This window comes from Muntiacus reevesi, chromosome 14, assembly GCF_963930625.1.
Source record: "Muntiacus reevesi chromosome 14, mMunRee1.1, whole genome shotgun sequence".
NCBI lineage: Eukaryota > Metazoa > Chordata > Mammalia > Artiodactyla > Cervidae > Muntiacus > Muntiacus reevesi.
The window spans coordinates 19,917,688-19,989,776 of NC_089262.1; positions in this window are offsets into that span (position 1 = coordinate 19,917,688).

Sequence of the window (72,089 nt, forward strand, 5' to 3'; positions counted from 1 at the left end):
GGATTACAACAAAGATAAAACAAAACCCTAAAAGATTGAAATTAAATTGTTAGGATTCAAGTTCTCCATCTACCATAATAACTGACTATTTTGATTTAGACTGTTGTCATTCCTGCTTCAAATTGTTAGCTATTAAGTTAAATATGTCAGTTTTACACAAAATTCAAACCACCAAGCAATAAGCAACTTCTTTCTGAGAAACATATCTTGCAGGAATGGGACCCTTAATGAAACTGCACTTTGAAAATAACTCATCTTTATTCCAGGAAATGGAATTGTGGGAAGAGATAGCATTAAGAAAATAATTGTAAGGGCATATATATTTTTTCATTTTGTCCTGATTCTGCTTTTTCATATATTTAACTTCCACATTAACCTAGATGAATTTTATATGGAGTCATTTGAAAGAAAAAACAAAAAATTATCTTTAAAGAACATTAAAATATACTGGCTTCAGATGTTTTTAGAAGGGCAGAGTTTAAAGATGTCTAACATTTTGCTAAAAGCATAGACGTATTCTTTCTTTGAAGGAACTTGACCCAATAGAAATACCTGCCTCATTAAAATGCTCAGTTTGCTAAGTCTGAACTTTAAAGTGCAATTTCTTTTCGAGTGAAAAAAAAAATGGCCATATTTAACGGTTTAAATTGAACTTTTCCAAAAATGACAGAATGGATTTCTTAAGCCATCTTAAACTAACAGTCATGAAAATAAAAATACATTTTAAAATTCAAAGTTGTATCACCAGTAAAAGATAACTTTGGGATAACTATACATTTTAATAATATTTATACTTATGCAAATGAAGTAGTATATTGCTTTTTTCAAATTTTAATTACTCTCTGTGTTAATCCATAGGTATATTAATTATTAAAGTGTCAAAGAAATTTTTATATGTTTTTACTTCTGAACAGCTGCTATAAATCTCAGCTAATTTTTTTGAAAATTATATTCCTTATTAGAAAACTTTAATATTTCTTCTGGAGTCTTTATTACATGTATCAACACATTCATCTCATAAATGCTTTTGTGTTTGTGTGTGCTTTGGAAATTTTCCCAAAATAGTTAAATACTCCCTTCTTTATCATTTTTTGCTGCCCACTTCCTACCTTCAAAAGGACAGAACATAATGTGCTAAAAACTAATAGTACAATTCAATTTTATTTTCCCTGTCTAATCACAAAATGCTCTGTAAAATCATTTTTGGAATGTCAGGATTTTTAGTTGGTAAGGATTGGTTACAGTTACAGATGCAATGATGCCATCTTAGTGCTTATCTCTTCTTTAACTCTTTTCATTATGTTTCATCTTACCTTCCTATAATCAAATGATACATTAGAAATAGCCTAGAAAGTATGGCTGAGTCCCTTCCCTGCTCATCTGAAATGTTACATTATTAATATGCTATACCCTAATACAAACTGTGTTTGGTGTTAAAAAAAATCAAAATTAAATTTAAAAAGGACAACATTAATTTTTTAAATTAAATAATGAAAAGGGAAACATTAATTTTTTTAAGAAAAGAAATATCCTAGAAAACTACAAAGGAAGATAAATGAATTGCACTCTTTATTTTTAAATACTTTGAATTTGAATGTCTGTTGTAGTCATCATATTTTTTAACCTGATCTACTGAATATTTGCCTTTAATCCCCAGTGTATTCATCTGTAAAACACGGGATGTACCTGGTGGGAGGTGAATATCACTTGTGCTTAGAATATTATTTCCCAGATGGCACTGGTGGTAAAGAATCCATTTGCCTATTCACAGGATGTAAGAGATGTAGGTTCAGTCCCTGGGTCAGGAATAGCCCCTGGAGAAGGGCATGGCAACCCACTCCAGTATTCTTGCCTGGAGAATCCCATGGACAGAGGAGCCTGGAGGACTACAGTCCATAGGGTCACAAAGAGTTGGACATGACTGAAGTGACGCAACACACATGCGTGCGTATTCTAATGTATAACAGATTGTGCAAAACTATGTAAAATATTAGTTATAATATTTTATTGAAATAATTATACCTATTATCCTGAGTTTCTATAGTAATATGATCAAATACAAATACAGACAAGAGTAACAGTTCATATAAATCAACATGGATGGATCCAACAACCAACATAACAAATGTCAATTTTTTTAATTTTCAAAATTTTCTAATTGTCTAAAATAAAAGAACACTATAACTACATGCAGGTATAACCATCTATCAACATAACAAATTGCCTGAAATTTTCAGTGATCTTCTACATTTTCTGTCTTAAAGAAATACTCAGAAATTTAAATATGAGAGCCCACCATAATGCTATAAATATGCTTATTTCTACTCCTTCCTGAAACACTAATAAGATGAATGTTAAACCAAAACTTACACCTCAAAAGTTGTAACAGAAGAGAATACAGTAAAAATATGGCATACTAGAGAGCTTCCCAGGTGGAGCAAGTGGTAAAGAACCCGCCTGCCAATGCAGGAGAAATAAGAGTCGTGAGTTCAATCCCTGGGTCAGAAAGATCCTCTGGAGGAGGGCATAGCAACCCTCTCCAGCATTCTTGCTTGGAGAATCCCATGGACAGGGAAGCCTAGTGGGCTACAGACCAGTCCATAGGGTGGCAAAGATTCAGACACAACTGAAGCGACTTATCACATAGCACACACATAGCACAGAGATTTGGGGCAGTGATACAGGACTTGGAAGACTGAAAAACCATGCTGTTTGCAGGTACAGATGCCAAGGGGAAGTCCAGTTCACACCAAAGAATTCATGAAAGATTCAGAAATGAAGGCTAGTGATACTTGTGAATGTAAGAGGACACATAAGTATAAAAATAGGAAAACTGGCTGAAAGTCTGTATGAAAAGTAGCTAGACTCCAAATTCCCTGGGAGCGTCTGTGTGAAACAGAAACAGCTTTCCCCCCATCATGACTGACAGCATGAGGCGTCATCACAAAGGTTTCTGGATTCAGGGCTACCAGGCAGGCCTGAGGATAAGGCTGTTCTCCCAGGAGAGGGGTTAGGAGACTCTCTGGAGTACTATGACGTGTGCAAATGGGTCAGTAACTCAGGGACTATTAGGGCTGAACCCCATGGAGCTGTACAGTAAGACAGAGGAGTTAAGAGGAGGCAGGAAAAGGAGAGAACACGTTAATTGTGATACACCCAAACACATTTTGGCCAGATTTCTGGGCCCCAGTTGCACCCAATCACATGTGTAGATTCTCAAAGCTTCTTTGTTCTTATTAAAAGGATTTTACCTGTAAGACCACGGCACATGTAGGAAAGCAGTTAGGGTCTGATTAGTCATGTCCGACTCTTTGAACCACACAGACTGTAGCCCAGCAGGCTCCTCTGTCCATGGGATTCTCCAGGCAAGAACACTGGAGTGGATTACCATTCCGTTCTGCACGGGATCTTCCTGACCCAGGGAACAACTCCGGGTCTCCCGCATTGCAGGCAAATTCTTTACCCTCTGAGCCACTGGGGAAGCCCCCTGATTCACTTTGGGATAATTCTGATGATCAAATGATAGATATCTCATATTTTGTCCTTATGCAATAGCTTCAGAGTTCTTAACAAAAAATCAGCAATTTATGAAAAATCTGTTTTCAATCAATCCAGGATATACCAAATTAAAAAAAAAAAAAAGTCTCCCAGAGCTTGAAAAGAATTTATTCAAGCTCTAATTCTCCTAATTGAAATTTCTGCTGAATTAGGCTTGATTTAATTTCACAATGGGGAAGTACAGACCTAGCTTTGACTTTTAAATCTATGGTTTGCTGAGTTCTTCCTACACATAACTTTTTAAATGATTTCTGGGTTTACAGAGTCTCAGATGTGAATTGATATTAACATGGTATAACCAAAACATGGAAATGATCCCCAAAAGTGTTAGAATTGATGGATATTGTAATAGTAATGCTTAAAAGTTCTTGCACCATTCTTATATTGATTGTGACCTATTGGTAACAAATGAACACTCAAAATTTTAGAATATCAAATGATAAACATACCATAGTCATTGCATAGTACTACTATTTCATTCAATAATAAAAACAACTAAGGCAAATAATTTTTGTCAGGTTTCCTGCATTGCAGGCAGATTCTTTACCATCTCAGCCACCAGACAAGCCCTTGTCAAAATATACCTGTTTTAATGAAGAAAGCACTGTGGTTTTGAGGAGAAAAACTTCAGTCTAGAGACCTGTTTTTGAATATTTCTTATAGACTTGCTACTTGACCTTGAATAAATCATTAAATATATCACGAAATTTGCTTCTCCAAGTACAAGTGGTGTGGTTAGATTTTATCCATGCTTTTTACTTAAGTAATTAATTCGTTAAATAAACCCCATGTGGAAAGTCCAACAAATAAAACAGATCAAAGCATATATCCCTCCCACTGAAATGAGGTTTGATTAAGAATTCAAGCACAATAGCCCCCATAGTTATTCCAAGGGTGTCTTGAGCAGAGTTGAAAACTTCATTATTAAGGTATTTCAAGAATTTTGAGAAAGAATAAAAACTCAATAAAGTCTATGGGTTGAATATAAAGGAATTTTGGATGCTCATTTGTTAGGATAACATATATTTTCATGTATGTATATAAATTTCAAAAATATACACACATATGATATATATACACACATATATTTATACACATATATACACACACATATATATACACATATATAAATATATATACACACACGTATATACTTATATATATATACTTTTCATATTTGAAGTTTTAGAAGTTCTAGTCCTTGTTTTTGTGAAGCTTTCTTAGAATATACTGCATAAAATTTGCAATAAAAACTCTTGCTTGACCAATTATGCTTATGCTTTAAACATGTCTCAAACTATTAAAACTTTTTTTTTTTTTTTATTGTGGATTTTAAGATTTCTGCCAAAGCATTGAATAGATGGGTCAAGCATATGCTCTCACATCAAGGAGTAGAATCTAGTTTGTCTCGAAGACTCAATTTGACTGATAGGTTGCTCTGGAAGTGATACTCTGGGACTTCTGGACAGTGCCTTAAGGAAAGCGACAGCCTCTGGTTCCTCTTGAAGATCTGCCGCCCTGCTATGAGAATGCCCATGCTAGACTACTGAACAAGGAAACACCTCATGGAGACAGACAGACACTCTGTGGAGAAGGAAAGGATTTCAGACTTTTGAGTGAAGATAGGACCCCATGAAACAGAAAATGCACACAATGGCCTCCTGCTATAATGGTAAAAATTGTAATTATATGTGAACTTGTTTAGATTAAGCCCAGATATCTGGCTAAACATTATTTCTGAGCGTCTATGTGAGAATTTCTAAAAGAGATTAGCAATTTTTTTCTCAGTAGGCAGGTCTTAGTTTAAAAAAATTAACTTAAGGGGTAACTGAGAAATATAATTGTATAAGTGTACAATGTGATGATTTGATAGACATAAATATTTTAGAAAGATTAGCTGATCAAGATAATTAGCACTTCCATCATCTCACATAGTTAACTTACCTTTCCTTTCTATCTAATTTTATGTGGTGAGAATGATTAAGATTTCAGCATCTCACCGCCTCACAGATGTATGGAGGGAGTGACATGGAATCTTATAATACCGTAAGTAAAATAGAGAGCCAATAGGAATGTGCCGTATGACTCAGGGAATTTAAACGTGTGCTCGTGACAATCACAAGGGTGGGGTGAGGAGCGGGAGGGAGGGAGGTTCAGGAGGGAGGAGAAGTGGGTGCACCCATGGCTGATTCTTGTTGATGTATGGTAGAAAACCACAAAATTATGTAAAGCAAGTATCTTTCAACTAAAAAAAAAAAAAAGATTTCAGCATCTCTCAAGGACAGGTTTCTCCCCTAATCCAAAAATAAAGCATTCCTATGAAACCATTCATAAGCCAAAGTAGAGTAGAGTGAACAGGCAATTATCTTAGGACTCATCATCCTAACAGGTCACAAAAGAAATCAAAATAAAACACACAGGCTCACAGACACAGTTCAAAGTCACGGCAGCTTGATGTTGAGATGCTGAGTGTGGTCCCCAGAGAAGAAGCCTGGTGCTGCCGTTCTTGTGGCTCTGAGTAGTCACTATTTTTACTTTTCAACCTTTATCCTAAAAGCAGAAATCCTCTTCAAATTTATTTTGGTTAGCCGAAACAAGTAGTAACATAAATAGTTCATAAAAGTGAAATGATCTAAACATAACTTTTATAAAGTAGGGGATAGTCCATGGGGTTGCAAAGAGTTGGACGTGACTAAGTGAACTGAACTGAACCTATATTTAATATTGTATTATAAACTATAGTCACTATGCTGTACATCATATTATTTTTAATTAATATAATTCATTTATTTATTTATTTTGGGGTGCACTGCATCTTCATTGCTGCACATGGGCTTTCTCTAGTTGTGGTGAGTGGGGGCTACTCACCCTTGCAGTGTATGGGCTTCTCATTGCAGTGACTTCTCTGATTGTGGACCACAGGCTCTAGAACATAGGCTCAGTAGTTGTGGCACATGGGCTTAGTTGCCCCATGGCATTTGGAATCTTCCTGGACCAGAGGTCAAACCTGTGTCCCCTGCATTCGGCAGATTCTTAACCACTGGGCCACCAGGGAAGTCCCATTAGTTTCTTAAAAGATATTCTTATAACTGAAAATGTGTAGCCTTTGACTGATGTCACCTATATTCTCTTTTTCCCCAGTCCTGGAATCAGGAGACTTAATAAAGCACATTGACTTTTTTTAATATTGGTGGGCACCATCCAATCCATTGAGTGTCTAAATGGAGCAAAAGACAATGGAAGAAAGAATTCACCCTTTTTCTGCCTGACTGAATGAGCTGAGACATGGGTCATCTCCTGACCTCAGGATGAGACTTATATGATTAGCTCCTCTGTTCTTAGGCTTTCAGACCGGGACTGAAAGACGCCAATGACTTCCCTCACTCTCCAGTTTACAAATGGCAGAATGTGGGATGTCTGTCTCCAGAATCATAAGACAACTCTTCATAATAAATCTCTGTATATGTATATAAAAATTCTATCAGTTCTGTTTGTTTGAACAACCTTAAGATATCTGCCGATTAAGAAATAATAAGGCAAAGCTGTTTTTTAAGGCACTACATTTTGGGATGGTTTGTTAAAGGGCATTAGATGACTAAAATATGGTAATTAGTGGTAACATAACCAAAGGATACTGAACAGTTTTTGGTAAAAATTTACTATTGTATAATCAAATTACCACTTTAATAACTTCTAATACATATTGTATGATTATTTAAACTAGACCATTTTAACACTCCTACTGTATTTTTATCTATCAGAAACTCATTGTTTTTGACTAATTAATTAATTTCAAATGAGTTGTCTATAGACTCAAAATATGAATTTATTTCATATCACTATTTTATACTTGAGATAAAGGGTTGTGAAAATTATGAATTAAAAACTTTAAATTTGATATTCTTAAGTGAAATGAAATTATACATTAATTTTAAGATAAAATTTTAAATAATTTAATTTTAAATTAATTTCTACATTAATTATAATTTTAAAATTATACATCAGATAGGTAAGCCTTAGTTGGTAATATGTTGTGATTCTCCAAGAGAAATATAAGCTTATATGTTCCCAGAAATTATTTTACCACACAGTGCTTTCTTACTAATTCTCATACAGACAGTAGATCATCATCATTAACTGTCAAGAAGCGACAGTAAGAACTGGACATGGAACAACAGACTGATTCCAAATTGGGAAAGGAGTACATCAAGGCTGTATATTGCCACCCTGTTTATTTAACTTATATGTAGAGTACATATTGTGAAATGCCAGGCTGGATGAAGAACAAGCTGCTATCAAGATTGCCAGAAGAAATATCCATAACCTCAGATACACAAGTGACATGACCCTTATGGTAGAAAGTGAAGAAGAACTAAAGAGCCTCTTGATGACAGTGAAAGAAGAGAGTGAAAAAGTTAGCTTAAAACTCAACATTCAGAAAACTAAGATCATGACAACTGGTCCCATCACTTCACTTCATGTCAAATAGATGGGAAAACAATGGAAACAGTGAGAGACTTTATTTATTTATTTATTTTTGGTTCCAAAATCACTGAAGATGGTGATTGCAGCCATGAAATTAAAAGACACTTGCTCCTTGGAAGAAAAGTTACCTTTTCTTACCTAGACAGCATATTAAAAAGCAGAGACGCTTTACCAACAAAGGTCCATCTAGTCAAAGCTATGGTTTTTCTAGTAGTCCTGTATGGATGTGACAGCTGGACTATAAAGAAAGCTGAGTGCTGAAAAACTGATGCTTTTGAACTGTGTTGAAGAAGACTCTTGAGAGTCCCTTGGACAACAAGGAGTTCCAACAAGTCCATCCTCAAGGAAATCAGTCCTGTATATTCATTGGAAGGACTGATGTTGAAGCTGAAACTCAAATTCTTTGGCCACCTGATGCAAAGAACCAACCCATTGGAAAAGACTCTTATGCTGGGAAAGATTGAAGGCAGGAGGAGAAGGGAACAACAGAGGATGAGATGGTTGGATGGCATCACCAATGCGATGGACATGAACTTGAGTAGGCTCTGGGAGTTGGTGATGGACAGGGAAGCCTCGTGTGCTACAGTCCATGGGGTTATAAAGAGTCAGACACGACCGAGGACTGAACTGACTGACTGAAGAGCTCCGTGAATGTTAGCAATTTTTGTCATTATCTAATCTTAGGCATTTCTATTTGTTATATATTGGCTATGTTACTTTTACAGGTCCTAATATAATCATTTACTTGCTAAGAATTGTGGCAATGTGTTATATCAGCCCACATCACTGACTAACTTACTTAAAATTCTCTTACTTAGAAATTCTCTAGAGTATATAAAATATCATTTGAATTTAGAACACATGCTTAGCTAAAAGTGTAGAACTAAAACCACTAACCCAGTGATCAAAAACTCTATTTATTTGGGGACTGTGGACTACTTTTTGTTTATTTACATTGCAGGTTAATTGCCTGAACTTTAAAATACATATTCCAAAGCTTAGCTCAGTTCTGAGTCCACTTGGCTGCACAAATATCTTTCCGTAACTTTCTTTTTTAATGATTTTCCTGAAGTAAATGTCCTCTTGTGTGACCTATAGAAATAGCACTGCATTTTAAAAAGAATATTCAAAATTCATTAAAAAGATTAAAGCCCTAACCCTTGGGCTTTGACCTCATCAGTGCTGGCATACTAAGGGCTTCTGCTTCCAAATCCTGTGGACTAAATAAGCACCTTTTATTATGACCTTGAGACACAGACATTTTCTTAGTGTGCTGTTAATAGAAAGTGAGCATTAGGGCAGGCTAAAACTTCTGGTAATATGCACATCAAGCAAAACTTTAAAGGTAACAGGATTAAATATTGGTAAAGAAAAGTTCTCTATATCCAATTATCAGCTGAGTGAGAATGTTGCTGCTAAATTGTGATGTTAGGAAGGCAACCACTAAAGATAACTTGAAGAGTACTGCTTGAACAGGAAAAAGAAAAAAACTTGAATCCACTCCACTTGTTATAGTGAAGAAGGAATTCACAGGGCCTGGACTCCATCTCAGGCCTGTCCGTGCTGGTCGTGTGCGGCCACCTCTCCAGTGGACTCTGAACTCTCTGCTTAGCGCCTGTGGGAATGACAATGGAAGGATAAGACCCCCTCTGGGCAGGGGAATCTTGAAGATCACATCCAGGTTACTCATCGCCTAAGAGGAAACATACCCTAATCACCCCTGCCTCTGGACAGGCCATAAATTTTTTCCATATCTATCAGAATGTAATCACAGGCATATCGATTATTAACTGGTTGAAATGTGACCACGGGCTTATTGATTATTAACTGTTTGGAATGTAACTGCGGGCTTATTGATTTTTAACTGTTTGAACACATAACCCATGAATGATGGGGTTATTGTAGTTCTATCTACCCTTCCTTTGTTTATGTAAGTCTCAAGGAATTTGGGGTGGTGGGTGTGGACATGTACCCATGGGGTATAAAAGATTTTCACAAATGCTGGTCAGGGTCCTTGGCTAAGAGGAGACTCTGCCTTAGGCCCGCCGGTGTAATAAACTGCACTCCACTATCTGCATTGTCCTTCTGAGTTTGTTTTCTGGAACAAGTGGCTATAACAATAGGAGAAAGAGAGCTCCAAATAAAAATAGTGTGTTTATTAAATCTCTAAGGAGTTTATTAGGAAATGGCAACCCACTCCAGTATTCTTGCCTGGGGAATTCCAGGGACAGAGGAGCCTGGTGGGCTGCCGTCTATGGGGTTGCACAGAGTCCAACACAACTGAAGCGACTTAGCAACAGCAGCACGGAGTTTATTACAGTGGTATTACTTCTTATTAATAAAATTTTAAGAAAAGGCTAAGAATGGTTGTTGTGTTTAATTGTCTACAATTGTCTAGACCTAGTATATTGGAAAGATTCATTTGAAAAGATCCTGATGCTGGGAAAAAATTGAAGGCAGGAATGGAAGGGGACAACAGAGGATGAGAAGGTTGGATGGCATCACTGACTCAATGGACATGAGTTTGGGTAAACTCTGGGAGTTAGTGATGGACAGGGAGGCCTGGCATGCTGCAGTCCATGGGGTCACAAAGAGTCAGACACAACTGAGCGACTGAACTGAACTGAACTGAGTGTATTGGTCTGCTTGTGCTGCCATAGGATAATACCATAAAATCAGTGATTCAAAAACAGAGATCTATTTCTCACAGATCTGGATGCTGAGAGTCTAAAATCAAGGTGCTAACATGGTTGGTTTCTAGTGAGACCTCTCTCCCCAGCTTTTCCACACTCCCCTTCTGGCTGTGTTCTCACATAGTCGTGGGAGGGAGAAAGCTGTCTGCTGTCTTCTCTGGCTAGGGCACTAAAGCCATCAGACCAGGGCCACACTCTTATGAACTGGTCTAACTAACTACCTACCTACCACAGATCCCATTGCCAAATATCATTATATTGGGGAATTGGTGCTTCAACGTATGAATTTATGTGGACACAAGCATTCAGTCCATAACACCAGGATTTTATAACCATGGCTCTGTTATGAACTGGATGATCTTTTCTTATGGATTGCCTTGTGTATTGTAAGCTGCTGAGCAGTATTCAGCAAGACAAACATCTAAGGCCTGGCTCATCTTTCTCACTTTCATCTCTTCCAGTTGCTGTCAGTACTCTCAGCAGCATGCCTCCATGGCCGTGAGGAGTTGATATGTTAAGAGACATGAAATTCCTCCTTTCTTCACCCCACTCCACCCCATAGGCTCACATTTGTTTTCCTCTCTCTGGCTTACCATCATCTCTCCCTAGTCCAAAATCCTGTATCACTTACTGTTGCTGTTAAGTTGCAAAGTCACATCTGACTCTTTATGACCTCATGGACCATAGCCTGCTAGGCTCCTCTGTCCATGGGACTTCCCAGGAAACAATAACTAGAGTGGGTTGCTATTTTTTTCTCCAGGGGATGTTCCCTTCCCAGGGATTGAACCCATGTCTCCTGTATCTCCTGCATTGGCAGGTGGATTCTTTATCACTCAACCACCTGGGAAGCCCTTTGAATTATTGCAATACTCTGTCAGGCAGCCTACTCTCTTCAGTTTAATATCACTTCCCTAGAAACTCTCTTAACATTTTTTTTTTCATGGAAATTCTCTCTTCAAAATCTCTTAACACAGATAGTATAGTCTCTGTACTATAAACTCCAAACTTTCCTGATTAGCTTTAATGGAGTGTTTCTCAGCATCAATACCACTGACATATTTGGCTGGACATCTCTATTGTGTGGGGCTATGATGTACATTGTGAAGTGCTAAGCAGTAGCCCTGAACCCTACCCACTAGATGCCAGTAAATCAAATATGTATCTAGATGTTGTCACATGTCTTCAAGTTCGAAGAGGGTGCAAAATCACACCCATGTGAGAAACACTGGTTCAGATGAGTACTTCTCAAACTACCTTTGTTGAGAGACCAGTTTTTTTTTTTTTAATTCCAATCTCCTTGAGACTGATAATTTTATAAAAACATATATGCAACACTGATGTTCAGTTTATGTCTAGTATTTTCAGACCTCAAAATGTTTGAGGAATAGCCCTGGTACATATATATTAAAATGGAGTATCACAGATCTCTAGTCAGAAGCTGTACTAATCCATTATATAACAATGTATTCAGCAGCGTTAATAATATTACAACACAGAAGTAGAGATCCATATGCAGATCTAAGCAGAGCTTGCACATAAGATGTCAAAGAGTGAGTTCTTTAGAAGAGCTAGCAATGCATGTGCATACTGATAATCTGTGTAAAACCAGAGCAGTGCCTGCTTATATATTCACACATGTATTTCTTGAATGCATGGGTGAAAGAAAAGGTCACTTAGAAGCTTTCCTCCTTAAATCTATGAAAGTACATGACTTCACTGCAAGACACTTTACCAAAGTGGAACCTTATAAAAGCAGAGAGCATATCTGCATATTACCAAGAATGAAGCTGAGCACACAGTGACTGCTCAATAAACATGTACCAAGTTAGCACCATATTAATTTCCTTTTGTCTGGGTTGTCAGTTAATAAATGAATGAATGATTGAATAAAGGACTAATTACATATGAGATTTTCCTGAAAATGGTGGTAAAAAAGCTTCCTGGCACAGGTAGCCCAGCAGACAAACTCTGTGGCTTGTCCACAAGGTTTACAGCATCAAGATGATGTATTGTGGGACTTCCCTGGTGATCAGGTGGCTAAGACCCCACACTCCCAATGTAGGGGGCCCAAGTTTGATCTCTAGTCAGGGAACTAGATCTCACATGCCACAATTCAATATCCTGCATGCCACAGCAAAGATTGAACATCCTGTGTGCTACAATTAATACCTGCATCCAAATAAATATATTTTTTAAAGATGATGTATTGTATGAAAATACACATCAGAAGTTGGTGTAAATATGTGATATTTATACATCAAGATACAGATAAATGGCCAAGTAAATGGAGAGATGCCAACATTTAATTCCAGGAAGAGTCTGCTCATTTGGCCTTGAGGGTATACAAAAAAGTATGGATGAGTGAGTGAGTGGGCTGTGTGTATGCAATCTGTATAGAAGTCCTACTTTCAAAGCTTCAAGTTGCACTGTTTAATCAAAGTAGCAAGGTTATAAAAAGTGTGTATCTCAAACAGAAACGAATCTTGGTTTCAAATGATTTTATGATGCCAGCTCAACAACTTGATCATATTGCTTGCCTTGTAAAATGTTAAGACAGCTATAAGACTGTTTTTAATTTACTCTCTTGGCCTGGATCCACTGTAGTTCTTGTAGCATTCTGTCAGCACTATTTTCCTATTGAATGTCAATGAGATGTTCTACTGTGATTTCTTATTTTTAATCCAATACTTCAAGTGAACAACAAAACATGTGCATTCTGATTGACAGAGACAAAGTATTTATTTATTTAGTTACCAAAGAGCAATTTTATATTTTAATTATCATAATATCACACAATAAAGCCTCAGGTTGACTATGTCCCCAAATACATGTATATCTGTGCATATTATACATATGTATATTATACATATATATATGTACTATGCATATATTATGTATATAATATATATATATAATATGAATAAAGAAAGAGCAGGGGAGAATTTCTATATTACTTCATTAATTAAATATTATATTTAAGGGGATATTACACCAAATTCTGAAATGATGGTTTGTAATTAACTCCAAATGTGCCATTTTAAAAGGGCTTTTTTTGGTTTGTTTTTGGCAATTTAAATTTTTCTGTAGCATTATTAAATCTTTAGAATAGAAGCCAGAAAAGGAAAAATATACCTAGCACATTTTGAAAGCAAATGTCTTCACATTTAGTGCTTGCATGTTATAAAGAACATCTCATCTATTTTTTTTCACATAAATTACTATACAGTTTTAAAAAAGAAAGTAGTTTGAAAAATTCCAAGCCTATCGTACTTTAGAAATGTTTATATGCATTAAAAGCACAGTGATTCACACAGGATTACTTTTAGTAACCTGCTATCCTGTGAAATTAAAATATGAGTCCACCTACATTCAAATTCAAAGAATATATTTATTATACAAAGCCAAGTTTACTCCTACAACCCTGGCATCTGCTCACCATCTTTTTCAAGGAAACTAACTTAATAGGAAGACTCAAATATATATATTTTAAAGTGCAAGTGATAGTTGCCTAGTTGTGTCCAACACTTTGTGAACCCATGGACTGTAGCCTGCCAGGCTCCTCTCCATGAAATTCTCCAGGCAAGAATGCTGGAGTGGGTTACCATCCCATCCTCCAGGACATCTTCCTCACCTAGGGATCAAACCCAGGTCTCCTGTATTGTAGGCAGATTCTTTATCACCTGTACCACCAGAGAAGTATTAATTCTGTGAAGCAAAATTATTATAGGTTGAGTGACATCAGTTATGTATGGATACATGCACATACATTTATATATATGGCAATTATATTCAAAGCTTTAATGAATTATCCACACCTGTGCCTCATGATTTGCAGCCTCTAGATTTTTAAATACTTCTTGGTTGACATGTAAAAATGAGCTCACTCTAACTGGCAGGATTACCTTGGTAAGGAAAAAATGTTCAGTCTCCTGGTCTCCATGGGAAGTCACTTGTTTCCTGGCATTTAGGTCTGTATTTTTAGAAGTGACTAATAAGTCCTGGGTAAAAGCCATTTCTGCTAGAGGATTAATTGTAGCTCTCTTGCCCACTAAGCCATCAAACGTCCCACCTCCTGCCGTGAGAAGACAATGGTGTCAGACACTTGAGTGACACTTCCCTTGTCAAAGCCCCATAAAGTCCCACCTGGGCATGCAGCTGCTGCAGGGCTTTGGCAGTCTGCCAAACCCTTCATTCCCTGCTTCTGCCTCTTAACTTGCACATGAAGTGTAAGATAAAGTGCTCAATGCTGGGCAAAATGATACAAAGCCATAGTGTCTAAAATAGATGTGATTTTAGGATTGGCAAGCTGGATGCTGTGAGATACCATGATAGTCCTGAAATTCCAAGATCTCCAATGTAGTGAGGGTGAATATATTTGTTAAAGTATGATATGAACTCCCTTCATGGCTAAAGCTGACCAGAAGGAAGGGCCCTGGAGAGTGAAAGTGTCTCCTTACTAAGGCTGTTCATGGTTCCCGTAGAAAGGATAGCATCTTGGATGTCAGGGTTCAGACACACGGGCTAGTGGGTTACCATTTCCTTCTCCAAGGGATCTTGCTGACCAGGGCTGTGAAACAGGGCTTGCCTGAAACAGGGCTATGGCAAGTACCCTGTTTGTGTCCCATAATCATGTTAAGATTCCTCAAAGTCTGGGAATCTTTCAAAACCCACTTACCTTCAAAGGTAAAATGAGAGGTTGGAAACATAGACCTTAGACAGAATCCTGGCTTCTAAAGTGACAAGTGGGTGAAATTAGAATCTAAACTTTGGGACTTTTCCAAAGACACATACCTGCCAAAATTAGGACTAGAATGATTATTTTCTCTGACTCTTCCAGGACTTGAATCCAGCGTCAACAGCTTGTAACTCACTGGTACATTTCTTTTTCTTTTTTCTGTATATTGATTCAATGCCATTTCCTTTTATTTTCTTCATTAGGCTGCAGAGCCACTAACAGTGAGGTTTATTGCCCTTGAGGGCTTAGCCTCTCAACTGTGTCCAACTCTTTCAGACCCCATGGACTATAGCCCGCCAGGCTCCTCTGTCCATGGGATTCTCTAGGCAAGCATACTGGATTGGGTTGCTATTGCCTCCTCCTGGGGATCTTCCCAACCCAGGGATCAAAGTTGTATCTTCTGTGTCTCCTGTAATACAGGTGTATTTTTATCGCTGAGCCACCAGGAAGCCTCTTATTGCCCTTGGGTTCACTTTATAGAACACTTTGCCAAGTTTTGAGAGAAGTGCACACATTAGAAGAAAGACCACACTGCGTTTAAGCGATAGAAGTTTTCTGATCATACTTTCATTTCTAATGTCTTATCCAACCAGTCCACCCTAAAGGAGATCAGTCCTGGGTGTTCATTGGAAGGACTGATGCTGAAGCTGAAACTCCAGTACTTTGGCCACCTCATGCGAAGAGCTGACTCATTGGAAAAGACCCTGATGCTGGGAGGGCTTGGGGGCAGGAGGAGAAGGGGACGACAGATGATGAGATGGCTGGATGGCATCACCGACTCGATGGGCATGAGTTTGAGTAAACTCTGGGAGTTGGTGATGGACAGGGAGGCCTGGCGTGCTGCGATTCATGGGGTCGCAAAGAATCGGACACGACTGAGGGACTGAACTGAACTGAACTGAATCAACGTTAACAACTGCAAAAATATTTTTATCTGTAAGTTAGAATAAGAAAAAGATATCCATATCTCTCTTAATACAAGACCTGCTGATAGACTTCTTAGACATGACTCTTCCCTAGTCTTCTCAGGAGTTACTAGTGGTAAAGAATCTGCCTGTCAATTCAGGAGATGTAAGACACTTGAGTTCAACCCCTGGGTTGAGAAGATCCCCTGGAAGAGGGAACAGTCACCCACTCCAGTACTCTTGCCTGGAGAATCCCACGGACAGAGTAGCCTGGCGGGCTACAGTTCCTGGGGTCACAAAGAGTCGGACACAACTAAAGTGACTTAGAATGATTACAAGAGAGTGTTAGTCACTCAGTTATGTCTGACTCTTTGCCCCCTCATGGACTGTAGCCTGCCAGGCTCCTCCGTCCATGGGATTCCCCAGAGAAGAATGCTGGAGTGGGTTACCATTTCCTTCTCCAAGGGATCTTGCTGACCAGGGATTGAACCCAGGTCTCCTGCACTGCAGGAGGATTCTTTACCTTCTGAGCCACCAGGGAAGTAAAATTATTTTCTATTTTAGTAGACAGTTATACAGATTGCCACTGAAATCCCACCAGTAGCTTTCTGCACAATAACTGGCAGAAAATAAGAGAAAGTGCAAAGAAGAGAAAGTGGTTCAGATTGCCACATGGCTGCTCAATCATGATTTCTGTTAAGTTATTTTAAAGTATATTAGTGCAGTTGTAAACTAATTTCAGTGATTTATATCACCAGGAGAATCCCCAGAAGTGGCCCTGAAATTAATGCTTGGCTTTTATTTAAAATAACCACCTTAGTGGTTTTTCCTAAGCGGAACTTCCTTAAGAGTAACACTTTGACTTAATTACAGAGACAGTTCATGTTTATCACCCTTGGCTGCAGTGGGAAATTTTAAAAAGGATTAACATAAATGTGGATTTTTTTTTTCCTCATGAGGTGTAAGAGCAGTGAGGCAATGTAAGACATGAAGAAAATCCTAAAAATAGTAACACTTGTCAACAGAATCTAGGACATTGAACTTAATTGCTTAAGTTAATGATGCCTGTGATACAGATTACAGCACTCTCTGCAAACGTGTCTGTGGCATTCACAGAAGCTTGGCTTCGGTTTTATGTTTATCAGCATTGATGACTTCTGACAGTAGCATTTAAATGGGCAAATAGCAATCAAAATGATTTGTTCACAAGACATTTTCCTATGCGTGTCTCCTCAAATACTATTCATTTATTTAATAAGGTCAAAGAAAACTCTGACTGCCAGTTCATACAATTCTTCAATTAAGGGAAAGAACAATAAAATCAGAGCCAAGGAGTTTATGTTCACTCTCCACCTCTATATCTAGTATTCTGTGAGACTTAAGGCAAATGCATTACCTTTCAGCCATTGTTTCTTAAGTACCAAGCAGATTAAAAATGACTACACTGTATATAATACAGGGTTTATGGGAGGGCAATGCATATCAAACCTGTAAATTACCAGCCAGCATGTTAATGTTATTCACAGAAAAAGAACGAATCTATACACCTTTGATTATAGTAAAAACTAGAGTATTGTTCCAGTGAGGTAGCATGTGTATTCTCGTCTTATGTATACACACTACTCTAAATTTTTTTTAATTGTATTTAAAAAGTGCTGCAATGTATTTTGTTTACTATTTATTATTGACTATAAAAAGTCCATCAGGAAATTTGGCAAATTGAGGTATTAAATTTATCTGATTGAGACAGTGAGAGTTGAAAATTTTCTAGTCAATGTTCTGCAATTAATGATCAACATATTAATGTAGTTAATATGAAAACTATACACAAGAAGAAATGTTGTGGCTTTCTGCATTTCTGGGAACCTATAGTGTAGAAAGAAACTATTGAAAGAAGCACAGAAAATCTAGGCTCTGCAATTTTACTACAAACTAGCTTTCATCATGTTAAGCACACTAAATAGACTAGACCTTAGAAGTCTTATATTTAAAATGGTGATGCTAAATTTCAGTTTCCAAGCTTAGTTATAGTCCTAGTTCAAACCTTTGTTTCTAAAATACTTTCTCTATGAACCAATGTCAAAACTTTTAACCATATTTCAAACCTCATGCCCAGATTTTTTTTTTAATTAAGCACAACTAATACTCTTAATTTTTAAGTTTTACAAGCAGTTCCAGGCATCCCTCAGAGACTATGGTGCCCCAGGACAAGTCACCAATCTAAACTTCCCTTTCAATTCTGGCACCAATGTAAATTGGTAAAACCATTATGGCAAACAAATATGAAGGTTTCTCAAATAATTAAATATCTACCATATGATTAAGCAATTCCACTTGAAATGAAATCACCATCTCAAAGAGACATTTGCACCTCCATGTTCATTGCAGTACTACTTTCGATAGCTGAAATATGCAAACAACTTAAGTGTCCATTAATGAAAGAACTGGTAAAAATTTTTGATTATATATACACATATAAAGAAAAATCCTTAAAATATTAACACATAAGGTATATAATAATAATTATTGGGTTGGCCAAAAGCTTTGTTTGGGTTTTCTATAAGAAGCTGTGCAAAAACCCAAGTAAAATTTTTGGCCAACCCATTACATGCACATATGATACAGAAAAAAACATATAAATACTTTTAAAAAGGCTCTATATAATCTCATGTACATGTGAGATCTAAAAAAATGAAAAACTAGCTCAAAGAAATAGAGAACAGTTGGGTGGTTGCCAGTGGCAGGGAGTGGAGGGTGGGAAGAAATGGGTGAAGGTGGTCAAAACATACAAGCTTCCAGCTTGAAATAAGTAAGTCTTAGGGTTAGAGTGGAAGGCATGGTGACTGTAGTAAGCAGTGCGGAGTTGTGTATTTCAAAATCACCAAAGAAATAGATTTTCAAAATTCACACCACACACACACACACACACACACACACACATTCTACATGAGGCGATGGATGTGTTAACTAGTTTTACTGTGCTGATCATTTTGCAGTATATACTTATATCAAATAATTTCACTGTACTCCTTAAGCTCAAACAATGTTACATATCAATTATGTTTCAATACATTAGAAAAAAAATCAAGACTTATCTCTTTCCCTTCACCCAAAAATTAAAGAATTGCAAAGAAAAAAAAAAAAGATACGCTCCTGTATTGAAAAAAAAAACAATAATGAGGCAAAAATTGGTTCACTTTTCTCTTCTTTATTCTAGGTTATCTCCTAGTAAACACCGTCACCTTCCATTGATGCAGAGCAGTGTGAAATTAGACAACACTCACAAGTGGAGAATCCTGTTGTTTCACATCTGATGAAAAATTAAACAGCCAAAAAAAAAAAAATGACAAGAGGATAATTGATGAGGATAGATCACTTTGTATATAATGAGATATGAATATTTGGTCACTGGAACTAATTCCATGGAAGAGTTCCAGACTCTCTCACTCAATAACAAGACCAGATCTCTTCCTATAAGCTCAAGAACTGTCACAGTCTGTACAAGGATTTTAAAAAGTACCCATAATATTGTAATCTCAGATCATCCATCCTTGGTTGAGTTACTGCATTAAAAATCTCCTGCAGTATAACACATCATCAAATGTCAGAGAATCATATATGCCATGATGGAAGAAGAGGTGACATGGCACTCTCCTTCCTTTTTGAATTATAGGAAGCTAAGGTTTAACCATACTCTAGTGAGAAGTGGCAAAAATACTATACCAGTCTACACACACACATACACACACACACCATGAGTTTCCATTTACTTGTCTGCCATTGCAACAGGTGATTTTATGCTGGGTTTTTACTTGGTGCTTCTGCCTAACTTTGAGGTGAATGTGTGTGCAAAGAGGGAAGACAGATTCCTAACCCTAAATTGATTAGGTCGCTGTGCTGAGACCAGTTAGAACAGTGCAGTTCAAAGACTTTAAAGAAGCCATCTCCCTGGCTGGCTCAATATCCATCAATGCAGGGGCCACTCTTCTTATAAAGAATGTTCTTGGGCTACCCTGATTATGTAGACAGAAAGCCACTGAAACAGCACTTAAATCTGCTAGAACTATGTTTAGCTTCAGCAGTGGCAGGTCATATTTTTTCCACTTTGAGCCATGAAATTGTTTGAAATTGTGTGACAAGAATGAATATACTAACAGACATGTAGGGCAAGGTAAAGACAGATAAAACTGCTATGATATAGATCCCTAGATGATTCTAGATATGCCTGGGAAAAAAATAGCAAGATCATAACAAACTCTATACTAAGACTGAAAAAATGGTACAAGGAACGACGATTTGTAGTCTCAGACCATTGTTTCAGACCAACAATCATAAAAATAAGGATGACATAGATAGAATAAGTATAGTCATTAATAATTATGTTTAGATCCACAAATGTATCTTTTTATATACTTACTGCTGCAAAAATAAATAATATGTAAAATATAATTATATTTATTCTAATTTTCTCAGTTATTTGATATTTTGAACTTATATAAAATCACTAAAGTACAGGGTAAATTTATCAGGACGGCTGAGGAAAATGTTTATTGCCAAAATTATATGAAATATTTGTTTCATTAAATGTGTATATGAGCTAAATAAATCAGTAAAACACCATCTAAATTTATTATCAGAAAACTGCAATGTACTACTTGGTTAAATATATATAAGTTATTAATTCTATAGTAAATTAAATAAATTTGCATGTTTATAAGTATAATTACGAAAACAATAGCAACAATGAGTGAAAAATGAGATATTTGTGAAAACTGTCATTTCAGATTGTTTTATAGCATAAATTTCTGTGTATAAACAAAGTAATCATATATACTGTCTTCCATATATATTGTCAATTTAATTGAGATAATGTTAAGTAATTGTCGCGGTTTAGTCGCTAAGTCATTTCTGACCCTTTTGCACCTCCCTGGACTGTATCCCTCCAGGCTCCTCTACCCATGGGATATCCCAGGAAAGAATACTGGAATGGGTTGCCATTTCCTTCTCCTGAGGATCTTCTTGAACCGGGGATTCAAACTGCACCCTGCATTGCAGGCAGATTCTTTACCTCTGAGACACCAGGGAAGCCCTTGATGTTAAGTGATATCCCGTATGTAAAATATTATGAGTCCTTGATTGCATACCTAGAGAAAAGATTGTCCTGGAAATTTTCAGCTAACATTATACTGAACTCCACCATAAATCACAGAGCACATACATTAGGCAATGTTCTGTTATAGCCTAACATCTTAATATAGCAAAGTGTGTCACTACTGTGTATTCAAGTAAGAAGAAAGTTCAATGTGCTGTTCTAGGAAAGACAGGAGGTGTACGGTCCAAATGTACACACATAATTAATGATATATCAAAAGTCTTTTGCATGTTTGTCATAGTAGATTTATTTTCTAGAGCTCCACTTATAATCTTAATGTTTACATTTTTCACAATATTACAAAAGGCAACCTATTAGTTTACTCTGATCTCGAGCAAATACAAAACATTGCTAATTTATTCAGTATTTTATCTGATATTAGATAGACATAATAGATTAAATTTATAGATAGTAGATAGATATCTATTATGCATTCTGTAGAGACACCTATTTTATCAACCAACCTATCTATACTTCTATCTATAAATATATATTCATTTTCAGAAATGAGATCATCAAGTGCTTCAGATGGTCATGCTTTAGGAGACAACTTTTGCATTTTAAATCATGCTGACTCATTTTAAATGATGAATGTTCCATTGGGAACACACATAAACAGCATAAAAAGAAAGTTTGGGGCTTTCCTGGGGGCTCAGTGGTAAATAATTCCGCCTGACAATGCAGGAGACATGTGTTCGATCCCTGGGTCAAGAAGATCCCTTAAACAAGGAAATGACAACTCATTCCAGGATTCTTGTCTGGAAAATCCCATTTGACAGAGGAGCCTGAAGGGATATAGTCCTTGGGGTTGAGAAAGAGTAGGACATAGCGACAAAACAACAAAAGAAATTTCACTTAGAACTCCTGTAATTAAAAAGTTAAAACAGTCAGTCATGTAACAAAACTGAATGAGCATAGTTAGTGTGAAAGTTTTTTTTAAAGGTTATCTGTGACTCTAGTTTATTATGTAGTGGATCTCCTTCTATAGAGCTAGAGATTTGTCACATAGCTTCCTGTGCGCTTCAGAATTTAGGCCAGGGTGTAGCTATTATGAGAAGCTACAGGTGGTTCAGAATGTGGGATAACAAAGGCCTCAAGTAGCTGGCAGCATATCATCTCCTTGAGGAAGACCAGATTTTGTTTTTAAAAGAAAACATCATCAAATTAATATACTACTCCTATATTGTCTAAACTATAGCATCTTTTCCTGATTAGATAAGCTTCTTAAAAGATCTTCCCTCTTCTATTTATGTTTCATTCTTAATTTGAGATAAAAATAAAATATGTGTAGCAACATATTCCAAGGGCTGTTAATGTAGCCTCACTGGGATAAAAGTACAAAAACATATTATTATAAATAATGCACTGGAAGTTCCCTGGTTGGCCCAGTGGTTAGGATTCTGGGCTTCCACTGTTTTGGCCTGGATTCAATCCCTGGTTATTGAACTGAGCCGTGTGGCAGGGCCAAGAATAAAAACAAGCAAATGAATAAAATACTGTCTCAGTTAATACAGCATATTTTGCTCAATACACTTTTTTAGTTTATTTTTATTCATCTATTTGGCTGTGCTGGGTCTTCCTTGCTGCACATGGACTTTCTCTAGCTGCAGCAAGCGGGGGCTACAGCTGTGGTTCACGGGCTTCTCATAGCGGTGGTTACTCTGGTAGTTGCAGCACGTGGGCTCGGTGGTTGTGACCTGCTGGCTCTAGGTGACAGGCTCAGTAGCTGTGGCTCACAGACTTAGTTGCTCCTTGGAATGTGGAATGTTCCCAGACTAGGGATTGAACCCGTGTCCCCTGTATTGGCATATGTATTCTTATCCGCTGCTCCCCCAGGGAAGTCACGTTCAATATGTTGTTATGGTGGGTTAATTAACATCAATTGTAGTTTACTCAGTGTTGGAATAGGTAACTGGTCTGAATACATTAAGGGGATTTTTAAAAACAAAGATTCAATAAATTAAACACATTGAGCAGAGAATTGCAATATTAAATAGTGTAGTGATTGGAAATAAGTCTCTTGAGCACCACTTCTCCTGAAAATCTTCCCCTCAACAGCACAATTAATGCTGTTGTGTTAAGTCATTCAGTCTGTGTTCAGTCACTCAGTCATGCCTGACTCTGTGGCCCCATGGACTGCGCCCAACAGGCTCCACCTCTATTATTAAACCTTGGGTAATAATAATGGGTTGTTTTCACAGGATTGAAATAATTTTGATTATTCTGTCAATCAATTTACATAATTAACTTGATCTTAAATTTGAACTTTCTTTAAGCCTGTTTAATAAATGCCATGGCACTGCCTGAATCTATAATTTAAAAAGAAAATCGACTTGATGAGCCCATTTATTATTTTCCTTTTAACCTGCCATTTACTATGAAGTGAAGTGAAGTCGCTCAGTCATGTCCGACTCATATATATGTGCACACACATATGCATACATACTATGCATATATATATATATATATACACTCACTTTTGTCCCCACCTTAAAAGTAATAAATGCAAGTGGAGAATGTGGAGTACAGCATCGGAATATAGCTGCTCTGATGCTTCTGCAATGCTCCGACATCTTGTTTAGCTTGTGTTTAGATATTCAGACATGTCTGACTCTCTATAGCCCCATGAACTATATCCCACCAGGCTTCTCTGTCCATGGGATTTCCCCAGGCAAGAATACTGGAGTGGGTTGCCATTTCATCCTCGAGGGGATCCTCCTGACCCAGGAATCCAACCTGAAACTCTTGCATCTTCTGCATTGGCAGGTGGGTTCTTTAACAATAGCATCACCTGGGAAGCCGTTGTTTAGCTTGTATAGCATAAACCTCCACAGTGTATTTCTGTGTCTAGATATCCTATGAAAGCAGTATATCCAGTGCTTCCTAATTTTAAAGTCTCTAAAAATTTAGAAAAGTTAATTCTGGTCTTTTTCATCCTTAAAAGCCCACTATATAATGTGAGAGGCAGATGCGCTAGGTGGCTCTAACCAGTGTCTCTCCCTATCCCTGAGTCTTTTCTCTAGGCTGCATGCAGCTTCTTGGAAAAGGAATGCTTCTCTATCATATCTGGCCAGCAGTGAACAGGGCAGCCACTCAGAGGCAGGAGATAGTTAACAAATATGCCAGATTCCTCACCCCTCAGTGAGAAAATGCTGAGGCAAATTCCACTGTTTATTTTAGAGGACTGCCAGAGGGACTGAACCACACTTTCTCATAGTGGTAATTTGCGCACTCTTTGCTTTTTACCATCCCCACTCCTGGTCTCACTTTCCCATCTTCTCAAGGTGCTTTTCGGAATTATCTTTCTTCAAAATTATTTGACCTCAAATCCATGTCTCAAGATTTGCTTTTGAGAAATCCAAACCTGGACACATACAGACACTCAGACAACCTACACACACACACACACACACACACACACACACACACTTGTTTATTTATTTTGGAGATGGGGGGATGAAGGCTTCAAAGATGTACTTCTCAATCATTGGCTTTCCTAAATTTACTATTTGCTGTGTATTGAGTCTCAAACCCCATCTCACACACATCACAGCCAAGAAATAACGGTCTTTTATCAGCTATTTTGTGTTTTCTTATTCTTTGAGACAGCTGATTTGTTTTAGAATTAATTAACAAATCAATGTTATATGGTTATCTATTCTGTATATAACCTGTCTGTCAGTGAAGAAGCTAATATTAAGATAGTATTTTAGCAGCAATTGGTCTAGAGGTGGCTATGCAGTCCTAAAAAAATGAAATTTATAATATATAGAAATATTTCATAGATTTACACTATTCTTATTGTGTTATGGTTAATTTCCAACCAGAAATCCATTGTGAGATAATAGGTCATTGAACTGATACCAGATATTGATTAACAATCTCCAGATTTTTCAAAACAGTAAACATAGTTTAACTTAAAGGGAAGATTTCCAAAAATTTCCCAGTTGGTACTATCAAATGTAGATTTGATACTCTGGGCAGCTTTCACTGTATTTACTGTCATTCCCTTGTCTCTATCTATTCTTGTTCAAATTGCACTTAAACCCAACTGCATTACTGAAATTGCCTTCAAAGCAATTCATCCGCAGCTATATCTCACCAAACACAATAGTCACTTCATAGTTTTCCTTTTCGTCAACTTTCTCAGTAACACGTTACAAAATCATCACTTCTTGAAATCCTCCTATCACCTAGAAACCCTGACTCTGTGTCTCTTGACTCTGGTCATTTCTCAGTGCAGATTTCTTTTTCCTCTGCTGGTTTCTCCTCCTCAGATCAACTCCGTAGAGTCAAATGTTCTTGGGTTGTGTTCTTTTCCTGTCATCTGTTTTTCATTCTGTCCCTCAATGATTCTACCTAGTGATAGAGTTTTAAACAGTCGTTTGTATCTTGAGCTTTGATCTCATTTAGAAACTGGCATTCACAATACTCAATTTAGCAAATACAATGGTCTAGACAGCATCACTGATTCAATGGACATGAATTTGAGTGAAGTCCTGGAGATAGCAAAGGACAGGGAAGCCTGGGGTGCTGCAAGAGTCACAAAGAGTTGGATTCAGCTTAGCGACTGAACAACAGTGAGCTTAAATTTATATATCTAATCCAAATCCTATTTTTTCACAAACCCTTGTCCCTTTCTAAGGCTTCCCCTTCAAATTTAAATGTCACTTAATTTCCCTAAGTGATCAGCATAAACCCCAAGTGTCTTTATTAATTCCTCTCTTTCTTGCACTCCATGTTGAAATCTACAGAGCAGATTCCAGACCCTAATTCCAAAGTATCTTGAGAATTGACCACTTAAGGTCTTTACTGTTATGGTCCAGATGTCCATTATTTGTGTCCCCATACTGAAAATTTAATGGCTTTTTGATCTTATTTCTGCCCCAGAGAGATCACTCTCCAACCAGTATGCCGCATAATCATTCAAGTGCTTAAATCTGATTTTAACATGGCCCTGTTTAAATTATGTATTGACTTTCCTTTGCAATCAAAATACCATACAAATTCTTCACCATCACATGTGAAAGTCTGCATTTGGGCTCTGCCCCCTACTTCCACCCTTCTGCCCACTTTACCTTCACTATGCTTTAGCCATGGAGACCTTCTCTTCTGTGCCAAACATCCAGGGGAATTGTATATATTCAATTGTATATATTCAACATATATTTGATAAATGAATGTGAGAACTTGAAAAATCCATGTCTTACACATATTTGTCTGTATGACATGGGACTTGCTGCTTGATATCTTTTTTTTTAAAGATTTTTTTGAGGTGGACCATTTTTAAAATCTTTATTGAATTTGTTACAATATTGCTTCTGCTTTATATTTTGGCTTTTTGGCCCTGAGGTATGTGGGATCTTAGCTCTACAACCAGGGATTGAACCTGTACCCCCTGCACTGGATGGTGAAATCTTAACCACTGGACTACAGAGAAGTCCCAGTTGCTTGATATCCTGAAACCATAGTTTGTTATTTTACATACTAGCCATAATCTCCTTTATTTTGAATAGTTATTGTAAGAATTATACTGATATATAAAAACCAGTAATATGAGAGTCACTTATTAGTTGGTGGCAATATTCATTATTATTAGTAAACCAGTAACACTGGCCCAGTGACTCAAATGTTGGAAATCATCAACACGTCAAGTAATAAAGGCAAAGACATAGCAACTCTGCTTACCTCTGGGACACAAGTAACTAAAGCTTAGATATATTAGATGTTCTAAATTTTTTAGGGGCCTATTGCACTGAAGTATATAAACCCATTATTGTAATAAAATGATGGTTGTGCAATACCCTAACATGTAGTCTTTTGCAAGGACTGGAATATTTTACAAGCTTGGCTTCCTTATCTGAATATTACCAATAACACTAGGATGATCTTCCTAGATTGTTGTCAAGATTAACAAAAAACCCAGAAACTATTTCAGCATAGTTCCCATACATAATAAACATCTCATTTAGTTGAGATGCTAATTGTTCTGACAATCAGTAGAACAAGTATGATTTATTTTTCATCCCTATTGCATGATATAAATATAAATCTGCTAAACATTACTGCTAATCTCCCAAAGGATCTAGCTTAGGTTCAAGTAAGTGTATAGTTTTCCAAGACTACTGTAGGTCATATCCAGCATCAGCAGATTCAGAAGGTATAAAACTTGTCTGTATTCATAACTCCTATGAATTGAATTATGTCCCCTACTCCCAATTTAATCTGTCTAAGGTCTGATCCTCAATGTGACTATATTTGAAGATAGAGTCTTTGAGGTGGTAATTAAGGTTAAATGAGGTCTTTTTTTTTCTCATTTATTTTTTATTAGTTGGAGGCTAATTACTTTACAATATTATAGTAGTTTTTGTCATATATCTAGGGTGAAACAGATCACCAGCCCAGGTTGAATGCATGAGACAAGTGCTTGGGCCTGGTGCACTGGGAAGACCCAGAGGAATCGGGTAGAGAGGGAGGTGGGAGGGGGGATCAAGATGGGGAATACATGTAACTCCATGGCTGATTCATGTCAATGTATGACAAAAATGAGGTCATTTTTAAGTGTGGGGTCCTAATTCAATAGAACTAGTGTCCTTATCTGGCGGGCTATACAGTCCATAGAGTCGCAAAGAATCGGACATTACTGAAGCTACTAAGTACTCACAGTGATCTTATAAGGAAACTAAGAAATATCAGAAATCCCTCTCACTGTGTCCATGCAGAGAAAAGGCTGTGATGGGGACGTAAGAAGGGAGCCATCTACAAGCCTGTTAAAGGTCTCAGCAGAGAACAACGTTGCTAGATGCCTTGATCTTGGACTTTTCAGTCTTCAGAATGTGAGGCAATAAATGTCTGTTGTTTAAGCCAGGCAGACAGCCTGAACAGACTCATATAGCCATCAGCCCAGCCCAGTCCAGGAGGAAGGGGAACATTGAACATCAGGCAATTAGAAAATGGGCCAACAATACCTCACCAAAGAAGATACATAAATGACAAATAAGTATACAAAAACATGCTCTGTATCATATGTCACCAGGGAAATGCAAATTATTAATAAAATAACAGTGAGGTGCCACTACCCACCTATTCTATTGGTCAAAATGTGCAACATTAACAATACCAAATGGTGAGGAAGATGTGGAACAATAGAAACTCGCATTCATTGCTGGTGATAATGCAAAAGGGCACAGCCACTTTGGAAACCTGTTTGGGGGTTTCTTATAAAACTATACATACTCCTGTCACACTGTATAGCAATCATGCTCTTGTACTTGAGGGAGCTGAAGACTTTTGCACACCCAAAAGTGTGAATAATATGATTACAGCTATTTTATTCATAATTGCCACAACTGGGAAGCAACTGAGCTGTCCCTCAGTAGGTAAATGGACAAAGAGCCTATGCTATATCCAGTCAATAGAATATTATTCAACACTAAAAAGAGTGAGCTATTAAGCCACAGAAAGACATGCAGGAAACTTACATGTATATTACATATTACATGCTTACTTGCATACTAAGTGAAAGAAGTCAGTAATAAAAACCTACATAATGTAGGATTCCAACTATATGACATTCTGGATAAGGCAAAATTAGAGACATAGTAAAAAGATCAGTGGTTGCCAGGTGTTTGGGGTGAAGAAAGAATGAATAGGCCAAGGACAGAAGATTCTTAGGGTGGTGAAACTGTTCTCTATGCTACTATAATGGCAGAAATATGACATAGTGTATATTTGTCAAAACCACAGAAATTATAACACCAAAAGTACACTATAGTGTAAGCTATGGACTTCATGTAATTATGATGTGTCAGTGAAGATTCATCAGTTTTAACAAATGTACCACGATCTTGTGGGGGATGCTGGTAATGGGGGGAAGCTATGCACTTCTGGTATGAGGCATACAGGAGACTTTCTGTACATTCCTCTCAGTTTTGCTATGAACCAAAAACTTTTCCAAGAAATAAGTCTATTTATTTGTCACAAGGAGATCCAACCAGTCCATCCTAAAAGAAATCAGTCCTGAAAGTTCATTGGAAGGATTGATGTTGAAGCTGAAACTCCAATACTTTGGCCACCTGATATGAAGAGCTGACTCATTGGAAAAGACCCTGATGCTGGGAAAGATTGAAGGCAGAAGGAGGAGGGGAAGATAGAGGATGAGATGGTTGGATGATATCACCAACTCAGTGGGCATGAGTTTGAGTAAACTGTGGAAGTTGATGAGGAACAGGGAAGCCTGGCATGCTGCAGTCCATGGGGTCACAAAGATTTGGATACGACTGAGGAACTGAACTGAACTGAACCGACTTATCACAAAAAAAGAGTATCTTGGGAATATTTGTTTGATGAATTAATTGTTAGCACGGAGATGACTAAGAATGAAATTTATTTCAATGTCTAAAATGACCACTAGATAGATAATTAATTAATACATAAATAAAACTCTTACATGGTAGACATCTCAGTAAATGCAACACAGAATTCACCCAGCATATTTTTGTGTCAGAAAAGAATGCTCCCTGTAAGAAGTTATTTAACTATGCAATAATGTCTGCTAACAGAACAAGGTACTATTGCTATTGCCTTCATTTAATTGCATGTAAACATTACTACCTTGTTCATTTTATCTGTTTGTGCTGTGATATGAATCATTTACCATAGAGAAGAAATAAAAACAGAAATCAAACAAGAGCTTTTAAAGTCTACTTGAAATAAGTTAATTGTCATGATCTAACTATTACTCTCTCAAGAACACTTAATCTTATTGAAAGGGCACTATAATTAAAATTAAAACAAAATACTGCTCACCCAAGAGTATTTTTATTCATATTTACCTTTAAAAAAATCTCATGTGGGTGGTATATTACCTTACTTGGCACTAAATATTGCTAGATTAAGCAGATCAAATAAAAAATCCCTAGCATAAATCACAGAAAGATCTTTTGTGATCCACCTCCTAGAGTTATGAAAATAAAAACAAGAATAAGCAAACAGAATCTAATTAAGCTTAAAAGCTTTAACACATCAAAGAAGATCACAAATAAAATGAAAAAATAACCCACAGAATGAGAAAAAAATTGCAAACACATCAGCCATCAAGGGATTAATCTCCAAAATATAAAAACAACTCATGCAACTCAACATGAAACAAATAACCCAATCAAGAAATGGGTGCAAGGTCTACACAGATGTTTCTCCAAAGAAGACATACAGATGGCCAATATGCACATGAAAAGATGTTCAATATCACTAGTTACTAGAGAAATGCAGATCAAAACTGCAATGAGGGATCACCTCATACCAATCAGAATGGACATCATCAAAAAAATCTACAAACAATAAATGCTGGAGAGGATGTGGAGGAAAAAAAACCTTACCACACTGCTGGTACAAATGTAAATCGGTACAGCCACTATGGAGAACAGTATGGAGCTACCGTCTAAAACTAAAAATATAGCTACCATATGACCCCGCAATCCCACTCCTGGACATATATGTTGAAAACAAATAATTCAAAATGATACACGCATGTTCATTGCAGCACTATTAAAAGTAGCCAGGGCATGGAAGCAATTGAAATGTCCATTGAAAGAAGAATGGATAAAGATGATGTGGTACATATATACAATGGAACATTACTCAGCCATAAAATGAATGAAATAATGCCATTTGTGACAGCATAGATGGAGCTAGAGATTCATACTGAGTTAAGTAATTCAGACAAATATCATATGACATTGCTTAAATGCAGAATCTAAAAAAGAAAAAGAAATGGCAGAAATGAAATTATTCACAAGAAAATGGAGTCACAGATGTAGAAAACAAATTTATGGGAAGGAGGAGAAAACTGGGAGATTGGAATTAACATATACACAATATTACGTATATATACACACTATATATATAATAATACTATATATAAAATATTGATAACCAGTAAGGACCTATTCTATAAAATATATTGCATAGTATATACTGTACAGTACTGGTAACTCTTCTTAATATCCTGCAATGATCTACAAGGAAGAATAATCTAAAAAAAAGAGTTGATTCAAGTTTATGTATAATTGAGTCACTTTTTTGTCCAGGAGAAAGTAGCACAATATTGAAAATCAACAAAGACTCCAATACAAATTAAAAGAAAAATTACCACCGCCAGTGGGAAGATCCCTGGAGGAGGTCACGGCAACCTAACTCCTGTATTCTTGCCAGGAGAATCTCATGGACAGAGGAGCCTGGTGGGCTATGGTCCATGGGGTCACAAAGAGTCAGATATGACTAAAGCGACTTAGCATGCACCACCTCCAGTATGCTGAACTCAGAGTACTATTTTCCTCCTAAACACTCAGTTCAATCTTAAATGTATTTTCTTTTCTCTTTTCATAGAGTGAGAGAAGGGAGAAGAAGAAGGCAAAGGAAAAGGCAAGAGGAAAGGCTAGGGCTAATTCTGTGCCTTTAAATTGATATAATAGAAATATTTCACACATTGTTTTATAAATTGCAAAATATGAAAAGCAAATAAGGCCATAAATTTTCTCACTGGAAAACAAACAAAGATTATTAAACCTAAGAGATTTAGATGGACTCTTTCCTTTACATCAGGCTTCCCTGGAGACTCAGAAGGAGAAGAATCTGCCTGCAGGGCAGGAGACCTGGGTTTAAGCTCCGGGTCAGGAAGATCCCCTGGAGAACAAACAGCAACCTACTCCAGTGTTCTAGCCTAGAGAATCCCATGGATAGAGGAGCTAGTGGGCTACAGTCAATGGGGTGACAGAGAGTTGAACAGGACTGAGCAACTAACACTAGCAGTCACAGTAAACCAAACACATAGTGAAAGTGGTCAATGGAAAGTAGAATGCCAGTTCTTTAAAAAAGTCCTCAAAGTGACTGGTGTGCGGGATGAATATTCAACTTGTTGTTTTTCTAGGACAAACTTTGCAAAATATAGAAACTCCAAAGACACAGTGTTTTCTTCACTGAAGTCTATTTTTAGAGCCATGGATTTTAAACATAAAATAATTAAGCCAGAGAAACTGTTTTTTCCCCTCAAACTTCAAAATTTGATTTGCAATATGGTCACCTTCAACAGATGATTTTCATATACAATTAGTAGTTGTATATTAAAACCCACACCTCTACTCCCTTAAGGATTTATTTACTTAAGCATATCCTTAAGTATCTGCTTATTTAACCATTCATTCTATTTATGAACTTTATATTTATACTTTACATTATATGTGAAAATTTTTCAGAAGTTTAATAAAGGAGCTATTTTAAAATATAAACCAAAAGTACAGACCAAGAAAGGCATGCATTATAATTGAAGATCAAGAAAATGTTAAAAAAAGAAAAAGAAAAGAGATGACACACATATTCAGGAGGTACAATTGTTAGAGGTCAGATTATATTTTTTTCAAAACTGTTTGCAGGTCAAAGCACAATAGAGAAACACAGTCACCTTCTTTTCATTATCTAATTGGTAAATAGATTTTTAAGGGAAGAAAAAAATGTTTTTTCCCACTAAGCTCAAAAATAAGTTTTCACATGTGGTGTAAAACAAGGCATAAAAGGGAATCAATAGATGAAATTGGCAAGGACACCACGTGCGTGGTGTGATCAGTTGCTCAGTCATGTCTGACTCTTTGTGACCCCATGGGCTGCAATCTGCCAGGCTCCTCTGTCCATGGGATATTCCAGGCAAGAATACAGCAGTGGGTTGTGATTTCCTACTCCTGGGGGTGTCTTCCTGACCCACACAACTTGCCTTTGATGAGGCAAAAAGCACAGCCTATTAGCATTTACTCAAAGCGACGCTGTGAGATGGTTGAAAGGTAGGCTGCCTTACAAAATCCTTGCACTCTGCCAATAGCTCCCTCTAGTGTTTAAAACTCTTTCGCCTTTTGTTTTAATCTCTTCCTGATTGCAATAATGGAATGAATTTTTTCGGGGGGGGGATAAATTTTTTCTCACTTGTTTAACTCCTCCAGAGCAATTCTTCTTTGACAATATACATGCATCACATATGCACATAATTAACTCTTTAAATATATGTTTTCACATATCCTAAGAGAAAAGGACTAAGTTTAAAAATGGAAATCAATGATTTAAATACACATTTCCTCACTACAAAAATTTATAAGCGAATTGAAACAAATATGGAAACTACAACAATGTAATTTCCATTGTCAGTCATGAGAGCAATGGATGAAGGACTCCCACTGTGCTCTGAGGGACCGTGATTGTATTTCTTAGCAGGTCTTGCCTGAATGGAAAACTGAAAAATGGATGTAATTTCTACAGATGGCCAAGCTTAAAAAAAAAAAAAAAAAAGATATGTTCAAGCTTCTCTCTCAAGAAAATGTGCTTTGGAGGGGATCCTATAAAGTAACATAATGAGGGTGTGTGAAAACAGAGTCAAGAGCGTGAATAGAATACAATCTATTAAAGTCCATTTTAGCGAGGCAATCTCAAACATATAGAAAACTCAAGTCAAGATCATTTTCTTTGAACCTAATCTGAACAGACGTAGTTAAGTGCACAATTATTGACAGTAATAAATCAATTTTTTTGAGAATTAGAAATAAAATCAATAAACTGCCATAGTAGAAGTTTATGTTACATAGATTGACTCTGTGTGAAGTAAGTAATTATTCTCAATCTCTTCTTTTAGGAAACAACAGGGTTGATAGTAACTTTAAGTATGTAACTTTTTATTAGTTTGGAAAGTAAATATTTTTGTCCAAATTACTTTGGTCCTAAAAAAAATAAAGCCTCAAGTTTACAGTGGTAACATGGAACTTATTTCCTCTAATATCTTAGACTTAATTAAAACTACAATAAAGGAAAACACTGAATTATATATATATATACATATATATATATATGTATATATATATATGTATATATATATATATATGTATATATATATAATGATAAGGAGAATGAGGAGCCAGGAAGAAAATGTACTCAGTCATGTCTGACTCTTTCAACCTTTTTTTTTTCCATTTATTTTTATTAGTTGGAGGCTAATTACTTCACAACATTGCAGTGGGTTTTGTCATACATTGACATGAATCAGCCATGGAGTTACATGTATTCCCCATCCCGATCCCCCCTCCCACCTCCCTCTCCACCCGATTCCTCTGGGTCTTCCCAGTGCACCAGGCCCGAGCAATCTAGATGCCCATCAGCAGACGAATGGATAAGGAAGCTGTGGTACATATACACCATGGAATATTACTCAGCCGTTAAAAAGAATTCATTTGAATCAGTTCTAATGAGATGGATGAAACCGGAGCCCATTATACAGAGTGACGTAAGCCAGAAAGATAAAGAACATTACAGCATACTAACACATATATATGGAATTTAGAAAGATGGTAACGATAACTCTATATGCAAAACAGAAAAAGAGACACAGATGTATAGGACAGACTTTTGGACTCTGTGGGAGAAGGCGAGGGTGGGATGTTTCGAAAGAACAGTATCAAAACATGTATATTATCAAGGGCGAAACAGATCACCAGCCCAGGTGCGATGCATGACAAGTGCTCTTTCAACCTTTTGGACTGTAGCCCCCCAGTCTCCTGTATCTGACTCTTTGAAACCTTATGGGCTGTAGCCTACAAGGCTCCTCTGTCCATGGGATTCTCCAGGCAAGAATACAGGAGTGGATTGCTACTTCCTCCTCCAAGGGATTGAACCAATGTGTCCTGGATTTCCTGCATTGCAGGCAGGCTTTTTATCACTCACTGAGCCAAGGAATCCCATGGAGCCAGGAGGGGGCAGAGATTCCAAGTTTATGAAAGAGATGGAACAATTAGCCAAGGTCAAGATGATTACAAATGCAAAGGGCTAAAGCAGAGGAAGCTTAGGTAGAACAGATAAGCTTCTAGACATGGAAAGACAACTATATATGGGAGCTATAAAGGTCAAATGTATAGAATCAAAGGGTAAGATGATGGCTGCCAGAGGCTGGGGGTGGGGGGCGGTGGTGGGGGTAATTGGGAAGGTGTTGGTCGAAGCTTATAAACTTTCAGTGATAAGAAGATTAAGTTCTAGAGATCAAATATCAAACATAGTAATACAGTTAGTAATATCATACTGTATGTCTGAGATTTTCCAAGAGAGTAGATCTTTAAATGTTATCACCAAACACCAAAAAAAAAAAAAAATGTGAATATATGATGTGAAGGAATGGAGCTGTTAATTGACTTGATGTGCTATCATTTACATTGTACATGTATATTAAATCCTTCTGTTTTACACCTTTAAAAAATCACCTTGTAAAATTGAAATATATACAGTTCTATTTTTTAAATCATACCTCAATAATAAGCAAACAACAAGAAAATTCTTGAATCACAGTTACCAGTTTCAAGGAAAGATGGAAATGGTGCATACAGAAAGGAATTAATTGAAAGTGAATAATTGAATCCGTCTTCTCACCTGATATCCAAGAGCCTACAATTAACTTTAAAGGAACAGAAAGATTGGTAGGTATTTGGGGTTCTCACAGAATACAGTAAAAGAAATACTTGTAAAAAGGAAAAGCATGTACTGTGTGTTAAGCCATTTTCATCGGGCATTTGGAAAGATTCCAAGGATATGAAGAATTCCTGATCCAAACACAAAAAGAAGTCTGCAGGAAAAAATCCTTTGCTAGGACTTAGTCTCTGTGTGGCTTAATTCTTAAATATGAAGAGACAGCATAGGATGAACAGGGATTTGAGAAAATCTGCAATATGAAATAAAAACAAAAAAATAAAGACAAAAAATATCTAGTGGTCAAGAAGATGGTAATATAGGATTCTGTAGAGAAACTTAAAATCTCATATTTTAAATTATGTAGAGAAACAATAAAGAAAGAGCATGTAATTAAGATGTCAGAGGTTTGAAAAGAAGAATGGGATGGTTAAGCATAGGGATGTTTATTTCCTTAATTTACTAAATGACAGGGAATTCCCTAGTGATTGGTCCAATAGTTAGGACTGCCTATATTCTATTGCAAGGGGCATGGGTTCAATCCCTGGTCTGGGAACTAAGATTATCTCCACATGCCATATGGTATGCACACTATTCCCCTCACACCCCGCCTGCCACCCCTCTCCCCAAAAAACAAAAACAAACTATCGACTGTAAACTTTTCTTATAAAATAATTTAAAGGTAATAGGCACCACTGACTAGGTTGTATAAAAATCCCAATAAAATAGCAATGGAATAAGAAAAGAGAATACGACAGCAGAATAAAAATTCTTGATTTCTTTGTATTCGATTTCATGTACATATATCAGAAAACCACCAAACGACATACATTTTCAATTCAAAATTATTTAAACTATTTTGGGATAGTTCTATGAATCCTTCCATCTATTTGATTCCAAAAAAAGAAGAAAGAGTCAAATACCGGCAAAGGAGAGCCTTTTGGGGATGCTAGGTTTTACCCGTTGCTTAATTGTTTGTAATGTTCAACATGGATAAATTTCCACATTTTCCTCTCAGTGCTTCTGCACATTTTAACAGTAGGGACTGTTGTGTTGAGACAGCTATGCTTACTGCTACAAAAGAAACATTGAAGATAAGATAGGCTTGCCACTGATAACTAATTACTCTTTATGACAATGGTGTTTCTCAAGTAGTTTTGGACTTATGCAGCATCTCTAGGTTATGAATCAAAGTAGCTTTCATATTTCCATATACTGTATCATGTATAATGCAATCTACAAAGTTCTTTTAAACCCCAATCAAATATTTGTTTTGTTTCTGTTTGTTTTCTAAAGCAATGCCATTTAGTCTTACATTAACTAGATCCTTTGAGGTTTAACTCAAAAAGCTGATCTCAGAAGTACTATCCAGTTTTCATGTATAGAATATTTACTATTCTCCAGGGTCATTGCCAGTGAAAAACTGTACTTTTGTGATAATTTATGGGGAGGAATATATCCTTAAACTGATGAAATTATCTTTAAGTTTACCTCAATCTTCTTTATTTATATAGACTTAAATGGAATATGTCTCTAATTCGCTCACAATGTGACTACTGAAATATTGAAAACAAAAATAGTAACAGAAAAATTGATATTGCAGTTTAAAATTATCCATCTGTGTGTGTGTGTGTGCGCTCAGTCACTCAGCTGTGTTCGACTCTTTGCAACCCCATGGAATGTAGTCATCTAGACTCCGCTTCCCATGGGAGTTTTAACAGATCGCCAGTCCAGGTTGGATGCATGGGACAGGATGCTCAGGGCTGGTGCACTGGGATGACCCAGAGGGATGGGATGGAGAGGGAGGTGGGATGGGGGTTCAGGATGGGGAACATATGTACAACCATGGCTGATTCATGTCAATGTAGGGCAAAACCACTACAATATTGTAAAGTAATTAGCCTCCAATTAAAATGAATAAATTTATATAAAAAAATAAGATTACTGGAGTGATTGCCACTTTCTCCTTCAGGGCATCTTCCCAACTCAGGTGTCGGACCCACATCTCTTGCATCTCCTGCCTTGGCTGGCAGATTCTTTACCACTGTGCCACCAATCTGAGAGGCACATAAAACAAAATCAGTTCCTCTGAGAACCATTCTCAAATAAAGAGACTGACAAAAGGAAGTGATATATTACAAAGGTCAAGTTTTGACTTATCTTCTTTATCAAGATGTCTTACTTTTTGTTAGAATGGCTTAAGAAGCTGTTGATTTCTATAACTTTTAGAACATTCTTGGTTTTCTAAGGGATAGAAAATTGCTTTTTTAAGTCTTAACAGTGAAGTGAATTGTAAGCTTCTTAGAACAGAAAGCTGTTTTGTGCATAACTAACAGCCTTCTACCTAGTACACAAAAGGTAAGACTACTTGACTTCTACTGAAGCAAGAAACACAAAAGATGGCAACATTATATTTTTTGTTTATCACATCTGAAATCATTCTTTTGCATTTAAAAATGGAGAAAATACCAAACTGATGAAATTTTGCTTACTTTCTGTTTTTAGGCATTTTTACTTGAAAAACAAAGGTTTTGAACTCTGACATTTGTCAATATTTTTGTAACTTTTTAAACTTCAAAGTGATTTTGGAGACATTCAACATTCAAATATCATGAAAAGTTTTATAATTGTGTTAAGGTGCATAAAAGTTCCAGTTATGTTAAACAATAACCACTCGGTTTAGAAAATGTGTTCTCCTTACACACATATATGCACAATCTCTATTATTCAAAAATCTCATTTCCCCTTCATCAGGTAAGTGGGGAATACTCTAATCTAATAAGCAATTGCAATTCAATATAATTTAATTATATATATGCATATATTTAAAATTAATTCCAATTAAATGCAGAGATAGGGCTTTAAAAAAGACAATTAATCTGTGATCTTTTTTTAACCTCAGGGAGTTGAAAGTATCTCTTCATCCTATTTGTTATCCTGGTGGAGATACCACATTATGGGTGAACATTCCAAGAATATGAAGGCTATCTAATACTGACAGGCAAAAATTAACTTTCAACTTTGAGTTAAGTGAGTTATATAGAAAGAAAAGAGTGGCTATTTTTGCCAAAGGGAACTGAAGTCAAGAGGGAACTAAGTAGGATCTGAAATGCAGGCTGTCTACATTAAATAAAGAGTGCAAATTTCAAATTAGCTGTCTAACAAGTATTTCATGAGAATCACATCTGTGTGAGTTCTTCTTAGATAAGAGCTGGTCCTTATTCATCTTTTAATCCTGATATATACTGTCAGGATGATAAATATTAAAGAACAATAACTCTTTCTATTTATTAAGCAGAAATGCTTTCAGATGAATGAAGACATGAACAGTAAAGAATCTTCCTAAAACGGAGGAGACCCTGGTTCAATCCCTATGTTAGGAAGATCCCCTTGAGAGGGGAGTGGCAACCCACTCCAATATTCTTTTTTTTATTTTTTTTTTTATTTCTCAGTGGGTTTTGTCATACATTGATATGAATGAGCCATAGAGTTACACGTATTCCCCATCCCGATTTTTTTCTTTTTTTTTTTTTTTTTCTTTTTTTAAATTTCACTCCAATATTCTTACCTGGAGAATTACATGGACAGAGAAGTGTGGAGGTCTATAATCCATGGGGTTGCAAACAGTCAAGCATAACTGAGCTACTTTCTTTCAAGAAAATACAGGGTTCTACAATTAAAAAGACAGAACATGTAGTGTAAAAAAGACATTGTTACCATTACGACTTAAATGTACATAGATGATAACACAAAAACTAAAGATCTGGGAATTAAAATAAAAACAAGCTCCATTTATTGAGGTGAATATGACAAAATAGAAAACAAAATGAAACTGACATATTCCTTCTAATAACCAATAAAATATACATATACTCACAAAAGAAGAACCATGTATCAGCAAAGAATTTGAAAGGCTGACTTTCTGGAAATTAGAAACTAAAAGGGATTGATTTTTCTTTTTTATATGAAAGTGGTGAGCAGAGAAAAAGTCAGAATATAGAGATCAAAGAGAGAAAGATTTCCACTTCCTCAATGGAAGATTAGCCAGTCATGCGGCCTTTCTTGTGTGATGAAGGAATAATCAAAGAACACCAAAAAAATGCCAACATACACAAACCAAAACTTGACCCCAAAGGAAAGAAATAATATAGGACACAGAAGATAAATATTTTTTAATCCATCATGTTAAAAGATATGGAGGAGTAATCTCATACATGGAATAATTGTCTCTTAAAGGTTAAGTTTCAAAAATAATAAAAAGACTAAAGCAAAAAACCCACCTAAATGGCAATGCCAAAGAACAGAGGCATTTAGAAGCCAAGTTTGTGAAAGTGGGATGATGGAGAAGGAAATATATCCTTTCACATTCTCGAATATAAAACTGAACTATTCAAAAACTGAAAAAGCAAGGTTCTGTAACCATATGCAATGCTTTTCAGAATTGTTTGAGAATTGTTTACAGAAAATTTCTGATCACAGTGAAATTAGACTTTTAAGGTAGCTACAGGATGTCTAAAAGTTATTCCCTCTGATATTATAGAAATAAAGGTATAATTGGCAAAAATTCAAAGAAAAAAATGGGACACAGATCAAAGCACCAATGCCCTTATAAAGTCAAAGTCTTTAAAAAGTTAAAAGTTCTCAAAACAACAAAATGCATATTTACACACATTTTGTAAAGTTACAGAGACTACCAATAGAAGATTACAACTGATATAAATATTAAACTTGTGTTGACTAGATCAAGAGATGGGTAGAATAAATTGAATCTATTTTTTTTTTCATATACAAGGGTTAACTGATTATGTTATATATTTACAAAAAAGAAATGTAGGTATACATATATATATTCCAAAGTTATCAATGCAATCACCATTAGATGCTTAAAAATTATTTAAAATGAGAATGAACTCTTTATATATTTGTTCTTTTTTATTAGCTCATTTACTTCAATGATGAATTGCAAGGCTTACAAATGTATAAGCAATGCATTTCAAGAATTGGGTCCAAAATGTAAATGATAAACTTTGTTACTTACACCATGCACTTTTTCTTTACTTTGGAAGAGAAAATAAAGAAAGAAAAGTCACATACAAAAAGTCTTTATTATGTGCAAAAATATTTTTCAGGGATCTGTGTATATCACTGCAAGTATGACGTTACCCTGAGGCATTACGTCAGAACTGACAAAAGCCATGGCAAGACCAAGAAGCTAGTAGAAGAGGGGTGATTCACAGAGGTTAATGTGATCTATAGTCTTATATATGTCTGTACACTGCTTCAATATTTTTGGTGATGTGAGATAAACATTCTTTGTTAGTTTAGATATATTCTAAATTACAGTTCATTTTCCATCAAGGTACAAAACAACAACCACCTATGAAGCAACAATATGAATTTGCTGTTGTTAGTTACTCAGTTGTGTCTGACTCTTTGCAACCCCAAGGACTGCAACATGCCAGACTTTCCTGTCCTTCACCGTCTCCTGGAGCTTGCTCAAACTCATGTCCGTTGAGTCGGTGATGCCATCCAATCTTCTCATCGTCTGTTGTCCCCTTATCCTCCTGCCTTCAATCTTGCCCAGCATCTGACTCTTTTCTGAAGAGTCAGCTCTTTGCAACAGGTGGCCAAAGTATTGAAGCTTCAGCTTCAACATCAGTCCTTCCAATACATATTAAGGATTGATTTCCTTTGGGATTGACTTGTTTGATCTTCTTGTAGTCCAAGAAACTTGCAAGAGTCTTCCCCCACATCAGAGTTCAAAAGCATTAATTCTTGAGTTCTCAGCCTTCCCTATGGTCTAACTCTCACATCCACACACGACCACTGGAAAAACCATTCCTTTGACTCTATGGACCTTTGTTGGCAAAGTAATGTCCCTGATTTTTAATATGCTGTCTAAGGTTGTCATAGCAATAAATATGAATGGAGCTTACAAAATTCAAAATATACCTCCCCCCAAAAAAAAGGTGAGATCTGAGATCTGGGTCACCATGAATAACTGTTTTGAAAACTATTTTGAAACAAGACATGAACCCCTGTATCGTTTCACTTTTCCTATTTATAAATGGAGTAAGTGGGACTGATGTTTCAAGTATTTTCCAACTTCCAGTCAATGAGGAAAACATGAATGACAGTATTTGAAGGGAAAAGCATTTGACTTCCCTGGCAGTGGTTAAGACTCTGCACTTCCAACACAGGGACTGAGGATTTGATCCCTGGCTGGGGAATGAAGATTCCACATGCTACGTGGCATGGCCCACAACAATAAAATAATACAAGCAAAAAATAGATTGTTATAAAGAAAAAAAAAATGCAATCTTTTAACTAGTGATTCTGTAACAAAAAATGTGGCTGTGATTGTCACTAAAAAAATGAAGTTTCCAAGCATGTATTTCCTCCTTTTTTGTAATCTTTTGACAAGCAAAATGAGCCAGTTTCCAGAATCTAGGCTTTACTTAGTACATTGAGAGATTCTTACAAGTCAAAGTAATTAGGAAAAATTATGCAATGGTATAGACCAGAAGCTAGGAAAAAGCAAAACAAAAACCACTGCTGAATAATATGTTGCTATTAATCTCAGTCTGTATTGGTTTGCCATTTTTGTGTTTGAATAACACACTTGATAAAAAAATGTATACAGACTATTAGACCACGTGTTCTACTTTTTAAGGTTATTTTGTAAGTAAGAGAAGTTTCTGCATATACTCTCTATAATTCTGCTCATTTTCCACCTACTAGTTTTTGGGCACACAAATCAACTGTGTTAATGATAAATAAAGGATGACTAAGTGACAGCATGAGGAGACTCAGAAAGAGTTCATTCATATCATTAATAATGGTGCCTAAGATCTAACTGCATTTTTAAATATAAATCTGGTATTTTTATATACTTGGTTTAATATTGAAGAATGATAAAAATTTTCAAGATAAGTATAACAACTATGTGTCAAAATAACTTCTCAAAGATGCCTCACTTGGCATCATCATCGCAGGATCTTGAGTTGGCTATGCCATGTCAGATTCACTTTTAACTCTTTTCCAGAAAATATGCTAAAGAGCCACCAATTTGAAAATCCTAAAACTAGAAATATCCTCTTAGGTTTTCAAAGCAACACTGTTTGTTCTAGCAAAGGCTGATGGTCATGGTCATACGTTCCTTATCAGGGGTCATTTTCCAATGTCAGGGTATAAGGCAACCCATTACATTTAATCAGTAACTCCCAGTTTCTCCTGTCTTTTCAGAACCACATATAGCTTAGGGCAATTTTTAAAGGCATGAATTATCAAAGCTGAGAAAATGATTTGATGAAGTAGTACTTTCTGGAGAGATGATATTTTCTGCTACAATTCATTCTCCTATGTTGTAATGATCGAAGACAGACTGAACTGGTGTCAGACAAGGTTTTTCTTTCTTTTCTTTTCTAGTTTCCTCCACCCCACTCCTTTCACCCCTTTTCTTTCAAGTGCAGAGATGGAATTTGACAAAGTTTGTTTTGGCAAATACTAATTAAGCACATTCTATTTGCCAAAATGTGAATTAGGTGATAATTGAGAATCTGTAATTGGTGTTTGTGTATTTAAATAGAGGCAGGCATAGTACCAGCATACCTTATGTATATTTAAGTTTCTTGACATTCTTACTGTCATCAGCTCCCCGTGAACCTGTGTGGACCTTAGCTCAACCATACATTCCTCAACACAAATAAACCATCTCTGCTTAACTTCTTTGGTGTTTACAGTTTATTTTGCAAGACACTACTTCTAGCTAGTTTTGTATGCAAATATTAAAATAACAATTGAATGGCAAGGATTAGACTTACCACAAAGTATTGGGGGTAAAAATGAGTTGTACTGATTATAATGGCTCTTGGAAATTCTACGTTAATCCTTTTAGAACTTGAGACACCCAAACACTGAAGGAATGAGTATTTTCCATCACAGTGAAAGCATAATATTAAAAAAATAATAATCAAAAAAGCTTTTCACTTCAATTTTTCTTTTATGAACTATTTACCTTTTCTGATAACTTATTAAATTTGTTTGACATACAGGTTATCCATTACATGTCTGGTTGTATGCTTATGTGCTTGCAAGAGTAACATTTTTTATTTTTTTAATAAAGATGTGAGCATTGCAGACAAGTATGTATGCAGAGTAAGCATGAGATGCTGATTCTGTCTGCCCTTGACACTTCCTTGTCCTAAGACTTCAGCTATCTCTGAAAGTCAGTCATGTCTGACTCTTTGCAACCTCATGGATTATAAAGTTCATGGAATTCTCTAAGCCAGAATATTTGAGTGGGTAGCCGTTCCCTTCTCCTGGGGATCTTCCCAACCCAGGGATCAAATTCAGGTCTCCCACATTGCAGGTGTATTCTTTAATAGCTGAGCCACAAGGGAAGCCCAAGAAAGACTTCAGCTTGAGTTGCTTCAAATACTTGCAAAAAATGAAGACAATCCCTCTCCACTCTGACGTGACATTTAATTTTGTGGTGTTAAATAGTCAATGTATTTTTAAGGAATAGAGATGAAACTGCCAACATCTGCTGGATCATCAAAAAAGCAAGAGAATTTCAGAAAAACATCTATTTCTGCTTTACTGAATATGCCAAAGCCTTTGACTGTGTGGATCACAACAAACTGTGGAAAATTCTGAAAGAGGTGGGAATACCAGACAACCTGATCTGTCTCTTGAGAAACCTGTATTCAGGTCAAGAAGCAACAGTTAGAACTGGACATGGAACAACAGACTGGTTCCAAATAGGAAAAGGAGTACGTGAAGGCTGTATATTGTCACCCTGCTTATTTAACTTATATGCAGAGTACATCATGAGAAACACTGGGCTATAAGAAACACAAGCTGGAATCAAGATTGCCGGGAGAAATATCAATAACCTCAGATATGCAGATGACACCACTCTTATGGCAGAAAGTGAAGAAGAACTAAAGGGCCTCTTGATGAAAGTGAAAGAGGAGAGTGAAAAAGTTGGCTTGAAGCTCAACATTCAGAAAACAAAGATCATGGCATCCAGTCCCATCACTTCATGGCAAATAGATGGGGAAACAGTGGAACCAGTGGCTGACTTTATTTTTCTGGGCACAAAGATCATTGCAAATGGTGATTGCAGCCATGAAATTAAAAGATGCTTACTCCTTGGATGGAAAGTTATGACCAACCTAGACAGCATATTAAAAAGCAGAAACATTACTTTGCCAACAAAGGTCAGTCTGGTCAAGGCTATGGTTTTTCCAGTAATCATGTATGGATATGAGAGCTGGACTATAAAGAAAGCTGAGCACCGAAGAATTGATGCTTTTGAACTGTGGAATTGCAGAAGACTCTCGAGAGTCCCTTGGACTGCAAGGAGAGCCAATCAGTCCGTTCTAAAGGAGATCAGTTCTGGGTTTTCATTGGAAGGACTGATATTGAGGCTGAAACTCCAATACTTTGACCACCTGATGTGAAGAGCTGACTCATTGGAAAAGACTCTGATCCTGGGAAAGATTGAGGACAGGAGGAGAAGGGGATGACAGAGAATGAGATGGTTGGATGGCATCACCAACACAATGGAAATGGGTTTGGGTGGACTCCAGGAGTTGGTGATGGACAGGGAGGCCTGGCGTGCTGTGGTTCATGGGGTCCCAAAGAGTCAGACAGGAGTGAGCCACTGGACTGAGGCAATGAAAAATCATATAAAAGCTCTTAAGATGAGTATTTTTTAAATAGGTTAAAGAGGAAGGTTAAATGCTAAAAACACACTGGGTCCTAGTAACATAAAATAAAGAGGAAATACTTGGATCTCGAATAATTTATATCTGATTCATTTCTCAGAGGAACTAATTCAAGGAAATGTCATATAAAATCCTATCATGTCCTACAATTCTAACTTACTGAACAAAATCTAGTTGCTGAAACATACTGGTATATATGATAAAATAAAATAACTTTCCCCCTTAACATTTAATATTAAAATAACGACTGGTGGGAAAATACTTTTTTTCCTTGAAAATTTGCTTGACAGAAACATACGAGTATTAAAGGGACTGTCTCTTTTCATGATTTAAATATAAGAAAACCTCATGGTTATTCCATTCCTTTCACAAAAGCATTTTGTGGAACTTAATTCTGCCAACAGGGTTCTTTCATTTTGTAATTCCTTTTCCCTGGGGATTTTTTTTTTTTTTCCAGATGGTACCAAGGTTTCCAAATTCTTACTCTAAACTCATTTTAAAACTATGTAAAAAGCAATGCTTGTTATATTGGATTTGTAGATGCCTCAAGTTAACATCAATTTCATTTATAAATTAGAGAAAAAGATATACTCCTTTTCAGTTGAATAAATGAAGGTCTAAAAGTCAGAATATCCTCATGTGATTTCTAGGTAAATTCTTTACCTCACTTATTCTGGAAGAATAAAGCACTAGTTTATTCTTTATTCTCTGGAAGAATAAAGTACTAGTTAAGAACTAGTACTATATTTTTACTGGGTGCTCTATTAAAAAGACCTTTACACAAATCCAGAAACAGATCAAACTGCTATCCTCAATCATTTCTTAGAGAAACAGCAGGTGAAACAACTGTTTTACATCCTAAGAGCTGTCATTGGGCATCAATCTCTTTTATTTCACCCTCAAGTGGTTCCATCGAGTTTTCAGAACTGAAATCCTTTGTATTCTTTTTTAAATTGAGTACTGAAAATAGAGAATACAAAATTGTGATGTGCATTTTGCCTCCATGCAAAATGCCCTTCTCCAAGATTCATGAACTGTCTTCTTTTGCTGATGTAAAGAAATTCTTTAAATTTGCAGTCCTGGTAAAACTTGTGCTAACAAGAGGTGGATAGCCATTTCTATAGGGGCCACTAAAAGCTCCCTTATTGCTCCTCTAATATAAAACCTGGAGTTGTTTTCAGAACATTATTTGGGAAAATGTTTGCAATATTCCCTCATCAATGCATTTATATACTTAAGTACATATATGTATATGCTATGTATCTTTATATTACATATATTTTATACATTTCTAATTTTTAAAAAATACAGATTCCAAGTGTTCTCCCATAAAGTATTCCCGACTTTATGGGATTTTTAACATAACTCTTGAACGTTGTAAATTCAATTTTTCGGGGATTTCTTCCAAATGAACAAAGTAAATACATTAAATTAAAGTTTATTGAACAGTATTTAGAGGTAAATCACTGCTTGAATCCAAAAATGGTGAAATAAACATTTAAAACAGAAAGAAAAAAAAGGAATGACAATCTGAATAATTTTTTGGACCAGAAGATATCAATGTAATAGGAAGGAACAAATTAAACTCCGTGTTGGCTCTGTTTCTCTTACTTTAACCTTTGTATTCTCTTACTAGTGTTACATGCTAAAAATTAAAAAGAATGTTGCCTTTGGTTTGAAATAGCCCATTCTTAAGGCTTTGACCTTTAAAGATATAACACTTTTCCACTTATATAGAGACAAAAATTTGCAGAGCTGAGAATGGGAGATTTATAAGAACACTGTACCCAGATCTATGTGACAGCTTCAAAAACAAAAGCACCAAGAAGTGTAACAACCAAATATGCCCCCTTCCCTTTTACCAAGCCGGAATTTAGAAGCCTGAATTCTAAATCTGCTACAATGCTCACTAGGGAACAACCTAATTGTTTTTCTGACTTTCTGAATAAAGTCACTATTCCTTGCATCAACACCTGTTGGCATGTTCTGCAGTGAGCATTATGAACTTGGACCCAAATAACTTCAACTTTGACTTTCTGAAAAGAAGTAATTGCTTTTTAAACTTAAACTTTTAGGGTCATTTAGGTGCATTTTACTGATAAACTTCTATGACTGTATTTGAAAAGACTACTTAGCACTGTATATCCTATACACTATGATATTTATTTTTTCTTCATATGTCTGTGTTTATTCCTTCAGATATTTGATGAACAAAGTGCTAGATAAATTCCTTGAATCTGGAGATTATGTCTCATCTCCCAGAAATCGACAAAATGAGGTTGCCATACTGGGCTGCAGAAGATCAATACATGCTACAAGGTACACAGAATGTCCCCTCTAAGCCTCTGAAATCAAATTTCCCTTTGGAAGAAAATAACTACCCAATGAAGTATCACTCTGAATTCTAATGAGCTCCAACTGACTCCTCTTGAAAGGCTCTTTACATTTTATTTATCATTTTTTAATTTATGTTTTGGCTGTGCTGTGTGACTTGTGGGATCTTAGTTCCCTGACTAAGGATTGAACCTAAGACCTCAGCAGTGAAAGGTTGGAGTCCTAAATGCTGGACTGTCAGAGGATTCCCTAAAAGACTTGAATGGGACCCTTTGTAATGTTTGATAGTCTTATAAGCTCTACCTTTACTTTCTCTTAGAAATTTTCTTAGAAAAATTAGAAGTAGGAAGAACCCTGGAGACTGACTACAATCCCAACCATACCCCTTACAAAGGGATAACAAAGTGAAGAAGAGAGGGATCAAGAAAAGTTTCATACTTAAGTTTATACTTAATCTCACAGACAGTCTTTGTAGGAAGGAATTTTGTTTTCTGGAAAAGAACATTATACCAAAAAACAGAAATGTTCATAAAAAGTCAAGCCATTTCATTTTTTCCAAAGCACAGTTTTCATAATATTAATTCCTATTTCAACCTTAGGTAACACTTTCCTATACTTGGTCTTATGCTTATACTGGCTAGACCAGGTAGCTCTCTTCTGATTTTTTAAATTTTGTCTTCATTTAATAACCCATTTTCTCTAATTATGGTCATTAATGTTGTCTCTTTCTGTATGATCTATTATAAAATATAATACTTAAATGGTGGGTTAAATATATTTAGAGGGTTTTGTTTGCTTTTTAAAATATTTTTGTCGGGGAGATTGGCTACATGTTTATTTTTGAATGAACTACATGGAAACTTAACCATGTTTAAAACATTGCTTCTTCACTATGAGCCATTTATTTATTTATTTATTTGCCATTTTACAAAGTGAATTGCATTTAACATAAGCTTTTATTATGTCCCTGATAAGTTCTATGATGTAAAAGTTATTCAACCACTCAGCCCTCATCTGCAAAACATGGTAATTCTAGAACATGCAAAGTGTGAAGGAGATGGCCTGAACTAGAACAAGCACATTAGCAACTACTGATTTTACTTAAATTATAGAACTAATACCATGGAAGTGGTCACAGTTAAAAGAGAAAGCCAGGACATTTTTTATTTATTCTGCTTAACTATTTGATCACAGAATAATATCTTGTTTAAGGTGTTATAAAGTGTGGACAGACTAGAAGGCAAGAAGTTACAAGGGTTTAATTTAAAGCCATCTCAGTCAAGTAAATTAACATATTTTAATAACTTCCTACATCATAATAATAAGCCTGAAGCAGTTCTAGAATGTGTAGGCTGAGGTGGGAAGGCAGCCCAGAAGGGAACTTGATAAACTGTAAACAATTTCAAAGATTATAGGCAGTTAATGGAATGATGAGAACAAGATTGTATCTTCCATTTAAGAGGACATCAGCAGATAACTTAAGTAAATTAGTTAGCAACCATGTTCAGGTAACAGATAACAAATTGAAATAGTTACACTATTCCAGGCTTTTCCTGTCATTCAGAATCACCTACACAATATTCATAAAAGTAAGTAGCTGTATTTATAATAATCTGTGACAAGATCTAAAGTTTCTTTGACTGCCATGAAAATCTGATGGCCTCGTAACTTAAAAGGAACTAACCCAAATTACAGTTGGGAAACTGCTTCACTTTGTAGTCCCAAATTAGTGTCTGTAATCACTTTAGTATATGCTTGAGTATTAAGTATCATGACTCTAAACTCATTTAAATGTATTAGCATTCATAATAACCCAGTTAGTGGATGGAAGCATGGATTGTTTGGCTGATATTGGGAAAGCTGAAAAATACATCACATTTTTGCATCAGGTTTATTTTTCATTATCTTTACATATGTCTCTTTACATCGATGCTTAGTGTCAGTTTCATTTTAATCTTCTAAATAAAGGAAAATCGTGCAAAAAACTAGTAAAATAAATGTGTCAATAGTTATAGCCATAGCATCAATGTTGTCCTTTAAGTTTATTGTTCATGCATCTTTATCTTAAAATCACTTGTGTTCCAGAAGGAATATGAAAATTGCACCTTTCAAATTTGCATTTCCTTTTTCTAAAGTTCTAGTAGGAACTGTATATGTTTTTCTTTAATGACACTGGGTGGATGGGAAGTTCTCAGCATATTAGTATAAGTTAGTAATTGAGCTAGTAGTATGCTTTTATGTTGTACAATTTAGATTGTGTGTAAGTTCTCATAAAACAATCTCACTCTTTTATAGAATATGGTTTCAGACTATAAATATGCCCAAAGGCTCAGCAAAGGGTACCTGACTATAAATTTAGAAGAAAGAAATAAATTAGCCAGTTTTCACTGCTTTTCCTGAATATTAAATTCTCTCTCTCTCTTTTTTTAATATCCCTGGAATTCAAGTGCATTCAGAAGCAGGCTAGAACATGTTAGCTGTTTATTGTTGTTCCTCTTGATCTTTATTCTGTAGAAATAATGCTTGAATGTGTTTCTCCAGAAAGGAAATTATTTAATTCAATTTGATCATTTCTGTCTTGAATTGTTCCTTCTGATGTGTTGCTGTATTTTAGGTTCAGAGCTCAATTAGTTAAATTACAGTGTTGTTTTCCTTCGCTGAGTGCCTTTTAAATAAAACGATTTAACCAGGAAAAGACTTTGTGAGTAATCACATTTATCTCAGCATGCATTCTGTTTGTCTCTGGTTTGATCAAATAAAGACATTACATATGTCTAGAGATTATATCAATCCTACAGGCCCCACTACTTATCATTACTAACACCTCAAACCTAATCTCCATATAAAGTGTTCTATCTCCATATTCATGTTATATCTATGACATCATCTAATCAAAAGCAGGAATCTTATGGATAATCCTTATCTTATGCTGGTATGTATGCCTCTCTGGGTGACATTGTCTGTAGCTCAATGATGAATGAAAAGTGATGAAAATAAATCTCTTTATGCGTGCCAGACGTTATGAGGTCAACAATTGAGTTTTCTTGGGAAGCAGTTTTTTTTTCATTCAGATTTAAGGTGTTTTCTCGTTTTTTGTTTTTAAAACATTGTTTCTTTCATTAAAGTGTGGTCATAATACAGTAGCTGCGTCATCAATATATATTTTACTGAATTGGCTACATGCATTTTGTTGATGTTTTTGCTATGCTGCCTTATTTCTATATGTAACAAATCCATTTCTTATGCATTTTGCTGTTCCAAGAAAACTCACAATCTGGGAGGGATGGTCTAAGATTAAAATAAAAATTTTATGACTATATCTTTTATCTTTATGAAAAAATGAGTATTGCATGACATATTCATATTAGAAAATAGAGGAAGGGGAAGAGTTTCAGCAAGTTTTTCTCTTGAACTCCCCTACATCTTGAAAACCTTTCTGAGAGAGTTGGAACTCAGAGTAAACCTTATTGGAACTCAGAGTAAAACTCTTATGAAAGAGCAAGACTGACTAATGTCTACTGAGCAATGATTAGGAATGAGAAAGTATCCTTGATTTTTAAAGATGAGAACAGAGTATATTTTACATATAAGTTAAGCCTGAATTTTATTCTGGAAAACATTCAATTCAGTTCAGCCACTCAGTCATGTCTGACTCTTTGCAACCCTATGGACATCAGACTTCCCTGTCCATCACCAGCTCCCAGAGCTTGCTCAAACTCATGTCCATTGAGTCTGAGATGCCATTCAACCATCTCATCCTGTGTCATATGAATTCTGTGCATTATCATATGCATAACATTTATAAAGCTGTAATAACTAAACTATTCTCTTGCCTAAATAAATTTTATTTCCTTTTAAAATTTACAATTGGTAGGCACACAGGTAATATGGATAATATGTATGCATAGGTTGAAGATTTAAAAAAAAACACGTGTGTACTCCTTTTCTTAATGTTTCTGGTTATAGCTGACCCCTCCACAATTAGCTCAATTTCGCATCATATGTATGTTTTTCTAAATTTCTTATCCAAAGCTCTATGTTCTCACCTTAATATAAATGACACTACATTTTATCTATTCTCATATAGCCTTCTTCTCATTAATTGTAGATCCCATTATTGAAATGCATCCACAGTGGTACATGCAGCAATGATTTATATATGAACCTGATAAAATAAATGAATCTATTCTTATATTAATGGTCTTTCAGGTAGTTTCTACTTCTTTTCCCCACTAAAAACAGTGTTTTGACCTCTCTTGCAAATACCTCCTGATGAACATATGAGCGCTTTACACATCCATGTACTCAGGGCTTAAAATGCTGAATAGCATTTTCACTTTCACCAGATAAGCCCAAATTGTTCCTCCAGGACTTGTATCAGAATTTTCTTTGTCCCACATCTTTAGTAACATTTGTCATAAGGAAATTTCTAGAATGCATTCTATTCGATATTGGGAAATGATACTTTCAAACCACACTATGGAATACCACAATACTACAATTCCTTAATTATCAGCACTGTTTCTTGGTAAATTACTAGTATATAAAACATATTAGAAAAAAGAAATATTGAGTATATTTGTGCATCCTGAGTTGACAGAAGCCTCTATAATCCCCTTTTGCTATCTTAAAACACAGGATGGACAAAATGTCGCCTGAATTTTTCAAACTGGAGGCAAGAAAGTTGGATTTTGTACTCTTGAATTCAGCTATCAGCTATGGCTTAGCATGATGGACGGTGACATACACTCCTAGTATTTCTAACTCTCTCTTCAAGTAATGAAGCTCAATTAGTTGAGGGGTCATTTCGCATAGAAGTGTAGAAAGTGGGCCACTAAAGGAAAACATACACATTGAAGTAAGTAGAATGGTGCACAGAGAAAGAGGGACAGGGTTTCTAACACATCTGAGCCAAGCACCAACATCCTATATGAAGAATCAGGGTAAGTTGGTGAGCTTAAAAAGGCTTCAAGCCAAAGTTCTCTACTGAGAATGTTTCCTCTGGTGCTCTCTTTGTGGACTCAATGTATTCAGCATTGTGATCAATCACATCAGTGAAGACACTGAAAGTATATATATTAAATATGAAGATAAATTCAAACTGGGGAAAAAAAAACTGCAAAGGTTTAACCTTGGTCAGACTGAGTTCCAAATGCTCCCAGTAGTCATGATTGTCAAAAACCAAGAAAACAAAAGTTTAAACATTGATTGGTATTTTAAAATTCACATTTTAAATACAGGAAGGAGAACTAGGAAAAAAAATAGATGGCTTATAATTGACCATGTACCTAGGGCAGTCAAAATTCACGATGGTGAATTTCTAAACTAGCATAATGAATAATAATAGATTGCTTTAATGGAAGGAAACTGTCTAAATCAATTTAGCTGCATTGTTCTGTTTATATCACATTTAGGAGGTTATTTGCCTTGGGGTGCCTTTGTTTTGAAAATAGAATAAAACAAAAATCAACCAGAGCAGAAAGTGGCATCAGAATAGTGATGGGATTTGTAAAAGATTACGTAAAGAAAAAAGTACATTTTAATGTTGGAGGACCTCAAAATTTGATTCTCAGTTCTTTCCATCCCCATGTGTACATGCTAAGTCACTTCAGTCATGGCCAACTCTTTGTGACCCTACAGATTTTAACCCATCAGGATCCTCTGGATTCCCACAGGATTCCCCAGGCAAGAATACTGGAGTGGGTTGCTATGCCCTCCTAACTCAGGTAGTGAACCCAAGTCTCATGTCTCCTGCATTAACTGGTGGGTTCTTTACCACTAGCGCCACCTGGGAGAATGGAAGAACTATGAATGGAGGTTCATAATATTATACAGGAGGCGGTGACCATAATCTTCCCCAAGGAAAAAAAATGCAAAAAGGCAAAATGGTTGTTGGAGGAAGTCTTAGAAACAGCTGAGAAAAGAAGAGAAGCAAAAGACAAAGGAGAAGTGGAAAGATATATCCATCTGAATGCAGAGTTCCAAAGAATAGCAAGGAGAGATAAGAAAGCCTTCTTAAGTGAACAATGCAAAGAAATAGAAGAAACAATAGAATGGGAAACTAGAAATCTCTTCTCAAAAATCAGAGATACCAGGAGAACACTTCATGCAAAGATGGGCACAGAAAAGTACAGAAACAGTATGGGCCTAACAGGAGCAGAAGATATTAAGAAGAGGTGGTAAGATTACACAGGCAAACTGTACAAAAAAGGTCTTAATGGCCCAGATAACCATGATGGTGTGGTCACTCAACTAGAGCCAGACATCCTGAAGTGTGAAGCCAAGTGGTCCTTAAGAAGCATTACTACGAGCTAGTAGAGGTGATAGAATCCAGTTGAGCTATTCCAAATCCTAAAAAAACAATGCTGTGAAAGTTATGTACTCAGTATGCCAGCAAGTTTGGAAAACTCAGCAGTGGTCATGGGACTGGAAAAGGTCAGTTTTCATTCCAATCCCAAAGAAAGGCAATGACAAAGAATGCTCAAGCTACCACACAATCACACTTTTGAGAGTCCTTTGGACAGCAAGGAGATCAAACCAGTCAGTACCAAAAGAAATCAACACAGACTATCCATTGGAAGGACTGATGCTGAAGCTGAAGCTCCAATACATTGGCCACTTGATGCAAAGAGCTGACTCATTGGAAAAGATCCAACTTCAGCTGAGATTTTAACAGGCAACTCAAATTGACCACATCATTCACTAATTTGGACAAAGACACACACTCATATAATCTATTAATATATGGGAAACTTAAGTTTGCATATGTGAAAACCCTCAGTATGATCTTTGCAAATTCCTGGAAGACTTAGACTACAATATAAATTTCATTTAAGAATATTAGATTCATCTTTGTTGAGGCATTTAAAAGTTATGTAACATTGGCAGTCAATGCAGTTACATTAGTTTTAAAGTAGCAAAGGAGACCGTATCCCTATATATGTATTCCTTTTGTCTTTTAAATGACTAAATCTGAAGGTCATGATCATCAAAAAATAAAAACAAGTGGAAGAAAATGAAAAAGAAAACTTATGCATCTAATACCTGTAGTTATGCATATATATATGTATATATACATGAAATTACTATTTGATTTATATTATGATTTATAAAGAATCTTAAATTTTTCACAGAACCCCATCAGAACTGCTTTTGCTGTATCCCATAGGTTTGGGTCACCATGTTTTCATTGTCATTTGTTTCTAGGAGTTCTTGATTTCTCTTTTTATTTCTTCAGTAACCTCTTCATTGATTTAAACATATTGTTTAATCTCCATGAGTTTGTTTTTAAGTTTTTTTTTTTCTTCCTGTAACTGATGTCTTGAGAGGGAGGTCCAAGAGGGAGGGGGCATATGAATACCTACAGCTGATTCATATTGATATGAGGCAGAAATCAACCAATACAGTAAAGCAATTATCTTTCAATTAAAAATAAATATATTTAAAAATTAAATTTTTAAAAATCTAAATTTTAGATTATTTAAGATTATAATTTCTTCCATACAATATGAAAATATTTAATATAAGACTTCCCTGGTGGTTCAGATGGTAAAGAATCTGCCTGCAATGTAGAAGGTCCAGGTTCAGCCCTGGATTGGAAAGATTCCCTGGTGAAAGAAATGGTAGCCCGCTCCGGTGTTCTTGCCTGGAGAATCCCAGAGATAGAGGAACCCGACAAGCTACAGTCCATCGTTTTGAAAAGAGCTGGACATGACTCAGCAGCCAACATACTGAATTTAAATATTAAGTTTTCCCTAATGACTGTGCTGTGATTCATGGGGTCGCAAAGAGTCGGACACGACTGTGAGACTGAATTGAGCTGAACTGAGCTGAATGACTCAGGTGGTAAAGAATCTGGCTGCAGTGCAGGAGACCCAGATTCAGTCCCTGGGTTGGAAAGATATCAAGGAGATCTCAAAAATTTCAGGGGGATCTTCCCCAGGGGATCTGCCCACTAAAAGTTGATTACAGAGATAAAATCAAAATTTCTTTAGTGATTTTTAACAAACTCAAAATAAGCAAAGGTAAACAACATTTAGATTTGTTAAAAATGGTCAGAATTCCAAAGAGCTAGCACAGTTACTTATGTAATAAGCATGTTTATTAAATTATTGTCATTTTATTTCAGAAGAATATAGCTTTTTCAATAGCAAGCAAGCAGTTTTTTAACGATAATTCAGCGTGTACATGTTTCCATTATATTCCACGCCACTGAGGGCCTGTTTGCCTTTCTGTTCTATTGTACTCTGTATGTTTCATCCTCTTTTCTTTCTTTCAGTTTCACCTATGGCTCCCTTTTGCCTCATACATTTCTTCTGACACTAAAGCTATGTATTTTATTCTACCAGTGGCTTGTCCTGAGGATAATTGTAAAATCTGTCTTTTTCCAATTATGAGAGGTATTCTATAAATTCTTTGGGGTATATTCGTTTTGAGATGTGTGCCCATAACTCCCAATAATGTTGCCCATTTAAGCTTGATCGATTGCTTTTTTTTCTGTTGGAGTGACTCCAACCTAGAGTTAATGGACTTTTGTTTATAATCTCTAACCTCCTCTTTACCTACATCCTGTCTCTCACAAATACTTTGGTGTAAGTCATTTATGAAATTGTATGCCACAAAAGTAATATAAGACCAACTACTTTTTTCAAAGGGTGAACTATTTTTTTCCAGGTGCCATACAAATATAATATTTAAACATGGTCAACTGAGAAAGAGTAACACTGAACTAAAATAAGCTTAGTTGTAGAAATAGCTTGCTTAGATTTGTCAATGAAACAAAAAGCCTAAGGAATTAATATCACAGAAGTTTCATCCTAGACAATATTATAAACATGACACACTCCTCATTTTACAGTTGAAGCTATATAACTAACTGGTAATTCTATGTATTGCTGTGAATATGTGGTAAATTCTTTTTGAATGTAGTCAGTCTGTGAAAACTCCTGTTCTTGATTTCACATGATTTTCTTCAGCTTCATTATTCCAACTTCCATAATGGCTCATAATATCCATGTTTTTATCTTATTCAATATCCTAGTTTCTAGAACACACTCTCTGTCATGACAGTGTCAGCTCTATTCCACTTGAGTTTTGCCTATAGTATGTATGTTATTTTAGATAGTGTAGTATTATCATCTAAGCTACATCCTGAGTTTTGTGATGAGCTAGAATATATAGTTTTTGCCTCATTAAGTATCTATGGTTATATTTCACAGTAACACTGTCCTTGGATTAATCTGGTCTCCCAATGTTCACCCCCTTGAGATTTCATTCCACAAGGTATTCAGCTGGAGTCTGTGGTCATCAGGCCATCATGTTAGACACTCCATCACGTCACTTACCATTACCTTAATTTATTTACAACTAAATTTCTACCACAATCATGTGGTCAAAATAAGCCTCAGGTGTCCCCAGTGATTGGGACTTCCCTGACGACTCTGACAGTAAAGAATCGGCCTGCAGCGCCGGAGAACTTGGTTCAATCCCTGGGTCTGGAAAATCTCCTGGATCTCCAATTATTACATTTCTTAGATCTTGCACTAGGTAGCTCAGCATTATTAAGAGACAATACAAAGTGTCGGTGACAAATAGGTTCCTAGCTTTATCTGGAAACTTGGTTATGCCATGGATATTTAAAGATATGTACCTGTGAAGTAAATCAAAGACAAATATCATATGGTTTCACTCACGTGGAATCTATTTTCTTTAATGAAACAAATTAACTTATTTACAAAACAGAAACAGATTTATAGATACTGGAAACGAGCTTACGTCCCCAAAGGGGAAATGTGGTTGGGGGGAGGGATAAATCAGGAGCTTGAGATGAGAATACACACACTAATATATGCAAGATAGATAACCAACAGAGATCCACTCTATAGTACAGGGAGCTCAGTATTTTGCAGTAAATTGTATGAGAAAAGAAGCTAAAAAGAATGAGCATATGTTTATGTATAATTGAAGCACTGTGCTATACCTCGAAATCACAACATTGCAGGTTAACTATACTCCAATAAAACTAATACAGCATAAATTTATCTGTGTTGAACTCATCTAGATCTTTTCAATTTCACACTGTCATTATTTCAGGCCTCAAGACCTGAATCCAATTGGTCTTAGTAGCAGCATGCCATCTAGCCTCCTCTTAAAAACCATGTTTCCTTCTTTCCTCTCCCCTAATTAAAAATAATTTCCATCTTCACTTTGTCTTTCCTCCAGTCCCTCACCCTTTCCAAGGCTGCCATCTTCTGTCTCCTCCAGAATCATGTATAAGTTAGTTCATTTCTCTCCTGTGGCTTTAATCTTTTATTATCCCCCCTTTACCTTCATATATTCCTTTCGCTACTCCCATTAATTCATACCACATTTATAAGTATTTTTAATATTTTTAAACCTGCTTTTTTTTCTGACATGCCTTCCTTGAGGTATCATCCTATGTCTTGCTTTCATCACCAGGTTTATTGAAAATGATTAGTTACCTTTACTCACTTAACTATTTAACATCTGCTTTTCCCCCCAATCCACTGCAATCTGATGATTGCTCTCACCACTTTACAATTGCTGAAAATAATGTCAATGATATTTTACATGTGATTCTGGCAATCTTTCATGATCCTCACTTTGCTTAAACACTATTCTTGGTTTTACAGTGATCTCAATATCTTTTTACAGGATGCTCATCACCCTTGATATCTGAGGCGCTAGTATATTTGGTTTAATTCTAAGAGTTATCTTCCCCTTCCCACCTTTTGATTTCTCTGTTTCAGTTAATTCTTTTAGAATAATAATCACTTTTCTGTCTCTTGAACCTTCCAGTTTAATCATTATACCCTTCTAATTTTGTATCCACACTCTCTGCTTTTATTAATTCTCCATTGTTCAGGTTCTCCCATATCTGGTTAAAAAATTATACTACTCTGATGATCTCTCTTCATAAGATTATTTAAATTAGTTACATTTATTTGGGTTGAAAATAGCAAAGTTCCATCTCCAATTGTCTTTAAATAAAAGGAATTTATCGAGCCAAGTGACTAAATTCAGAAGAAACTGCAGCCTCAGGCATGACTGGAAACAAGCCCACAGGTAACATTACGAGTTGCGGTTGTTAGTCGCACAGATGTGTCTTGCTCTTTGCAACCCCTGGACTGCAATATGTCGGGCTTCCCTGTCCCTCACCATTTCCTGGAGCTTGGGCAAACTCACGTCCATTGAGTTGGTGATTTGTCTCTATTCTCTGCTTCCCTCACCTCTTTGTTGGCTTACATCTCAAGTGCTTTCCCTTCCTTCCCCCAGTGATGCTCTTAGAAAAATTCTATTTAGTAATTGAACAATATACATGCTGACTACCTGATAGTTCCAAATAATTAATGATTTACAGTCTAATATTATCAGTACTTGATTTGTCATGTGTTTTATGAGAAAGACCAAAGAAAGGTGTGCTTGAACTAGCCAAGTCGAAGTCTCATGTCCACGCTACAGTGAGGACCGTGTTAATATCTATTCAACAGAAAAGGGCTGGGATAGAGAGGGTCTGACATTCAAAAAGGAAAATTCTGGACAAGTTGTATAGCAGGTATCTATTACATTTGTCTACTATACAAATCTGATATTTGACAAGTACAGACCAGCATCATAGATATGTGATTCAAAACCTCCCATGTACCACCCAGCTGACATTTCCGTTTTGACTCTTAGCACGTCCTAGTTTCCAACAGCACAGCCCTGGTTGCAGTGGGACTTTTGACTCCTTGAATTATGGACCGTGAATTACTTGCTTTTAAGTTTCCAGCACTGGAAGAAATGCTGAGAAGACTGTACCTGGAGAAATTCCTGGCATAGAGCATGAGCTTTGCAAACATTTTGTTAAATCCAGTCTCTGCAAGCAGCTGAATCTGTGCAGGAAGTGCCTGAAGAGAGTATTTTAATGTATTGATGTAAATGGGGAGGAAGAAACAACCACGTATAATATTTATAATGACCTAATCTTTATAAGGACAAAATTGAATTGTTTATTGCAACTTGATATTTCAAGTTCATTTCAGGGACACATTGATGAAACAAAAAATAAGAACTGGTTGTTCTATATTCTCTCCAAATGCTTTTGAATTTCAATGTAAAATGTACTTTTCCATCATCTTTTTCTGCATTAATGATTCATAGCTACCTTGGAGGTCCTTCTCACTGTAATACTTTGGCAGAATTTTCAGGTATCAGAACACAGTAATTTTCCCAAAGATTAAAAAAATCCTCTTCACCACATTTTGCACAGATTAATTATATTACCCCTAATTTCAACTGATTCAAACAATTAAACAAAAAAAGCTATTTTTTTCTAACAAAAGTCCATACAAAAGTGACATTAAAAACTGTCATAGAACACAATAATCTATTCCATAGGTATAGTTTAACACAATTATTATTCTTTCATAGGCCTATATTTTCTGGGGTGTTGGTTTTCTCTAATGTAGGAAATTCATTTTTATAGTTTGAATGTAGGACATAGACTTGTTACTTCACATATGATCTCAGAAAACATGAAGAGCATTTATGACACAAACTGAGTATCTATCCATAGATAATATCTAAGTCAGGCACAGATACAAAGACATTTTGGCAAATGATCTCTAGGAAAAAGGTCTGGAATTACAATAGATATTCTTTTGGAAAGTCCATTTCTCAAGTCTTGATGAGCTGAAGAACAATCTAATCTTCACCGTAACTTTTAAATTATGCATTCACTCATTCAAAAAATATCTAGATAAATAAGAGGGCTAGAGGACAGCTATGTAAATTTGCTTATTTCATACGCCCTGTAAAATTCTACTAGAAAGTAAGTTCATTAAGGGAAGGAATATTTCTCATCCATAAATCTTGCACACTTAACCTAACACCTAACACATAAAAGAAACTGATTGTGGTTCAGGAGTAATCTCCATCCTCAAAGTCCACAAGTACACCTTCACTGGCAACCCCATTTCCTATGGATTCATGAGAAGGCAAATGTTTTATTAAAAAAAATCTGTATCTCCAAAGAAAAATATTAAAATTGAAAGTTATCATATAGATGAGCTTACAGGAAATAAATAATCCTGTTTCATCAAATGACTCAGAATTGATTAATAATCTTATCACACAAGACTGGTACTTATAAGACCATGTGTGATTCATTGACTCACCTGTGATATTACCTATTGTAAACCTGGAATTCAGTATTAGCAGAATGTGGATTACTAGTAGATTTTTGTTTTCAACAGCCACTCCCATCTTAAAAATGTTTTTTCATTAGTGCGTCTTCTCCTAGTCAAGCTGAATGTCAGACACAATTTATATCTTCTATAATAAATCCTAACACTTCTCCATTTGACAATAAAGCCATCATTGGTTGCCAAACTTTGGTACAACTAAAGTCACCTTAAAAATGAATGAAAAACTCCAAGGACCTATGCCTGGTGAAGTGAGATAAAACCCAAGCCTATTTTTACCAATTTGCCTGAATGATTCTTATTCACACCAAAGCCAAATGCTTGTTGAATTACTTCTTCCATTAAAATTGAATTTAACAAAAAAAGAAGAGATTCCCCCATAGATTCTTTGTCCTAAAGACTCTCATATCCACAGGTCAAACACACTCTCCAGTACTCAACATTTCTGTCCAATATTTTCATGATTTCTGTCTCCTAATATCGTATTGTATAGTCATATGGTTGAAACATTATGTATACAAAAAACAAAAACAAAGCACTTTTTTTTTTAAGAACCCAGATCAAATTGGTTAAATTTAAGATACAACATACAATTTATGGGAAAAATTAAGCTATACTTTTGAAAATAACCAGGTTCTACATATTGTGTGCAGAGATAAGAAGACTGAAACTAAATAGCTCATTTCTTTCTTACAAGCTGTAGATGCACTGGCCTCCCAAATCCACTGCACGCAGTAGTATTTCATCCTTGGGCCTCTGGTCCCTAGTCATTCCTCCTCCAGACTGTTTCAAAGCTGCTGACTCATCATTCATGCCTCAGCTCGAGAGATGGATCTTAACAACATTTACTAGTAATCTGAAGTTTCCTCATCAATAGTTTAACTTAATTTTTTTATCAATATTCTATCTCTAGAGTGTTTATCTCCAGATCCCTAAAATATGCATATAATAGGCAGTCAATCTGTAAAATAAACAAATAAGAAAATAAATGACTGAGGAAATAAATGAATAAAAATTAATCTATTATCATCTTTCAACAACTAATACAGATTGCCATAGTCTAGAAATGTATGTATGTACACTCTTTAAGGTATGTTAAGGCATTTTATGTCACATACAGGGAATTATCTCTTTCATGAGAGGAACTCTACAAAATAAATGACTCAGCAACTTTCACTTTCACTAAAAATATAATACCCACAATCAAAGAACTAGAAGATACTTGATGACTTAATTGAATCAACTGACAAGGATTGGAGAAGGTTCTGGAAAGCTGGCTTTACTGCCAATCAATTGACTAATTTCACACTGTGTAAATTTAAGCACTAAACTCCAAGAGACCTGAATTCTCATTTGTATCAGTAATCTAAATTAAATTTGTGTTTTCTGTGTGTATAAAATTAAGGGGATGAAAATTCCACTTCAGCTTTAAGGTTCCATGAATTAAATGAACTTTAGGATTAGGAAGAAAAAATAATTTTGGCATTTCCTATTGGATACAAATATAAGCATATATTATCCTATGAATTCATAAATTCTCCAGCAATTTGGGAAGCAAAAATTGACAATAATCTGTACTTCATTAAAAATATAGTAATAACTCTTATTTGTATAACATTTTAGTTATAATTCATACCTTAGTAATTTGCAAGATACTTTCACTTACATTATCTTAATTGACCCTAACAACTAACAGATATGTATACATGGCCCATGCATAATCAGAGAAGGTGTCATCCTTTCATTTTCCCTTCTGCTCTTTTGTATCTCCCACAGAAAGATAGCTGATGTTTAGAGAAGTTAAGTGAGTCACTAAAGGGAACACAGCTGGAAGTTTCATTGACCTTTTTGCCTAAGTCAGCGCTGCTACTGCTGCTAAGTGGCTTCAATCGTGTCCGACTCTTAGTGACCCCTTGGACTGCAGCCCACCAGGCTCCCCCATCCCTGGGATTCTCCAGACAAGAACACTGGAGTGGGTTGCCATTTCCTTCTCTAACGCGTGAAAAGGAAAAGTGAAAGTGAAGTCGCTCAGTCGTGTCCGACTCTTGGCGACCCCATTCACTGCAGCCCACCAGGCTCCTCTGTCCAGGGGTCTTCCAGGCGAGAGTCCTGGAGTGGGCTGCCATTGCCTTCTCCGCTAACTCATTGCAATAACTGCTAATACCAATACTGTTTCTTCCTTAGTGCTGAACTTGTCTGTAGCCCAATTATGGCTTATCTGCTCTATTTGTTCTTAAAACTGGATGCCAAAATTCTGAGTCTGATTCACATATCTCTTATAAATTTCAAACCCATATATTCCCGTTGTCAGTTGGATACCCTATAGCTACCTAAAGCTCAGTATTTCTGACCAGTCATTCCTAAGCCAGTTCTTTAAGCATATCCCCTGACACAGAAAATGACACCATTCATTATTTCAGTATCCTGAGCTGAAAACTTGATAGCTGTTCTTTATACCATCTAATCAATCTAGGGTGGAGGAAAGAATGCTGATCAGATTTTGTAATGGGCAAAGCTGTCTGTAGACTCTAGCAAAGCAAACACGCAAAGGGGTGAAAAAGGAAATAAAAGAAATGATTCCTCTGTTCCTAACTGACAATTTTTATCTTTGAGAAATTATAGTCTGGATGATTTTAATATCATTGGGCAGAAAATTAGGCATTTTTGCAATATATAATGATCTATTTCATAAGAGAAACTTTAAAAAATAAAAAACTATAATAAAACATTGAAAATATATGCATTTGATCAAATATCTGATAATTGACTGCTAGTGTAGAAATGATGCTCTCTGATTATTCCCTAATGAATCATCAGAGTGTATCTTAGTAAATTACAGTAAAATATATCTTCCTCTTTTGAAATTTGCCTACATATCTTATCATTGGAATTTTATATCTTTGGATATAGAATGCATTTTTATTTCAACTAGCTCTATAAAATGAAATTCCTTCGGGATTATTAAAATATTGTGAAAACATAGCAGCTTAGATTCAAACATCACTGGGATTATATGAAATATTTGGCAGAATTACTCAAAAAGAAAGTTTAAAAGATTTATACACACACACACGCGTGTGTGTATACTGTTGGCCCAAAAGTTAATTTGGGTTTTCTGCACGATATTATGGAAAAATCCAAATGAATGTTTTGCCCAACACAGTGTGTGTGTGTGTGTGTGTGTGTGTGTGTGTGTGTGTGTGTGTGTGTGTAGAGCAAACATAAAATGGAGGGAAATAACTATGCATGCAAATCAACCATTAAGTAAAGTTTTAAAGTATCTATTTCCTTTTCATATTAGCATTTAAACAAGACAGGCATTTAAAATAACCCCTAATTATTTCCAACTATTAAAGAATTCATAGTTTACTGGTGTATGTCAAAATAATTACTTAGCAGAAAGGGAAAAACCTTGTATTATTCTGTAAAAGAGTGAAACTTCACTCACCTATGAACTTCTCTGATTATGTTGATTCAATAAATGCCAGACAGTTTCTCTCAACCAAGAATTTATGTCTCGTATAACTACAAGAATGATGGACTCAGTGTTCTGCTTAATCTTGCTATTCATCTGAGATTAACCATGTGAAATAAACCTAGCATGACAGAATAACTCAGCAATTAAGGAAAAGTATCATTACCTTATAAATAACTAAAACAGGTACTGAACAAAAGGAAAGCAAAATGAATCTTTTTTTGTTGTTGTTTAATCACTTGCTTCAGATTCAAGGTCAACTCAACTGATCACCTATTCATTGTCTTCTGGATGTAATAAGCAAGGCTTGCATGGAATAAAATTATCATAGTCATGCAGAAGATTCAAGAAAAGTGTCAAGTGAGAGAATATTGTAAATTAAATGATCAAGTAGGGATTAGCTAGAATACTATATTTTTACTAAAATATATTGTTCCTTGTGAGATGACAGGTAATATATTCTTATACCAATTACTGTGCATTACAATTAGCACTAGCTAAAAGCACTTGTCACTCATGATCTACTACATTATACCTGGCCTTTCAGGGTGCCAGTTCCTTTGGGATTACAAAAATGATACCCTCATTAACAGAGTGATAAGTATTTTAATGCTGTGCCAACATTGAACTCATGTCTGCCAATCGAAATGGGAAAACATCCTTTATTGATTGGAGAAAGGATCTTGTTTGAAGATAATTGACTCTGTGTCTTTCATTGACATAATACCACCTCTGGAAGAAACATATGCTCAACTTGGAAAACAAAGGTTAGATGTAAGAGGCTGATCGCTTTCTTCTTACTCAAGCACAGCTCTTATTGACTTGAGTAAAAATTCTGTCTGTCTGTGAATCAAATGATTATAGATCTAGTCCAGTTTTGAAGCAAAAAAGAAAAAAAAAATCAAAACTTCAAATAAGAAGCTTGCACAGAAGCAAGGCGTAAGAGCATAAGGAATATACAGTCAGTCATCTCTCATGGAAATAAGGAGTGGGGTGTGGTGACCAAGGGAAAAAAATAGCTATTTCAAAAAAAGACAAATATACACACACACAAGACAAACACAAAATTAAACATTTTATTTTTCCTTGACTCACTGAAAGGCAAGAGAAGCTAGTACACAGCTGAAGCATCAGACATCATTAAGAAATGCAAGCAATTCACTGCAGCCATAGATGGAAGGAAGAATGTGTGGATATGTTCTAGAATGTTGCATATTCAGACTATGGGGATTGGACACACAGTATGCCTCTAGCCTGGTTACTGTGAGGACAACAGACAATGATTATACAGTTACTCACAGGTGGTACAAATCAGTTATTTAAAGCATATACTATTGAAGGGGTTCCCTAGTGCCCCGCCTGCACTCATGGTTATGAGAACTAGAACTGCCAGGCTTCTATTCATTTTCTAAAAGCTCTGATTCTTAACTCTGCACGGTCCTCAACCTAGAACCCACACAGAGCAAACTGTCCCAAGTCACCTATGAAGCTACAAAGAATCCCAACCCTTTAGAAGTGACTGCAGCTACTCCTCCCTAAATGAGTCCTTATCAAAAAAAAAAAAAAAAAAAAAAAAACTTTAAAAGGGAAAGCATCACCCCAATTTAAAAATATCTTAGAAAAAGCAAAATTATCATTAAAAACATTGCCATATATGCTGAAAAGAAAATATCAATTGCATTTTTGTATAATTGTAAATATTATATTTGCAATTGTAATACAATTAAAATTGCAAATATTATACTTAAAAGTGTTTTTTAAAGGGTAAAGCCATCAAGATGCTCTCATGTTGCAGGCCTGCAGTGCTGTGGCGGCACGTGGTAGAGGGGGACCCCTCTCTGTCTTCCCACCTTGCTGCACAGGTTCTAATATGGCAGAAGATTCAACTTGCTCCCGAGGGTTCTTGGCCACTCCAAGGGTCCACTGTACCTTCTGTGGCCACAGACCCTGGTTCACATTTCCTTCACCATCATCTCTGGCTGGTAACACCCATGAAAGTGGCTGGAGATGAGAATACTGCCCTCTTTTCTGGGTTCCTAAAACCACTGGTTAGGATGTGGTATTCCCCCCCCCCCCCCACAGGAAGCTCTAGAACCTTTCATCTCTCTGCCTTGAGGTTGCACAGGGAAGCCGAGGCCTCATGCTAATTACAAAACTCTTCAAGGGCCTTGCAAATACATTCCCATCTCTCCTAAATACAAAGTCAAAAGCTGCTCTCTTGTAATGTGATCACTGTCCCTCTAATCCCTCACCCAGAAGGGGAGGTGTGAAAGCCAAGGTGAAGATTTGGCAGGAGGTTGGGCTTCCCTGGTGGCTCAGAGGTTAAAGCATCTGCCCGCAATGTGGGAGACCCGGGTTCGATCCCTGAGTCGGGAAGATCCCCTGGAGAAGGCAATGGCACCCCACTCCAGTACTCTTGCCTGGAGAATCCCATGGATGGAGGAACCTGGTAGGCTACAGTCCACGGGGTTGCAAAGAGTCGGACACGACTGAGCGACTTCACTCACTCACTCAGATTAGTCTCAGTTAAGTTCTTCCTCAATCCAAAAGTTCTGGAGGCCAGGGCTACACATGGCCTCTTTGACATACGACTCCAGTAGGACCTTGGGGGTCTCTATTCAACTCCTCCAGGGACCAAGGGGCCAGCCTATGAGGTCCAGATGCACTGGGCAGGGGGCAGCATGAACTTGGCAAGGCCAGGCTTGCTGTGGTACCGAGTCACTGACATCACAGGTGGTGTGCATCTCCACTCCATCACAGCTGTAGGCTTGATCCACAGGCCAACCAGCTGTGCTGCAACCCCGAGGGGGCAGCTGTTGGCAGGTGCTGCTACAGGCCATCCCTGGAGAACACAGCCTCTGAGAGGGGGCTCAGAGTTGGTCAGTCTAGTAGGGATGCCCACTGTGCATAGCAGCTGAATGCCTTCATCCATGGCGGTCCAGAGACAGAAGGTCACATCTGTGGTAGAGACATGCAGTAAGGACTCCCAGCACTGGAGCTAGGCCTTCAGCAGCCAGTGAGCAGTATCTTCCCACCTGGCCCTCAGGATCTTTCAGCAGAAGTTGAAACTGGCCATCCTTTGTCAGTCAATCAAGAATACCAACTCCCCAGAGTTCACAGGCAAGACCTGGACCTTCTGGTTGAACCCAGGCAGCCATGAGCTCATTGTGGCGTACTGCCTGAAGTGCTGGGACATGCCAGAAGTTCAATGCACATGTAGTACCACATCCCTAACCCATCTGGGTGTGTTCCAGTGCTCTCTCAGCCATGGCCCACCACCACACAGTAGAAGGCACCAAGGAAGGCTGGAAGGATGTTGCCACAGTATCAAGATGGATATCTGGTCTGTCTAAATCCTGGAGGAACCACCAAGATAGGAATGATTGTAATGGCCCTTAGTTTTGACAATGTTCCCAGTCCAAGATATCAATATCTTCCTTTTTCACCTAGGTTCAGGTTTCATCTCAGCGTTGCTTCCCAGTACTTTCTCAACTAGGTGCTCAGACTTTCGTGCATAAAGTATTTTAGTGCATCACTCATGTCACTCCTTAAGCTGGGAAGTCTCTGCAGCCCAGGAAATCAAAATAGAATGATCCTTCCTTCTTATTGTATAGTACTCCTAACACACTTTGGTTTTTCCAGGTGACATTATTGGCAAAGAACCCTCCTCCCAGTACAGGAGACATGAGGCATGTGGGGTCAATCCCTGGGTTGGGAAGATCCTCTGGATAAGGAAATGACAACCCACTCCAATATCCTTGCCTGGAGAATCGCATGGACAGGGGAGCCTGGTGGGCTACAGGTCGTAAGGTTACAAAGAGTCAGACACAGCTGAATTGACTTGGCGCAAGCAGGAGAACACACTTCTGTTGTAGCACTTGTAATATGTATTAAAGTTTCTGGCCTAAGAGTTTGCTTTATTCACTAGACTCTAAAAATAGCTATTATATATTATGTATGTTTATGTCTCCAATTTTTAGCTCACTGCTCAGAATATAAAAGTTTAAAACTGTCTCCAAGATTCTACATGTGCAAAATGTATGTATATGTAGTCACACAGATACAGTGGTGATGAATGGTAACATCCAAGCTACTGAAACAGACATTTCTTCCAAGAAAACAGCCTTTATTTAAGAAAATGCTTTAATAAGCTGGAATGCAAGGTGAGATGCTAAGTGTTGGAAGAAAAAAAAAAGGGAAAAAATACAGTTAATTAGTTCTACTTAAGAAATGTGCAGGAAATTCACACAATCTTCAGTAATATGTGACATCAGTTCAAAGCTGGGAGTTTTTGTTTGATTTTGGTTTGTTCTATTACATTTCTGTGAAAGTCAAATAAAGTAGTTAAATTCCATAAAGGTCAGAAGAGGTAAAGAACATGTTAGTGTATAAGATGATCTGTAAACTAAACTAATATGTTAAAGAAATTTGGAAACAAGGTAGATGTGAAAAGCTTTGAACTTCTCTAGTTCCACCTGTGGTAGAAACAGCCTTGAAGTTCACCAATCTGATTTCCTCTTATTCCTGGGCAGCGTGATAAACTATCATTCTCCAAACTTGCCTCATATGACTACCCAAAATAATGTGAACTTTCAGACCTCTTTGGGTCAACATAAATTTCTCATTGTGGCCCAATTTTCTCTTTACAGCAAATAGGATACTAGCTTGATGCAAGATAAGCAGAGCACTCTGGAAAAGTATGTGAGAAGATCATAGTCCTAAAATACAGGAGGAGACTGGGTTCTCATATCATAAATTAGGGGATATGACTCAGACAGCAAAGAATCTGTCTGCAATGGATGAGAGCGCGGTTCAATCCATGGGTTGTGAATATTCTCCTGTAGAAGGAAATGGCACCTCCACTCCAGTATTCTTGCCTGGGAAATCCCATGGACAGAGGAGACTAGTGGGCAACTGTCCATGGGGTGACAAAGAGTAGGACCACGGCTAAGTGACTAACACTTTCACTTACCACCAGATAGAATACTTACCTTAGATTTTAGTTGAGTAAGAAGTAAATTTTTATATTATCTGGGTCATTACACTTTAAGAGTCTATAGGGAAATTAGCAGACATGTAAGTTTTGGGTATTCATGCCTATAAGGAAAATAGTCAATCAATGCAAAACTGCATAAGGTCTATGGATGTAAGAAAATGTAGTTTTCATAGTACTCTGTCAATAGTTCTCAAATGACTTTATATTATGTAGAATCTCAAGAAATATGATGCCTGTTCATTTACATAAAGATAATAAAGTCTCCTGTTTAGTATTTTTGAGCTTCCCAGGTGGCTCAGTAGTAAGGAATCCGCCTGCCAACGCAGGAGATGGTGGTTTGATACCTGCATTGGAAAGATCCCTTGGAGAAGGAAATAATAAACTAATCTAATATTCTTGCTTGGGATGGGCAGAGGAGTCTGGCAGGCTGTAGTCCAAGATGTCAGGAAGAGTAAGACACAACTAAGCAACTAAATAACAACACATTTAATGTTGTTAGTGTAAAAATTAGTCTTAATCATTTTTATAATTGCAATCAGCTCAATGAAACATTGCTTCTTATTCTTCAATTTTAGTTTTACTTTAGCCTCATTATATTTTTCTAATATATTTTGTTATGCTAGTATACTGAATATGCTCTTAATAAACTATGTTAATAATCAGACCAAATTCTCCCTTACTATAAAGAGATGATAAATAATCTTTGATTATTGACTATGATTCAGATACTATGGCAAGGAATTCTATATAAATTATATCTCATAATTTTAAGATTCTGCATGTTATTCCATTTGAGAGATGAGAGTACATAGGAACCAATGACTAATTTGCTCAACGAGAGACAGGATTCAAACATAAGACTGTAATCCCATATGCAAGCTCTTTATTTTAATTTGTAGTATCTAATCAAGCTTTTCAGTGTCTTCAGCTACTATATGTTTTTCCTTAGTCCTAAAAAAAATGCTCTTAATTATCCACGCTATAATCTAATGACATGAAAGCTCAGATTTTTCTTTTAGATATCTTGATATGGATATCAAGATCCATATTTCTTTCTTCTATATATTAACACAGAAGCTATTGTGACACCACAAACTTATTCCAAAACTGAATTCATTTTATACACAGACTGTTTACTCCTATATTTAAGCTTGTATGCATGATCAGTCACTTCAGTTGTGTCCAGCTGTTGGAAACCACATGGACATTAGCCAACCAGGCTCCTCTGACCATGGGATTCTCTAGACAAGAATACTGGAGTGGCTTGCCATTTCCTCCTCCAGGGGATCTGCCTGACCCAGGGATAAAACTCACGTCTCTTATGTCTTCCCCATTGCAGGCAGATTCTTTACCATCTGAGCCACCAAGGAAGCCCAGTGATGTGTAAAAGAGTCTTTAAAACCCAATCCCTATTAATTTGTTGGGCTTCCCAGGTGGTTCAGATGGTAAAGAATCTGCCTGTGATGAGGAAGACCTGGGTTCAATCCCTGGGTCAGGAAGATCCCCTGGAGAAGACAATGTCAACTCACTCCAGTATTCTTGCTGGAAATTTCCATAGACAGAGGAGCCTGGCAGACTACTGTCCATGGGATTGCAAAGAGTGCGATGTGACTGAGCAATTAACACACACACATTGATTTGTAAGACCTCTCACTCTATGGTCTAAAATCATGCCATTTAGAAAGAGATGTATTATAAATCCCCTGTAACATTGTTTCTGGTGAACCTTCTCCTGCCTTCCTTCCTTCCCTACGTTGCTCAAAATCCATCTCTCTGTGGATCCTCCTTAGCTTGTGTGCTTGCTATGTCACTTCAGTCATGTCCCACTCTATGAAACCCCAAGGACTGTAGCTGACCAGGTGGTGCTAGTGATAAAGAACCTTCCCGCCAATGGAGGAGATGTAAGAGATGTGGATTTGGTCCCTGGGTCAGGAAGATTCCCTGAAGGAGTGCATGGCAACCCACTCCAATATTCTTGCTTGGTGATCCCCAAGGACAGAGAAACCACCTTAAGTTTTCAGTAGAAAATGATCCTATCCTTTACATTATTGTAGTTCTTTATACATATTAGCACTTGTTGTACTATAGTGTATACAAATTTGTGAGATCCATACTTTGTACTTATTTAACTTTGTGCTTATTTAACTTATATGCAGAGTGCATCAGGTGAAATGACGGACTGGATGAAGCACAAGCTTGAATCAAGATTGCCGGGAGAAATATCAATAACCTAATATACGCAGATGACACCACCCTTATGGTGGAAAGAGAAGAAGAACTAAAGAGCTTCTTGATGAAAGTGAAAAAGGAGAGTGAAAAATTTGGCTTAAAAT